The sequence below is a fragment of the Papio anubis genome, chromosome 18 (genome assembly GCF_008728515.1).
Source record: "Papio anubis isolate 15944 chromosome 18, Panubis1.0, whole genome shotgun sequence".
Taxonomy (NCBI): domain Eukaryota; kingdom Metazoa; phylum Chordata; class Mammalia; order Primates; family Cercopithecidae; genus Papio; species Papio anubis.
Genome location: NC_044993.1, coordinates 38,193,569 through 38,265,133, shown reverse-complemented (window position 1 = coordinate 38,265,133; position 71,565 = coordinate 38,193,569). Strand labels below are relative to the sequence as shown.

Here is a 71,565-nt window from a genome sequence, read left to right as displayed (position 1 = left end):
CAATGCCCTTTTCATGGCCTTCTATATGCTATATAATCTGATCCTAACTTGTTTCTTTGACTTTCTCCTGTATCACCCCGTCCATTGCTCATGGCACTTTAACCACCTGAGCCTACCTTCTCTTCCTCAAATATCCTGAGCTTACCATCCTTTGAAAGAGCCCACTCATGGGTTATTTGGACTTTTGTTTTATCTGCTTTAACAGTTGCCCCAGATCTTCGTATGGCTGGCTTCAGTTCCGATATTCTCTCTTTAGAAAAGCATTTCATGACGTGTCCACCTACTATTGACCACTGCCTTTTATTTTATTCATAGCATTATTCCTGATTTAAAATACTGCATGTATGCATGTAGTAGGAACTATGTGCCCTGACTCCCTTGTCCAGCTGGCATGCCCACTCCCCAGCCGACATGAGTTTTGATGGCCAATGGCCAACATCTGCACCTTTCTTCCAAGCATTACTCTTGGTCAATAGGAGCTGCCTCACCAAGGGATGCCTAGGAGGCTGTGATGGCACACACCACAAGGTAGCGTACAACCAATGACTCACTTGTACAATGTCCCGAGGTGGGTCAGCTTGGTGGGGCCATTTGCACTCCATAGCTCCTGCTGAGATCAGACAGCGGCTAGACTCAACTTTGCTTGGCCTCTTCCTCTGTCTGGTTCTGCTCTCTACACCAACTTACAAGCCCCCCATACAACTTGTTTATTGGGTCTTCAATAAAACATCTTCACAAGAACCCCCATGTCAGATCCTGTTACTGGAGAACCCAGCTTGAACAATGTATTAGTTTGCTTATTTAAAATCTGTCCTTAACTAGGTGGTGGAACACACCTGTAGTTCCAGCTACTCAGGAGACTTAGGCAGGAGACTTGCCCTGAGCTCAGGAGTTTGAGGCTGCAGTGAGCTATGCTTGCCCTGTGACATTCCAACCTGGCTGACAGAGTAAGACTTCGTTTCTAAAAATGACAATAATAATGAATGAATGGATAAATAAATAAATAAATAAATAATAAAATCTGTAAAACTCCATGGGAGCAGAGGTTTTGTCTATTTTTTTCACCACTCTTTTCTCAGGCAATATTCATTTCAAACTAGATGCTCATTAAAGATATGTTGAATGAATAAATTCAGGTTCACATAATCAGCTTCATAGTAACGGCGGTTCAGTATTATTAGGGCTACAATCCACCAATCCTGTTCCCTAAATGGACATACTGTGCCATGTTAGAAACAAGCGTAGATCTTTTTCCACGGAGTGAACTGCAAGTTTGCCTCTCTTATTTTTATCCTTATGAAATGCAAAACCATAAAAAGCTGGGGGTGGGGTGGGGATGTCAAATTCCACCCCACAATACGCCTCCTTCAAGTATCTGATTACACAAAGTCCTCAAAGAATATGATTAATGTAACTAAGCCATATTCACACTCTGACATTCTTCCCAGCCAAACACATATTTTAGCCTCACCCAATCCCTTTCAACAAATAAGCTGTTTTGAAAATGATTTCCAGGGCGATGTCTGTTGCCATAGGAATGACATTAAATGAAAAGGACAGAAAATATAGAGGGTGATAAACTGCATGCTTGGATGACACACTTGACTTGGAAGCCTGTGTTCAAATGAGGCATACATGCCAAGATTTTTATGAAAGACAAAATTAAAATGTATCGCTATCAAGCTGTAACTGACAAGGTATTGTGTGGAGGCTGTTAACATACTGCTCCATATATTTATTGTTTGTCATTTTACTGGCCCTGACAAAGGTCTCTCAGTGCTGTAAATCACACCATTAAATCTGCCACGAGCAACAGAGGCTGTTGGAAGGAAGAGAAAGAAAGCGTGGTGTTGAATCTCGGTTTCTGATACATGCTGAGCTTCTGGGTGAGCTATCCTGTCATCCAAGGAGCCTTCCCGCTTTGGGCTGACACTTTTACAAGTGTTAGATTGTTGGCTTTTGACCCTTTGAAAAGAGGAAAAAACAAAACAAAAACGAAAACAACAAAAGCATGCACCCTTCCCCCACCCTGTTTCCAATTGCTCCTGATTTTTCTGCTGGGTAAGGTGCCCAGAAGTTGTTCAAAACCTCAGCCCTAGTTTACATTCATTTTGGGCATAAGACCTCAGATGCACCGGGGTGCACTGTGGATGGTGCCCTGCCAGAGGTGGCTTTTGTTGTTTTCTAGAAGATGCGCTTGGGTTACCATGAGCCTCTTTTCTACACCGGCAAAGACTTGTTTGTTCTTGAACTGGTAAATTAATAGAATCTGTACATCTGCAGCTGCAGACCAATGGGGGGATGTATAAGACAACATCAGGTAGCTAGGTGCTGCCTCTCTGTCTAGCTAAATCTCAGACGACTTGACCTTTCACCCACCTTCATCCTTTCTCTTCTAGATGTTAGCATTATGGAGACTCTGCCTGGGCACTGGGCAGCTTGAATTGTATTGTGGAAGAACAAAAAGGCAAGTTAAGAGCTGAGTTTGTATATCAGTTCATCTTCACACTGCTATAAAGAACTTCCCTGACACTGGGTAATTTATAAAGGAAAGAGGTTTAATTGACTCACAGTTCTGCATGTCTGGGGAGGCCTCAGGAAACTTACAATCACGGTAGAAGGGGAAGTAGGCACATCTAACATGGCAGCAGTAGAGAGAGTTTGTGAAGGAGGAAGTGTCCAACACTTATAAAACCATCCGATCTCATGGAGTTCATTCACTATCACAAGAACAGCATGAAGAAAACTGCCCCCATGATCCAATCACCTCCCACCATGTCTCTCCCCGGACACAAGAGGATTATGAGGATCACAATTCAAGATGATATTTGAGTGGGGACAGACAGTCAAACCATATCAGTTGGAATCTCAGATTCACTGCAATGAAATGTGTGTTTTGGGCAAGTTTTCAAACCTCTGTGGACCACAGTTTCCTTATCTGTTTGAATAAAAAGGGGGTAAAGGGTGTTAGATTTCAATTCCTTCTAAGTTGCCTTCCAGCTCAAAATTCAAATAAAATTAAGGGACTATGAGTGGCTATCTAGGGCATTCTACTGCCTCTGGGAAAGCCTAGCCTATATCATCCAGAATATATCTCAGTCAGAGGAGAGTCTCAATGAAGAGCAATCAGGCAATGTGTTTTTCTTCCAGTCAGAATAAAGGAAAGGAAAAAGAAAAGAAAAAAACAAAAACAAAAAACACCACCTCCAGCATCTAAACTTGGGGGTGGGAAAACAAGAACTCAATCACTAGTTTGGAGTGGGGACAGTGTTTTCAGGATTCACTAAATATGAGAGAGTTCTCTGCCAATGCTTCTCTGTCATGTCTGTATTTATTTTTGCAACACAAATGGATGTTTTAGGCAACAGAGTTTAAAAGGAAAGACAGCTTTCATCTACACACACTTATGTGCAGAGTCTCTTTTTCCTGAAGCCTTCTACGCTTAGAATCATGTCTGAAGACCTCCTTGCACAAAAATTAAGAAGTGTGTTTTTAAACATTTTTAAGGTATACCTTTTACATTTTTGTCAGTTATTGTCAGAATTGTGTACATGCATGCTTCAGAATCAGCAATCTATATATTGAGTTTGCAATCATCCTATAATTACAGATTTGAGGGAAAGTTAAAATTGTTTGTAATTGAGAGAAGGCTGACCAGTGAACCATGCCATTGTTTCCTCCACTGCCTAGCCTTAGAAGCCCCACCCTAGCCTTAGAGCTGCTTGGAGAGGCTCTTTTAAGATGCCCCTGTGATAAGACCAGGCAAAGAACAAAGTTCCAAGTATATGTTTGGTGTTGATTCCTAGGCCTTGGTTCTGGTTCTATAGGTAATACTGATTTGCCCCTCTTCCAGTGGGGTTAATCAGTGCTGCTTAAACAAGCAGATTCTAGAATCTGCCAGGGTTGAAGTCATGACTCCATCCTCGCACTGTGACCTTGGAAAAGTCATTCCACCACTGAGCTTCACTTTTCTCATCCGTATAATGTGGTTGTTATGACTCAATGACATAAAGTATGATGGACCAGATTTATTGCATCATAAAGGCATAATTAATCTTAAATATCATTAATTGTTGTTATTCACCAAGATTTCAGAAAAGTCATGTAACATCTCAAATTTCATCTTTCCCATCTATTAAAAAAGTAACTATATATATGCACTACTATTATTATAACATTAATATATTAAACCAACTTTAATAATAGGACAAAGTCATCTGAGATTTACGAAGTACAGGTAAAGGTAAAGAAGTGATTATTACTGCGATTTTTACACTTTCTTGTGTTTCAGAACACAAAGTCTTCAAGTGAGATAGACTAAAATATTTTATTACCAGATTGATTACAAAAATTTTAAATATTATTTAAAAGTATTAAGAATAAAAAAATGCATCTCATATGCACAGCATGGGTCAATTAGCAAAAGCTTGAACCTGTGGTCCTTCCCTTGACAATTATGAACAATTTTTAAAAATTTAAAAACATTTAATTGACAATTAGAGATTGTATGTATTCAAGGTATGCAACGTGATTCCATACACATAATTGTTTAATGATTTTAACAATCAAATTAGTTAACATATCCATCATGTCGAAATTTTAGTGAGATTTTCTCTGTTAAGTATTGGGCCGGGTACAGTGGCTTATGCCTGTAATATCAGCAATTTGAGAGGCTGAGGCAGGTGGATCACTTGAGGTCAGGAGTTCAAGACCAGCCTAGCCAACATGGCAAAATGCCGTTTCTATTAAAAGTACAAAAATTAGTTGTGTGTGGTGGCAGGCACCTGTAATCCCAGCTTCTTGGGAGGCTGAGGCAGGAGAATTGCTTGAACCCTGGAGGCAGCAGTTGTGGTGAGTCAACATCATGCTCCACTGCACTCCAGCCCGGGCAACAGAGCATGATTCTGTCTCAAAAAAAAAAAAAAAACGCCCAGGTACCTGCTGTGAGAGAATACCTACATCAGTGATATTTCTAATACTTACGCACATTTTATTACTATTTTCCCAAGGTAAAAAATGCTCTATCAAGGAAGATTGTCTGAATTTATTTCAGCTGGGTGTGGTGGCTCATGCCTGTAATCCCAGCACTTTGGGAGGCTGAAGCAGGAGGATTGCTTGAGAAGAAGTTAGAGACCAGCCTGTGCAACATAGGGAGACCCTTTCTCTACAAAAAAATTTAAAAAATTGGTGGCTCATGCCTGTAGTCTCAGCTACTTAGGAGGCTGAAGTGGGATGATTGCTTGAGGCTGGGGGGTCGAGGCTACAGTGAGCTATGAAATTGCCACTGCACTCCAGCCTGGGAGACAGAGAGAGCCTGCTTGACTCTAAAAAAAATAAATAAATAAAATAAATAAATAAATAAATAATAAGATTAATTTATTTCAAAGGATTAACATGCATATTCTATTTAGAACTTTTAAAAACCAATGAGATAAACATTTTAAAAAAGTGTACAAAAGAAATGTGTATACAGTAAGCCAAAGGAAGCACACATAACTCATACTCCTAGATAATCAAATAAACAAACAATGTTGTGTTATTTTCCTCTTATCACCTTGGCAGAAGAAACGGCTTGAGATTGCCTGGGGTCAACGAGGTTTGAGGAAAATAAGTATCTCCTCCTAACAATGAAGTTGCCTCTGGGAGGTGAGATTATAATTTTGACTTAAAAAAACTTTGTGTATTATCTGAGTACTTTTAAAAGATGCATTTCTTTTATGATGAGGGAAAAAATAAGTTTTTTTTTTGTTTTGAAATAGTACATTAAAAATATATTTGAAAATATTATGTAAAATAGAACACTGATTCATACTTTTGTTTGTTCATTTTCTTTAGTACCCCCTGTGTTGAGTTTTTAGTTGGGACAGAGATGTTTGAATGAACATGGATGCATCGTATTATCTCATTTCTCACTGACAATGGCCCTTTAATATCCTAAAATCATAGACATCCCATACAGTTGCTTTGTTACTGATTTCCTTATAATTTCCTTGAGGATGAAGCTAATTCCATAAATAGAATTAATTAAATGCCAACAACAATTTGCCTTATTTATATTTTACGAAAAAAATAGAGTCAAAATTTAAAATATTTCTATGGGGAAGAAAGTGGATTACATATTAAATTCTACCAAAAATTAGAAAGAAAAAGCTTAGAGAAAAAATTTGGGTCCCACTTAGAGACCTATCCAATTATTATAATCTCACATTTTAGTGGCTTAACATAATGTAAGTTTATTTTTCACTTATATGAAGTCCAGCTGTACAGTGTGGGAGTAGGAGTTGGGGAGGCTGTTCCTTGTAGTCATTCAGGGGCCCAGGCTGATGGAGGCTCCACCATCTTTACCAAGGCGTCCAAAGGCATTGAGTGTGCTGAACAGCCAGCCACATTCTGACACAATCTCTACTAGCTATTACGTTCCATTAATCTATTATTTTTAAGACATTTGTGACATTCAGTGTAGTAAATTACTTTTCCTTTCCACCAGGGAATTCCAGGTGTTTCCTCAGAAAGTTGACTTTTTCTGTGCCTCACTCTGTCTCACAGGCCAGAGTACAGTGGTGTGATCATAGCTGACTGCAGCCTCTAACTGCTTGGCTCAAGCAATCCTCCTGCCTCAGCCTCCTAAAGTGCTGGGGTTACAGACATGAGTCACTACACCTGGCCATTCTCACAAAGTTTTAAACAGTTTCCAACTTTCCTAATTCCTAATTTGGCAATGGTGCTGTGTCATGTGTTGGCATTTATTTATTTTGTCAATACATTCCCTGAACCATTTTTTCCATCCTGTTCCATCATTGCGGACACTCTTGTAGCTGGGTATCACACCTCACAGTAAGAGCTTCTCTCTGTAGAGTACTTTCAGGTGCTACATGTAGACACATTATGTGCCTTTTCATTAGGACATCAGGGCAAACCTTCAAAGTAACCTTTAGTAACAAGTTGTATGAATGAGGAACTAAGCATAGGAAACAACAGACCACATGACAAGGGCCATGCAACTAATAATGGACAGCAATGGTAAATGGGCCTCGAACTTTCTAATTCCAAAGAATTTCTACTCTTCTATGCTGCCTCTTAGCCTCTACTCTTATTTCTATTTTCTGCAGACCACCTCTTTTCTTAACACCCTGACTTTTTTGTTCAGCTCCCTTTCCCCCTGCCTGGTGTGAAATAGCTACCTGTAACTTTTCAGCTGAAAATTCTCTGAAGGCAAAGTGTTCCTGTGCTTCACAAGATACATTGCCAATCATTTTTGCTAGCTCTGGCTTCTCTCCTCAGCCAGTAACATGATTCCATTTGTTTCGCAGTGTTCCCTCTGTAATAGTTAATAGCATTCATTGAGTTATTCCCATGTGCCATACATTCTGCTAAATGTTCTCCATGAATTATCTGAATGTAGCCTTAAAACCACTCTGTGGGGGTAGCGACCACGATCATCATCTCCACTTTATAGGTGGAAAAACTGAAGCTTCATTATCCTGCCCAAGGAGACCAGCTTGTCAGTCATAAGCCGATCTTGGAATCCAGGCCTTCCATCTTCAAAACTGCTCCTTCTCATGGTTTTGATACCCTGCTGGGGGGCGCACTGTGAGGATGGAAGAATCACCCACATGGAGTGAGAAGTGCCCGCTGGTGCTGGCTGTTCTAAACCAACTGTAGTTTCTTTCCCTTGTTTGTCCCCCAAGTACTTCAAACAAACCCCGATGAAGAGGGATTCCAATCTAGCACCATGTAGCCTCTTGTTTTCATATGTGATTGAATGCTCAAATTTGTTCAAAATTCTTTTTATGGAAAACTGTTTTTGAATAGTATAATTTTCAAAAGTTCTCAACAGAGTGGGGAAATTGGATCAGCACATCACCTGCGTTTATTTTCTTTTCCCAGGCAATTTTGAAAGGACTGTAAAAGATCTTTAAAAAAAAAAAAAAAAAAAGTTAATCTTCAAAATTCTTCCAGGGCATATAATCCTGAAGTGAGCTTAACTGCAACCAATACTGAGTTTTCATTTTTTCACAAGCAAACAAAAACAACCAGCAAAAAGATAATTTACCAGTGTGAATTCCTTTCGGCTGATCTCTTTTTTATATGAACTTTTTTGATGTTTTGCTTTAGTCATATGAAGTTTGGAGATCTAAGTTTGAAGGGATGTGGATTTTTTTACACACCATAAGAAGATTATAGAGAATGGGGTTTGATAATCCTGCCTAATTTGTACTAACCTATAGTGTCATGCTTAGTTAGTTGCATTTTTGGGGAGTGTGCTTACATAAGGCACCCCCCAGAGCCCTACTTGAAAGTATTAATATATCTTAATATAACAGTAAATCTAATTACTTAAATTTCTTTAAAAAAACTGAAGCTGTCAGATGAGCACATTCATCAACCAACTTCCAAATTATCACATTTTAAAGGTGTCTTGAAAGCTTAAGCAGCCTCTAGTATAAATATTACATAGATATTTCTCATTAATTTAAACGAACAAATTTGATATGATGCAAAATTTCGTGAGCTTTAATTTTTGTCTTCTAGTGACTGACAAAGAGAAAACTAACTAGCAGGTTTGTAATCGCGCATTGCTATTGCATTCTTACAAAACTTGATTTAAAAGCAAACAAAGCCTTGAAAATATGTTTACTTAAAAATCATCCATGGCTATTTTTCTTACGAGATTCAACCACAATCTTGATCAAAATGTCAAGATTTTTGTTCCTTTCCTTTTATTTTTTAAAACTTAATTATGTCCTGTATTTGACTGAAATCAGTAAAAGGTTTACAGTAGATAGTTGTTATGAAACACAGCCATGAAAATGAACGCCGAGCAGGCATTTTGGCCCCAAAATTCTGTTATATCAGAAAAGTACCTTAAGCCAGTGAAACTGCACATGAATCTCTTTCCTTCACTCACTGATTCTTACAGCAGAAAGGAATTGCCTATCCACAAATAGTTCCTCTGTCAGCTTCAAATGAGATTCTGTGTTGGCCAGTAGCATTATCTATCACCTAGGAACCTCAGCGTTCAGATCTAAAAATAATAATAATAATAATTAATTAAGGGTCTTGATATAATAAGCTAATGCTTCATATTTCTTACCTGCTAGAAATTCTTTGGGACTTAAGTATTTTATAGGTAATGTTTTAATAAATAGGCCAAAACATAGCAAGAAGACCAGGAGGATCAGGATATTATTAAAAATGAAAATGTAAGTAAGGAAACATCATTATTGAGTAGTTGTTAATCCTGCATGTTTACTAATGATCATTTGCGACTCTCTCTAAATCTATCTCAATTTAAATAGATGCAATTTTCATCCATCACACTAACTACTATGCTACTTTTGAACTCCAGACACTGTCAAAGGATCTGTTTTAACAATGGGGGTCTTGCCAGTGGAAATCCCAATGGGATGAAACCTGTCCTTTAGAAGTAACCAGATAGAAATGAGAATTGGGGAAAAGAGGCAAGATTGCATGATGGCCTGGCCACGTGTTTCTGGATGACAGTGTATCCTGGAACTAGTCATTTCAGAATGTGAAAGGAATTCCACTAAGCTCTAAGCTAGAAGACAGCCGCCAATGTTCTCACCGAGAAGCTCAGTAGTCGGGCTCGTTGTGTTGTAGGCCCAAAAATGACTGATCCCTCTGAAAGGGCTTCCGAAATCTCGCCTCCTTTGTCTAATTGGCTGCATCAGTAAATTGCTGATGAGTTTTAGAGGTTACAGAACAGGAATAGGCTGCAGTTTTACAGAAAGGCAGGTGTGAGGCGATTAAACATTCACTGTCTCCCAGCACTTTTAATCCTTCTGACCCATTACCTGGAATATAACTTGGAACAAGTGACAGAAAATGAGGTGCTTACTGAGCCTGTGTGTATGTTTTAAATACATATGTGTAACATATACTCATGAAGAGTTGTTTATTTCTGTTTTCTTTTTCTCCTTTTTGTTTTGATTTATTTAAATTTTTTGTGATAACTATACCTAACATCCTAGAAAAGGCTTCTTTCAATAACTTCTTAAGAAAGATTAGTAAGAATTCAAACTTGGATGGAAATTTGTACCAGATAAGGTATTTTCAATCCTAATCATTCAATGAATTTTTAAATAAAAAATTAATGTGTTGATTTCATGAATTAATTGCTGAAAAGGATCTAGTTTTACTTTTTTTCTTTGCTAGAGTGCAGTGGCATGATCTCGGTTCACTGCAACTTCCACCTCCTAGATCAAGCAATTTTCCCACTTCAGCCTACTTGTAGCTGGGATTACAGGTGCCTGCCACCAGACCTGGCTAATTTTGTATTTTTAGTAGAGACGAGGTTTCACCACGTTGGCCAGGCTGGTCTTGAACTGCTGGCCTCAAGTTATCTGCCCACCTCGGTCTCCCAAATTACTGGGATTACGGGCATGAGCCACCGCGCCCAACCTGGTTTTACTTTCTACTTCTCTTTACCTTTAATGCATCTATGAAAGTATACAGACTTTGTCAAAACATTCATTATAGAAATCCAATTTAACAAGTATTCGTTGGCCATCTAATATACATTTAGATTGTTTAGGAAGTAAGAGTTATCATATGAAGAACAGGAGGAGTTTAACACATGGTCTCTGTTCTTGAGGCATCTATACAAGATTAAGATGATTCTTATGGAAAAGGTAATTAGAAATAAGTACAAAACAGTATATTATCAATTCCCAAAATGAATAAAATAGATGTTAAATGCTCTGAGAAGTTAGGGAGGTGTGCAGACTAGATGATTCTGGCAAATTTTTTAGGGGAAGAGGGACTGGAAGGATGGTTTTTGGATGGAAAGCATGAGATAAACAAGAATAAGAATTCCTGTAAGTTCAATAACTTGAAAATTGGAAGCCCCAGCAATTTCTTTTTTGTCAGCAAAGGGAGCAGGTGTTCTTTCAAAGACAAGCTTGAGAACAAATTAGGCACTACAGCTTTTTCTTCATGGAAAAAAAAGCAGTTGGTTCATTTCTCTCAAATCTTGGTAAAATTTTAGGGTAGCGAAATGTATGATTTGGAGACCTATGTGTTTCCTACAGAACACCTCCTGAAAGGCTAGAAAAGAGAAGCTCATTGAAACCCAGTGGTGGGGTAGGATTCCCTGGAAGATGTCTTATTTACCCCTTATCCCCAAACTGGAAGCCAAAATAAGAACGAGTGGGCTCACTGAAATAAATGGGACCCAGCTAAAAACATACTGGTGGAAACAGATGGGAGCTGCACAGGAAGAACTGGGGTCTCTGTAACTAATGCACCTTTCCCACTTTCCCTCTCCATGAGATCATGTTATTCATCTAAAACAAAGGCCAACAAGTGAGAAAAGACTGTCAATAAGTAGAATATTGTGAACCTTTCTGGTTTTTAAAAAGAAACCACAGAACTAGCTGGATTGAAGGAGCAAGCCTGAAAGCTATGGGAAGGAGTACAACACATTTTATGAGGACATTTCCTTTACAAATTAAATGACCATCTGCAAATACAGGGTTTGAGGATGAGAGCTTCCGTTCTGCGATGTAGGGACACCCCAGCTTTGGGCTTCCTGACAGTTCCTCCTTTCTTGAGTTCCTGTTTGGCTTGCTCTTGAAAAGGGCAGCAGGAGGACTGTGTCATCAATCATTGGGCCAGAAGGCATAGATTGTGGATTTTCTAAACATGGATCTGAATGGAGCCAATATATTGGATTTTGGAGTTAGGTTTGTTTACTTGGTCTTGGTGTGTATATCGAATCTGGTATCCAGAGGACAAGAATAAGAGGAATCAAATATTTCTGAAGGAAATGGCAAACTAGAATTGGAATTGTCAAACCAATGCTCTCACTAAACTTTGGATCAAAATAACCTATAACAAATTCAATTAGGATTTGGAATTCCCTACCCAGCGAGAGAAGAATGCTCATTCTGTTGTATGATTCAGAGGCTGAACAACTGTGTAATAACTTCAACAAATTATTTTTAGTCAAGAATAAGGATTGCAATTTAAATATTGCTTATCCAACTTGATGTATACCTATAAAATCTTGAGGTATAGCTAATCAGCACCCCAGAGATGACTTAGAGTTTAAGATGAGTTTAGAAACTAGCAACTTAATGGGAGATTTGGAGTCTGTGTTTTATTTCTAACTTTAAAATAAAGCCCAGGAATCAACATTAAAAAAAATACAATCCCAATAAAACTTTGAAAACCATATTTTGTGCTAAGGTCTATAATTATTTTTTCCATTTCTTGAGTGCCAGGTACTGTTGAGCGAACTGGACTTGAGTATTATATCATTTCTTACTCACAGAAGTACTTTGAGGGAGCAGCTGTTATTATCCTCATCTTAAAGATGAAAATGCTGGAATGCTGGTAAAGTGAAGTGACCAGGTCTTAGTAAATAACCACAGGGAAGAAGAACAACCTGGGTTTCTCCGACTCTGGATTTGATGATCACTGCAATATCTGCCAGCTTCTTGCTTCTGGCTTAGGGTTGAAAAAATAATCATTCGAAGGTCAAGCAGCAAGGAAGACTGATTAAAATTCGAGAGGATACGCAGAGAAATAAACATAATTTGTGGTAAAATAAAACAAAGCAAACACAACAACAGCAACAACAACAACAACAAACAACAACAAAAAAAACCCCAAAAACGTAACTCTCCAGGAAAGTTTAACTTTTTTCCAAATGCTAGTAAAATACTGATACCACCTGTGATGTGGTTGTATAAACAGACCATTGGAAGGGTCCATTTTTATCAACCCCATTGCAGAATTTGTCTGAATGAAAATGTGTCCATAATCAATGATAATGATTCCTCTGTGGTTTGGGAATGACCTGTTCTAGGAAAATGAATTTTCTAGATGGTTCTTATCAGTCCATCTAAATACCAAACCTAATCACTTCTGATAGAAATATTTCTAAAATGTACTTCATATTATTCATGCCTTCTAAGAGAGATTATACTGAGTGTTTACTTTGTCTGATGATTTGTCGTCCGCTCTTGTCCTGGCTGTAATATTACTGACAGCCACTCAGAGGCAACTGGGGGCGGCAGCCCGCGACTTACACACTCAATGGCCCTGTATTGCTATGGTTTTACTTCTTATGTTTGCTTTTTGTTAATTTTTTTCTGTTTTTCTTTCTTCCTTGCTCCAATCTCTCACTTTCCTGTTGCTCTCCTGCCTTTTCCACTTGCCTTCCTTTTCTCCCTGCTTCCATTCTTTACTTATCCAAAATGTATGTATTGAGAGCTACCATGACCAGCAAGGAGCTAAGCAGTGGGAATGCATCAGGGAACAAGATACAGTCCGTGTCTTTGAACAGTTTGCTGTCTGTTACTATTATTATTATTTTTCTGAGACAGAGTCTTGCTCTGTTGCCCAGGCTGGCATGCAGTGGCATGATCTTGGCTCACTGCCCCCTCTGCCTCCCAGGTTCAAGCAATTCTCATGCCTCAGCCTCCCGAGTAGCTGGGGATTGCAGGTGCCCACCACCACCCCAGTTAATTTTTGTATTTTTATTAGCAATGGGGTTTTACCATGTTGGCCAGGCTAATCTCGAACTCCCGGCCTTGTGATCCACCCGCTTCAGCCTCTCAAAGTGCTGGGATTATAGACATGAGCCACCGCGCCTGGCCAGTCACAGTGTCCCTCAATGGGCTCGAAGCAGCTTGCTGTCTTGAACTCTCAGGCATCACTGGTTCTGGTTCCCTGTGTGCCTCTAGAGTGAACCCCTGCACGTTCTGATTGGCTGATTTCACCATGCTCCACAAACTTCCACCCAAAATGAGAATAAATAGCCTCTGTGTCCAGGCTTGAGAGACCTGTGGGGATTTTATGAGAATCAGTGATTTTAAAAGATTTTTAGCATCTGTCACAACTTACTATTGAAACAGCGTTATGTGGTGAAAAGAACTTAGACATTTACTCTGCCGTTTACAGGCTCCGTGACCTCAGCCAAGTCACTCCACTTTTTCAAGCCTTGATATTATCATCTGCACACCGAGAATGCGGTGAGGGTTCAATGCTAAAATACGCTTCAATTTCAAACCCAATGCTGGGCATAATATTAATAGTATTTACAATTTTTACTGTTTTTGAGGAGAAGGACTTTTTATTGTCTTTTTGTAAAATGAGATTTTTAAAGAACTTTTTGTTCTATTTTTATTTTTTGACTGATGACACAAGCAATGTATGTCTCATTGTGGAAAATTTGGAAGTCATAGACTGAAGAAAAGCATGGTAAAATATTTTCTTTTGACATTTTTCTATACATATCTATATTTTCCCACATAAATGAAATAAACTATCTAGTCAACTGCATTTCCTAAATTTTCTATAAACTAACTTTCAATACATGTGTGGCCAAATAAATAAATCTTTTCCATTGTCAATGGTGTGTTGATAAACATTCTCAAAAAAGCCCTGATTTCCAACATTTACCAATCAATGTGGTATAAATACTTCTTTCATGACTGACGTCAGCTTGTATTTTTAGTAGAGATGGAGATTCACCATGTTGGCCAGGCTGGTCTCTAACTCCTGACCTCAAGTAGTCCACCCACCTTGGTCTCCCAAAGATCTGGGATTACAGGCATGAGCCACCACACTGAGCTTGGGGCCACTTGTTTTTCAGTTTCAGTTCCATAAACAGGTATTAAAATTTCTGAGTAATTATGAAAATTAATATAAGTATAATATTACTGACTGTCAGTACTCTCTATATTCTCTATACATGAGTACTCTCTATATATGAGATGAGGTCTTAGCTTCATGTTTTTTTCTATTAGCTAATATTATTCTAGTACTATGTGTGGAAAATTTTTTCCTTTCTTTTTCTTTTGCTTTTGATATGGTTGCTGCTTTTACTATATATTGCATGCTAGTATTTATTAAAATCTGTTTTTAGAATATTCTCCTTTTTTGTACCTCTCTCTGTTCTCCTGCCAATCCCAGATTATCTAAATTATTTTGGCCTTATCAGCTACTAAGCTTGTTGAAGATGGTGGTTATGTGTTTTTATCAAAGCACTCCCCCGGGCCAAGAGAGGTGCCTTCTATATGGTGGATTCTCAGAAAATATGTGTTCTTGGTATGTTATTTCCTGGAAACGTTAGTCCTTCAAGTGACTTTGATGTTTTAAGCGATGTACCAAGTCCTCATTGAACCCAAATATTTAGTAACAATTCTCTAGAATTTTGGCCCTAAAAGTAATATTTGAACGTCTGTATTCATTATCTAGTGCTGTACAACAAGCCAAAACTGAGGTTTGGAATCAGTAAGATTTCTCGATTCCCATTACTCTTTTCAGTTGCTTGGATGGTTCCTCTGCTTGTTTCAGCTGGGCTCACTCTTGAGCCTGCATGGAGCTGGAGGAACAGCTATAATTGTTGGACCTCTCTCTCCATACGATCTTTCATCCTCAAGGAGGCTAGACCTGGCTGTCTTAGGTGGTGACAGAAACATTTCAAGAAGGCAATACCCATAGTGATTGCTTGTCAAGCCTCTGCTTGCAGCATATTTGTTGATGTCTCACTGGCTAAGACACATCACATGGCCAAGTCCAGTGTTCATGTGAGAGGAGATGACACAGGGTGGTAGAATAAGGGGGATGTGATTCATTGGGGGAGGGAGGGATGTGATTCACTGGGGGAGGGAGGGATGTGATTCACTGGGGGAGGGAGGGATGTGATTCACTGGGGGAGGGAGGGATGTGATTCATTGGGGGAGGGAGGGATGTGATTCATTGGGGGAGGGAGGGATGTGATTCATTGGGGGAGGGAGGGATGTGATTCATTGGGGGGGAGACGTTAGCATATTTGTCTATAGCAATATTTCTTTCTCTTTTTTTGATCCAATCTGGTCACACTGTTGGCCTCCATGTAAATGGAGTAATAAACAATGGCTTATCCAGAGCATCTAATGATAGAAACAAAAGTGTATTTTTAGGCAGATCATCACTTCTTATATTCTTGGCACACATGATTTTATGTACATGTGTTATTTATACACCAGTCCAGGAGAACTAGAGACTCCTTGCAATGAAAAGCAGATTCACGATTAAGTATTAGAAATGCTCAAAAGCCTTGAAGGCTAACGTTAACTTTTTTGTTTTAATTGAACATTCAATTTAACCTTGAGCTTCCTAGGAATCAAGGCAAAAAGGGAGAAACATGATAGGTGTGTGCTCTATATTACTTACTTTAGTAAGTAAGTAAGTAGAGGGCTGTGTATTCCACAAAGCCTCACTGAGAGTACAGAAACATTTTTCATACATCCTGTAATAAAAACCAAAGGCATGACATCAAAATGAGACTCAGTGGAGATGTTTCTGATACCAGGTAAACTATGGGATGAAGGAATGCAGATTTCTGGTCATTAATACTGCAGATAGAGAACTTTGAACTTTGAATACTGAAGATTATCAATGCAACCTTAGACCACAGGGACTAACCTTTGAATACCTAAAATTATCAGTGCAACACCAGACCACATGAATACCATCAGAGATACTTAGGGCCACTTGTTTTGGTTTTATTTAGTTTTTTTTTTTTTGAGATGGAGCCTCATTCTGTCACCCAAGCTAGAGTGCAGTGGCGTGATCTCAGCTCATTGCAACCTCCACCTCCTGGGTTTAAGCGATTCTCCTGCCTCAGCCTCCCGAGTAGCTGGGATTACAGGTGCCTGCCACCATGCCCAACTAGTTTTTGTATTTTCAGTAGAGGTGGGGTTTCACCATGTTGGCCAGGCTGGTATCTAACTCCTGACCTCAAGTGATTCACCCACCTTGGTCTCCCAAAGAGCTGGGATTACAGACATGAGCCACCACGCCCAGCTTGGGCCACTTGTTCTTCAAACACATCATCCACTCCCCACCACCGCAGAATGCCCCCTCATCAGAATGTCACTCAAATGCACCCTCATCAGAATCCCTCCCTGACCATGCAGTCAAATTAGTGGCTCTTCCCATATCCCCCATCAATGTTCATATAAATATTCGTTTACCCTGCTATATTTTCCTAATGGCTGATGTCACCACCACTCTGCAATTACAAGATCTACTGAATATTGCAGTGTTGCAAACAGTGCAACATCAATGTTCCACAGTGACCTTTCTCTGATTGGAGACTTAACGTCAGTTTTGCTGGAGCTCTGATCAATCATTTTTATGAAGGTATTAGATGCAGAAAATGTAAGACAATGTGAAAGTGGGTCCAAAGTTCTTTTTCATAGAGTAGCTACTGCGTGCAGGCTGGATCTGCTGTGAGGATAAGTACAAGCAGTGAAGGTGGTCAGAGAGAGCTGTGTTTCAGTGTCACTTGGATGCCAATCTTAGCTCTGTCACTCTCTAGTTGTGTGGCTTTTGGTGACTTCTGGCCTCAATTTTCTCAGAGGCTAAATGGGGATAACGATCATGCCCATTTAGAAGATGGTTTTGAAGATTCAGTAACTTAACACGTAGAAGGTGCACACATTGCAAATTTTTTCTTTCTTGCTGTAATTCTGAAAGAGGCAGGAGTTGACAAAAAAGAGATCAAGCTGTTTTTTTTCTGAAGGCAATTTATTGGACTACCACAGGGATGTTTATTTTCTTAACTAGAGGTCATGAGACATGAAGACCACTAATGAGTGAAATTGGTGGCTGGGGGAGTCAAGGGCTTTCCTCACTTCTTCCAAGTTCTTCTTAGACTGAAAAAAAAAAAAAAAGGAAAATAAACAAAAAACAAAAATATGGTTCCCTGTAAATTTTATGACTGCTGTGTCAAAAGTCTTCTATCCAAATCGCAGTAAATATTCTAATGAAGTCTGGAAAGAAAGCCATTTGTAATGGCTCGGGGCAGAGTATTAAGATAGCCTGTTTCTAGTTAGCCGGTCATTAGAGAGATCTAACATGCATGGGAAATGGTTTCCTGTTCTAAGTGCTTTAAAACCAAGTTTTAGGAAACCCCGTTTCCTGCCGGCTCATTTGGAGACAACAGTGTGCCAACTGGTCAGATTTTTCAGAAGGCCAAGTGGTCACCTTCTCAGCTGCAATTTAGTTTCACTGCAGCAGGCTCTACCAGGGAGAGTGGGCTTTGCATCTCAGGGGTCCTGGCAGCGAGTAGATAGCTCCACAGAGCGAGGACATCTGGACGGGGCAGCACTGAAGGCTGTCCTTTGCCTCTGTTGTAAATGCATTGGGATTGAGTGATTCATGGGATGAATCAAAACTACAGGAGAATCTTCCAGCCATCAGCCTAGATACATCTATCTAGAAACGGACTGAGGGGGCTGGTGAGAAAATGGTGGATAAACTCCCTGGTTTGGGAGGGACGGGGTAGCTGATGAGAGAGGAAATTCTTTTGGCTACCTGACGTGCTGTGCATTAAAATGGGATTTTCCAAAACAAGGAAGTCCCAGAGACTTCAATTAGGATGTAGATGAAAGTATTTGCTAATCAAATCCATTTGTTTTCTTTGGTGTGTGAGGTGAGGACCAATACTGTACTTGGAAGCAGGAAATTGATGGATCCAGGAAGACTGCACATTTCCTCACCTTCAGAAGACACCCCCTCTAACAGCTGCCCAAATCAAAGAGGAAAATCCTTAGCCCCAGATTTTTCATTGCAGCCTCACCCAGTAAAGGGCCCACCTCCAGGCATCCTACTACTCTCTGAGAGGGCACAGCCAATCATAAGCACTTTACACACTTTCAAAACTAAGTGTGAGGGCAATGCAATGAGAAAGTAGTTTTATTATTCTTCATGGTAAATTACATTTGAGGCCCCAATTCTTCACTGCTCACTTCATCCACATTCTTGCCATAGCCTCATTTTGGGCAGAACTTCCTTTCGTATCTCTTGACTTGACTTTAGCTTTTGGCCAGCAACACATAATTAAAAGTACACAGTGCCAGTTCTGAGCCCTGGCCTTCAAAGGCCACATTTCTTCCTGCCTCTTTGCAGCTCTGCTGTCACCTTGAGAAGGACCAACTAGTCTGCTGGTTGCAGGAGGATGATGAGAGACACCTACAGCAGACTCACCACTACTAACCCACACACTGCAGTGAGAAGCAAAGCCTCCACTGCCAACCCTCAGATGCATGAGAATAAATAACTGCTGTTTTAAGACTCTGAGTTTTGGGGCAGTTTGTTATAGTACAATAGCTAACTGATGCATCCTCGTTTTACAAATAAAGACTCAGAGATCTTAGTAACGGTTTCCCCAAAGCACAGAACTGTTAGCTGACTGAATCAAGATTCAAACCTAAGCTGAGTGCCTGTAATCCTAGCACTTTGGGAGGCCAAGGCAGAAGGATCACTTGAGGCCAGGAGTTCAAGACCAGCCTGTGCAACATAGTGAGATCCCCATCTCTACAAAAAATTTTTTTAAAATTATCTAGATATGGTGTCTTATGCCTGTGGTTCTAGCTACTCAGGAAGGAGGGTGAGGTGACAGAATTGCTTGAACCCAGGAGTTGAAGGCTGCAGTGACCTATAATCATGCCACTCCAGCCTGGGCAACAGAATAAAATCTCATCTTCTTTTTTTTTTTGAGACGGAGTCTCGCTCTGTCGCCCAGGCTGGAGTGCAGTGGCGCCACCTCGGCTCACTGCAAGCTCTGCCTCCCGGGTTCACGCCATTCTCCTGCCTCAGCCCCCTGAGTAGCTGGGACTACAGGCGCCCACCACCACACCCAGCTAATTTTTTTTTTTTTTTTTTTGTATTTTTAGTAGAGACGGAGTTTCACCGTATTAGCCAGGAGAGTCTCTGTCAGGCCTCTGACCCCAAGCCAAGCCATCGCATCCCCTGTGACTTGCACGGATAGGCCCAGATGGCCTGAAGTAACTGAAGAATCACAAAAGAAGTGCAAATGCCCTGCCTCGCCTTAACTGATGACTTTCTACCACAAAAGAAGTGAAAATTGCCGGTCCTTGCCTTAAGCAATGATATTATCTTGTGAAATTCCTTTTCCTGGCTCATCCTGGCTCAAAAAGCTCCCCCACTGAGCACCTTGTAACCCCCACTCCTGCCCTCCAGAGAACAACCCCCATTTGACTGTAATTTTCCTTTACCTACCCAAATCTTATAAAACAGCCCCTCCCTTATCTCCCTTTGCTGACTCCTTTTTCGGACTCAGCCCATCTGCACCCAGGTGAAATAAACAGCCATGTTGCTCACACAAAGCCTGTTTGGTGGTCTCTTCACACAGATGCGCATGACAGTCTCCATCTCCTGACCTCGTGATTCACCCACCTCGGCCTCCCAGTGTGCTAGGATTATAGGCGTGAGCCACTGCGCCTGGCCTCTTTTTATTTTTTTTCATTAAAACCTAGAGACATTCTTAACCATTACGTTAAACTGCCCTTCCAAGTGTTACTGATGAGTTAGAAATTCCCTGAAAGTTTTTAAAATTTTGACTTTTCTTTCTCTCTTTCTTTCTTTCTTTTCTTTTCTTTCTTTCTTTTCTTTTCTTTTTTTTCTTTCTTTTTGGAACAGGCAGGATGAAGAAGAAAGCCCTAGAGACCTCATCTCATCCTCTGTCTTTTGACCTAACTACAGAGCTTGTCACCACTCCACATATAATCTTATTTCTGCCAGGCCTTGGCCTTATTTCCTACTGTTCTTTTCCAGCTACATTGATTTCTAGTGATAGATATTTGCATTTTAACAAGGGAAACACGATAGAATTTCAGATAAGTTGCTAGGCAGTTGGGATGAAATGTTTGGTCTGCCTAGCACACCTCAAATCTCAATCCACAGATACTGTTAGGCAGGTCTTGGTGGAATGATAAAGATAGCATCACAGATAGACAAAGCTTGGGCTGAGAGGTCAGGACACCTACACGCCAGGCCCATTTGTGCCACTAACTCCCGTGTGAACTCAAAAGGCTCCCTGTCTGATACAGTCTGGCTCTGTGTCCCTACCCAAATCTCCTGTAATCTTCAATGTAGGAAGAGGGGCTTTGTGGGAGGTGATTAGATCATGGGGGCGGATTTCCCCCTTGCTGTTCTCATGAGAGTGAGTGAGTTCTCACGAGATTTGGTTGTTTAACAGTGTGTAGCACCTCCCCATTCACTTGCTGTCTCCTGCTCAGCCATGTAGGATATGCCTTCTTCCTCCTCCCCTCCATGATGCTTGTAAGTTTCCTGAGGCTGCCCCAGCCATGCTTCCTCTGCAGCTTGCAGAACTGTGAGTCAATTAAACCTCCTTTCTTCGTAAATTACCCAGTCTCAGGTAGTTCCTTATAGTAGTTCGACCATGGACTAATATACTGTCTCTCTGGGGACCTTAATTTCCCCAGTAGTCACAGGAGGGGTTATCAAGAAGGCATAATCTTTTTGATTTCTTTCAACTTTATCGTGCTCTCACTCTCTGCCACCAACCACAAGGGCCCAGAAGATCCAGGCAGTCCCACAAATACTGAGCTGGAGTCGAGTTTCCCACCGTTTAGATTATCAGACCTGAACCTGTTATTTTAATGATGTGCTCTGAACAACCCAAGATTTCATGTCACTGGGTATAGCATAGATATAATTTGGAAAAGAAGAGGTTTCTAGGAAGTACAATAACATTCCCCATTATTTATTTTTTAAATCTTATTTAAATAAAGATTGTGCATTTAAAGTTGTATTTGATTGAACAACTGTCCTTTTTTTTAAAATTTTCCCTGACAAAAGCTATGAATTATTAATTTCTGTCATTGTATTCACTGAACAAATGTAATTGCAAGTAAATGTCTAAAGTTAATGAAAAAATTAAGAAAAAAGGATTTCTTTATAAGAATTAATAAAACATTTCCACAAACCTCTTTGAAATCATGATTATGAAGGCTTGCAACACTTCTTTGAAGCTGCATACCCAGAGCAAAGAGGCTTGAGCTCTGCTCTTTCTGTGGTGTGAAGGATGAAAACATTCTATTACGATTGTGCCAGCTGTGGAAATCAACACACACAAGGATCCTAACCTTAACCCTCCCATTATGCCAGTTCTGTTGTAACTGTTTTTCATTCTTTCAGAGTCACCTTTCATTTATGGGAGGTCACAAGAGCTCTCCCTCTTGTACTTTGGCTACTGTTGTAACCGTTTAATATTGTTATATTCACATACCACAGCAAAAAGTGATGCTTTCATTTCCAAGAGAGAGAAATGAAAGAAAAGAAGTGAAAGAAAGATGAGAAATTAAAAACAAAAGTGTATGGAAACATACAGGGATTGGATCTCTGAATTAAGCTGGCATTTAGCCTCAAAGCAGAGAACTGAAATAATTTAATGTCTCACCCCTCAAACATCCTATAAGTCCTTACCAACACCTGGATAAAACCAGAACTAATCTTCCAACACCATCTAGTTCCCAACTCAGTTGAGGAGCTCACCTTTCCTTCCTCACTCTGTTCCCCACTTCATCTACTCCTATCCTGTTAGTACAGTAGTAAAAACCGCAAATCCAATACAGGGATACCTGGGTTCTGATTCAAGCTCTGTCCCATTCGTTTTGGGTCCTGGGGCACAGGCAAGTCCCTGCTCCCACTCAGAGACTCATGTAAAAGTAGAGACAACAATACTTGCCTTGCCTCCCTCATAGGATAGGTGTGACTGCTGAGGAAAATTAAACCCATTGTCAATGAGATATAAATGTCAAAAGAAAAAGATGTTTTATTATTTCAATTCTTTTAGTCTCTGAGGCAATCCCAGAAGCTACTCAGCAGTGCAGCACGGTAGTTTTCATATCAAAATGGAAGCTGGAAGCCAGTTGAGCTTCCTGGGATCAGAGCTATGCCACATTTTCCAGCATCTTCTGCAGGTAAAGTGGAACCATGTGTAGAGTACTCCAAGTCTTTATAGACTACAAAGTCACCAGTTGTACCAACACTGGGTATTTGAATCACCATGTAGAAGTGCACCTTCTGAACATCCAGTAGGTCTATGATATAAGCAACAGATAGACCCTTACTGTGTTAAGCCACTGAAATTTGGGGCTGTTGGTTACACAAGCTAGTGTAATTTATTCTTGCTAATTCACCAGAGTAGACCTATAAGAAACTTGAGTGCAAATCTACAGTCAATGTATGTCAAAACTAAGCGAGTCATTTTTTTTCTGGGGCTATTTCAAAACCATTTTTCTGGGGTAATTGGCTCTCAACTTGTACAATATAAAGAGAGGTTTATGTTGGGAAAACTCTATCCTTGTGGAGTCACTGCTGTCATAGGCAGATTTAACAAGAATCTCTTGATAGGAAACTACCAGGGTGCCACATCCTTAGTCACCTCCTGTAGCCAACACAACCATATTGCAACCAAGAGATGCTTGGTGGGGGTGACAGCCTGTGTGCGGTTTATGATTCTGAGGTTTGCGATGCAGGATCTTTTCTTTTCTCTCTAGTATTGCCAAAGAAACATCAATGACCAAATAGGGGCAAAAGAGAATCATATTTTGAGTGCTCTCTTGTTCTCTCTCTCTCTCTCTCTCCCCGCCCCCCGCCTCCCCAACCCCAGGCATCCGCCTCCCAGATCTAAAGACTTTTGGAACATAAAAAAGAGATTAAGTGAAAAGGCATATTCCTATAATTTACCCAAATGTGTGCATTTCAATCTATGGATAACAGCGGCTCCAAATTACCCCCAGACCAACACACTATCCTTATTTAAGGGATCCTCTTAACTCTTACCCTGAAGTCTCCATAAATCTGCCTGATATATAGATGTCAGGCATTTTCTGGCATTGAAACATGAAACATGACATCAGCTGGGGATTAAGTTACAACTCATAAAGACCATGTTTATTTGCTGGTTCTGTTTAAAAATTTTTCCACTATCATTTTACTCAAATGGCCTCCTATTTTATGAGAAATAAAGTTAGAACTAATGAAGGAAGGTCTTTCTGAGCTCAGCTGGACATACAGGCTGTGGCCGTCTTTGTTGTAACCAAATATTTAAATTATTTAGAGCCAATTGTTACCTAATGTATTGATGAAATGGCACCACAAGCTAATATAGAGACTTCAAACACAAAAATGGGAGGAGGAATCTGAGAACTAAAGAGGGAGAGATGTTAAAAATTAGAAGAAGAAGGCCAAGTTCAAGGAAACAGCCTGGCCAAGGCCCTGTGACGCTCAACCTGTCAGCCGCCCTTGAATCTCAAAGGGAGCTCTGAGCCATTTGAAGGAGCACTCCAGGCACGTGGACAGAGAGAGGGCCCCCTACTGCATCCCTCTGTCCCTTGCCCAGTGGGGGATATTAGAGTCACTGACCAGGGGCTCTATTTTCAAATAGCAGCAGTTGATATGAGAATAAATGCCTCTTGTTTAAGGGTTCTGGGAGGCAAGAACAGCTATGATAGAAACGAAGTTTTTGTAATTAGAAAATCTGGAATTTATACCTTGCGACCAACCCTCTCTCAACAGCCACCCCTCCAAACCAACACATGAATTCACAATATGAATTGAATATTCAGAGTATGAACACGAGGGAACTTTGTGTCTCAAGTGTTTAACTCAAAGTGGACGCTCAGTAAAATTTGTTGAATTAAATTCTACTCATCCAACGAATCTGGTCATGTATACAATGAGGTACGTGCCTGAATCATTTTATTTTAGTAGTGTTGGGAAGCCCCTAGCCTCATTCCCTGCAAATTTCCTTCCAGAAAGTATGCCATTACTATTTTTTTTTTAAATTATGCCTAGCATTTTATTTTAGTAGCAATGGAAATTTTCCTTCCTGAGAATATGCTTTCCATAAATTTTAACACAATCATTGTTCTTTTCTTTCATTCTTTTTTTTTCTTTCTTATGCTTTTTACTTTATTTGAAGTGTCTGTTGCAGTAAAAAAACAATCCCGTAAGAGATGTTAAAAGGCATTCTTAGCATCCTGTAGTGAATCAAATGGATTTTCTCCCTGGTTGGATCGATGGAGCATCCTGCTAGCCCTAGGGGCCTGATCGGATAGTGGGGCCAAGTTTCAAGAGGGAAAATGAGCACCAACTTCAGGTTGTCTCAATTGTGGAACGCCTCATGCTGGCTGAGACACTGGATAACAGGTTTTCCATGGAGGACGTTTCCCACTTGTCATGGAAAACCATCTCTAATATTGGAAGAGATTCCACATGTTGTTAGTATGGTATTGTCTCAGTCTTGCTTTGGGATTCTAGATCAGGGATCAGCAAGTTATGGCCTACAGGCCAAATCTGTCTGACTTTATAAGAGCCATGAGCTAAGAATAGTATTGACATTTTCAAGTGATTAGGAAAAAAGGTCTAAAACAGAACAATATTTTGCGATATGTGAGAATTATAAGAAATTCAAATTCAGTGTCCATGAATAAAGATTTGCTGAGAAATCAACCACGCTTTTTCATTTACATGTTTTCTACAGTGACTTTGCAGACTCAAGGACAGACTTGATGGGATGCAAGACAGACCCTGCGGTCTATAAAGCTTAGAATATTCACTGTCTGATTCTTTGACAGAAAGTTTGTCAATGCCTGTTCTAATTGGGCATTTCATGGCTTACACAATATGGTAGTTGTGGCAGTCTTACTTTTCTCAACTTTATTTATTGGTGACATCTTTTTAAGCAAATCTCATTCACCAGGCTGGGAAATTTTGTGTCTGTGCATGGTAAAATGGTAAAATACACGTAACATAAAGTTTACTATTTTAAGCATTTTTAAGTGTAAAATTCAGTGGTAGTAAGGACATTTACAAAATTGTGCAATCATCACCCTTATCCATTTCCAGAACATTATTATCATCCCTAACAGAAATTCTGCACCCATTAAACAATAACTCCCTATGCACTTGCCCTCGGCTCCTGATAATTTCCATTCTGCTTTCCATCTCTATGAATTTGCCTGTTCTAGATGCATCAGACCAATAGGATCATACATGTGGCCTTTTGTTTTGGCTTCTTTCACTTAGCATCATGTTTTCAAGATTCATTCATGTCAAGCTGGATGAGGACTGTATCCTTTTTAAGACTGAATACTATTCCATTATGTTTCTGTATCATTGAGTATATGTACACCACTGGATATTCATTTTTAGCCAAGGCTGCATTGTGTGGGATATGATTCTTCAGATTCACTCAAATACACGGTATCCATGTGGCAGCAACAGGCCAAGGCCTTTGTGCTCAGAGGGAAGTTAAGGGCAGGGAAGGAGGCTTCCGTTTCTGGACATATGCACCTTCATCCACCTCTGGATAAAATCAAGTGGTCCAAGCAATTTTTGGCTCATACACTTACTTCTGTGTATGTTTGTAATGTCTTAGGGAGTGTATTAGTCCATTATCACACTGCTATAAAGAACTACCTGAGACTGGGAAACTTATGAAGAAAAGAGGTTTAATTGACTCACAGTTCTGCATGGCTGGGGAGGCCTCAGGAGATTTACAATCATGGCAGAAGACAAAGGAGAAGCAAGGCACGTCTTACCATGGCAGAGCAAGAGAGAGAGAGAGAGAGCGCAAAGGGGGAAGTGCCACACTTTTAAACTATCAGATCTCGTGAGAATCACTTACTATCAAGAGAATAGCAAGGGGGAAATCTGCCCCCATGATCCAGTCACCTCCCACCAAGCCCCTCCTCTGACACGCAAGGATTACAACTTGACATGAGATTTGGGTGGAGGCACAGAGCTAAACCATATCAGGGAGCAAGCAGGTGATGGAACTTTCTAAGCATTTTCTTAAGTTTAGAGAAAATCTAGGAATCTTCAGGATAAAAGCTTTCTTCACAGAGAAATATCTATGAGATGTTTCAAATAGAGATGACTCCATCAATTTCCACCACCTAAGCTCTTTGAGTGCATGTAAGAAAAGATATCCTTCTGCATTGGGAGTGACTATGTATACATTGGATATATGTTATCAAATTGTAGTGCTGTGAATTAAGATAATCTCAACTAGAAAAGTGTTAACCAAAAGCAACGTTCTTTAAACAATGTCTATTGAGTACATTAGTCCCCATGCTAGGCACAGAAAAGATGGATATGGACATGGTAGATTTCATGACATCAAGAAACGTTACTTCTTGTGCCGCAATTTCCAAACTGTGCACCGAGACACCCAGGATGCTGCAGTGAATTCACATGGGAACTGTCTGATATTTTAAATTTTTGAGGAAAACACAGTAACATTTGTCAGACACTGTGCAAACTACTAGCTTGAGGTGGTTTTAATTTATTTTTAACGTTAGATCACAGTATATTTTTGTGGATGACAGTCTACCTTTAGGCCAGGTGCAGTGGCTCACACCTGTAATCCCAGCACTTTGGGAGGCCGAGGTGGGTGGATCATGAGGTCAGGAGTTCAAGACTAGCCTTCAAGACCAGTCTGACCAACATGGTGAAACCCTGTCTCTACTAAAAATACAAAAATTAGCCAGGTGTGGTGGTGGGTGCCTGTAATCTCAGCTACTCAGAAGGCTGAGGCAGAGAATTCCTTGTACTCGGGAGGTGGAGGCTGCTGTGAGCTGAGATTGCGCCACTGCACTCCGGCCTGGGAGACACAGCGAGACTCCATCTCAAATAAATAAATAAATAAATAAATAAATAAAATAAGATAGTCTATCTTTGTGAGGCTCGGTTTTCAGAGGCTGTGTTAAAAAGCAAGAACCATGTGAAGATCAGTGTAGAACAGAAATAGTGATGGCGTCCAATCTGATGTTAAAACTTGACACATCACAGACATCTCATTAGTAATTGTGAGTATTAGAAAATAAACAGATTTTTTTTTCTAACAAATGTTGTGTAATTTTTTAAAATGCTCACTGAGTTTTTTGGACGCTCATACTTGTTTGGCCCTGACTACTTACTAGAGGGAACTGATGGGTAATTCTTTTGAACTAGGAGCACTATGAAGAAATTACTGAGCCACTAAGGGCACTACGAATTGAGAAAGTTGTTGAACCTCTGATCTTGTGAATCAAGCATGCTACTCATGTTGAATATGAACAGTTTTTAAATTAAACAAAAGCAAAAGACAAAGGCTATATGGTATGTAAACAATGCAGCAACCAGCAATGTCACTGCTGTTATAATTCAAGGGTAATCAATGTGATGCCATCGGCATTAATGACACAGAGTCAATATGCACAAACTTTTAGTATAAGCCTAATTATGAACATCTCTTTGCATAAAACTGAAAATATTGAAAATGTTGACTTTGGGGAGGTACCCTTGGATCAAAACTCCTGAAGAAGTCAATAATCTATTATGATTTTCATTTTGCAGAAGTAGTGCTATTATTTCAAAAGGTCTCAAAAATCAATTTGGCATTCAGTATATCTGTGTAATAATGACATCCTAATTAAAAATCCCAATCTGAGTAGTACAAAGGATGATGTTTAATCTCTAATCAATGAACACCAAGTCCAGAAGTTATAGATGCAATAACCCTTTTTAATGAACCTCAGTACTTTTCTCAGATTTGATCTGCTTTTCTCTTGCAGTTTTGGAAGCCTTTTCTGTCTGAGAACATATCTGAGGAAGTGGAGACAATTTGGTGCAACAAGCACATAAATTAAAGCGAGTAACATCAAAGAAAAATACAGTCAGAGTTATGCGGGTTTCTTTTTAATTGGAATTTATAATTGCTCCTAATTACAGGACATACTTTAAATGTTACTTTGAGAGGCTGAAGGAGGAGGTGGAGCCCTGTCCACTCTAGCCTCATGAGCTATAACCTTGATGTTTTAATTAGATATTATTTTGAAATATGTAAAAGGGATTTACATACTCGGTGAAACATATCTTTGATTGTGCAATTTGCCCAAGAAGACAAAATGATACACAGTTTTAAAAAAATCAACTTCTCAAAGGAATGGTAGAAATTCTTAAGAGGGGTGAAAGCAACAAAATATGTCAGCATTGTGTACACATTCAGGTTTTCTAGTTTCCTCTGGGCAAAATTTCTTCTTCATAGCAATCCAGTGTCAGTGGCAGCACACAAACAGACAAAGGGAAGTGGGTCCAGTTGATTTATGAGCCACACACACCCATCCTGTAGATAAAAAGGGAGGTCAGAAGACAGTCGGGAATCTTCTCTTTGAAGACAATTTCTGGTGCCATATTACTTGACTATAGGAGGATGATTAAAACAAACCCGTAAGTCCCTTTCTCATGAGATGCTTTGCTTTTTTATGCTTCAATAAATTAACAATTTGGGATAAAAGTAGTAGGAGAGATGGGACAAGACCATCTTTCAAACTTTGCCATCACAGGTTAACTGGGGGTCTGATGACATGGAATTTATTGCCGATATCCATCAGTTGGGGAAACATACTTATAGAATTTATGGATTTTTTCCAGGAGGGAAGAGATGGAATGGAGAGCCTCATTGTTCTCCACCCAAATTAAACATTATTGTAATCTTTCAGAATATTGGGCTTTACTCCAAACCCAAAAATAGGGAGGAAGAATGAGTGTCCTAAATTAACTTTCGAAGAGGTTTGAAACAGAAGGCTGGTGGTGAAAGGAGAGCTTTGCCATACATAAGGCTCTGGGTGCCAGACCCTACCCTGACGTCCTGGGCATTGTACCTTGGAGACTTTGCAGGAAAAAAGATACCTACTTTGAGTGTGGGTTCTCTGGCAGAATTTGGAAGGAATGCCCTGGTTGTTGGGCTCCACTGTCCATTGAAGGACTTACCACCAAGGTCAGGATCTGAACTAGAGGATGTGGTGACCATTGGAATGCACAGCTTGCCCAGAACCCCTCATCTCAGGCCCAGTAGGCACTCTGGGCTTCAGCCATGGCTGTACCAGAGAGGGGAAATGTTTTCCATCTCGTGTCATGTCTAGGGCCCCAGTCAGGTGCACTTGCATCATTGCCTCCTCCATCCCCAGGGGAGTCCCCTTAGCTATGTCACAGCATAGAGAGAGATCAGGACTAGGAAATTCTTATGGTGTTCATGGGCGGGGTGATGCCAGGGAAGAGAAGAGTCAGTGGGAATGGGATGGAGTTGCTTTAAGGAGATGTGACCACATTCCTTTGACTCCACCTAAGCGAAGCAGATCAACCCCATTAATATGAAATTCCGAACCTGAAACTCTGAGTAGTTGGAGCGCTGGTGGAGTGGGAGAGGAGTGAAGACTGCCTTTCAGGGCACCACCTTATTCTCTATGCTGGTTTGCCACTCACGACCCTTTGACAGGGAGGCATTACCTTGTTGGAGGAAGAGAGATGCAAGAAGACTCTCCCAGACTGTTGGCTGCAGACCCTTGCCATGACAGGAACCAGAATGCTTTCGCACTTCCTGCCTTCAACTGCTCTTCCCAGGACACCCCACACCCTGCCGCAGGACACTCACTCATCACCACCAAGAGCTGCCAATGGATTGCTCCATGCCCTCCAGCACTGGGTACTCATTCTTTGTCACACGCTGCTTCCTGGGCTTGCCCTACAAAGCAAGAGAATGGTCCCCCGAAGAGGAGAAAGAGCTCAAAGTGATTGTTGTAAGGGAATGCAGAGGCAGCCTCCTACTGACTCCTCCATTCTCATGTTTATGGGCCACCTTCCAGTCTCACATATGGCCACTTCTTTCTACTGAGGACAGAGACACTGGGAAAACACTCCTGGAGAAACTGCAGAGTAGGGGCACATCCCATAAAAAGCCACCTTGTGTCCAGAATGCAACTGTATTTCCTCCACGCGCCTCAACCTAATTTCCTGTGGATTTCAGATCATCTTTTATTTCCAATTATGCTGCTGTTCACATTATTGATTTGGAGGATACAAATGTTGAATGACAAGAGAGGGAGAAGAAGGGGGTGGGGAGGAGAATTCCATTTTGCCTGAAGGATAAGATACTCGAAATGCCACCCTGCACAGCATCTCTGAAGCGTTCATCAACGTGGCAGAGACTGGCTCAATTATCTTTGTGTCAGATGATTATCTGAGAGCTTAATTTAATCTCCATTATCCTCCCCCGTCATATTTCAATTAAATCTGCTATCAGAGTGTTAACACATCTTTGAACCTGCTATTTCTTCAGTTAATTTTCCACTAAGAGGTGCTGGAGAGTAACAGATGTCATAATTATGCAATTATTAAGTGTATTTGACACTCGTTCTCTCAGGATTTTGAGGTTAGGATAGGAGCGTTGGAAAATTAATCTGATGACAATATGCTTCCGTTGTGATCCGTAACACCACTGCAGGCTGGGGGATTGTCCTCCCGCTGTTTCCGAGGCTGCCGCCAAGGAAGATAAAGGATTAACTGATTGTGCGTCAGATTCGTTTCACTTTTGTACGTCTGGTAAATTGGATGAGTTCATTAGGTTGAGCAGAAGTTCAGAGGCGTTTTTTTTTTTTTAAATAAATAAAAAAAAAACCTTCTCCAAGACCTCAAGAAGTACAGCAAGTACCTCTCAGGGAATATTGTAAAGTTATCAACTATAGAGTTAAGGGCAGTTAATCTTGGCTTTAAAATTTTGGGTTTTATTTGGGGATTGGATGCCAAAGAATTGTATGACCTTGGTTAAGTCATACCCTCTCTCTGAGCTTTGGATCTACGAGGAATGAGCAGGCTTGATTCCATAGTCTACTACCTCTCCCAGCTCTACCACCCCCTGAAAATTGTTACAAGCTGTCTATTCCCTCTCCTCCCTCAATATCATCTATACCTATAGCTATTTAAATCCTCAAATTTGTTAAACTTGAAGCCTGAAAAGATGTCTCTGTGTATATTTTGGTCCATAGTACATACTCATTAAGACCAAAAGTTCATCAGGTCTTCAAAGCCTGGTTTTGACATTTACCAGCTGTGTGACCTTCGACGAATTGCTTACCCCCTCTGAGCTTCAGTTTCTTCCTCTATAAAATAACGGTTATGATGAAATCTATTTCCTAAGAGTGTTGAGATGATGAACTAAAATTGTATTAGTCACAGTCCATTTCAATGTGTCTGTCTGGCTCATATTTAGAAAAGGAGTTGGAAATACATAAGTGAAGTTGAAGTGAGGAATGGATACGCAGACTGCATGACTGTAGATACCCTTGGAAATTTCTTTCTGACATCACATAAGGGTTTCCATAGTACTAAAGAACATGCTTGTGTCCTTGCAGGCTTGAGAGGTCATGTGGATGGCGGCTTTGTACTTAAGCACAGAGGGGACCTTCTCACACATACTGCTTGCTGCTGGGACAGTGGGGCTAGGAACCCAGTTCTCCCTTCTCCTGGTCCAGGGACTTTTCCTCACTGTACTTGGCCTCTTAATCCGTGTGAATTAGATTTACATGAACTCTGAGTCACCAGTCTGCCAAATCATTCTCAAATCTTTTTCTGCTCTTCATCAAACCCAGAAATTTTCCACCCTATTTCTCCTCCAGTGCTACCCATGTGGGGCAAAAGGTAGATAATGGCCACCTACAAGCCAATGGACATGCTTATGGGCATTACCTGGAACTCTTCATTTAAGGGAAATATTATTTGGAAGCAAAATAGATAAAAATAGGTCAAAATAAAAATGCTCTAATGAAATCAGGATTATGATATTGGTAGCTCAGTGTATGTACTTACACCACTCTGTCTCTGCAGGTTTCTGAGGAAACCTTGGTCTTGCAGAGGACATTTGGAAAACAATCATTCCATGTCATAATTTTTGCCTGTAGAGAATTGCATTGTATGGATGTAGAAAATCCATTTGACTAATCTCCTTTTTTTGGGCACCTAGGTTGTTTCTGATTTTTCATAAAAAGAGCTGCAAGAAACTGGATATTCTGTTTATGAAAAACTCCCTTTCATGGGGACAGGATCCTAGACAGATTTCCTGTCTGAAAGGTGTCACTTTCTTTCTCTCAGGGAGGATATTGAGATTGGCCAGAAAGACCTTAGTGTGGATCCCTGTGTTTCTCAGAGCCATGAAATTAAGTAAAATATATTACCATTCTCTGGCATTTAGGTGTTTGGAGACAATAGCTCAAGTCAAAGAGGGACTTTATTGTATCAACCGTGGTGGATCCCAAGGGTGAAGGCTTCAGGTATTGCTGTATCAAGGGATTAAATGAGATCATCAGGTTTGTTCATGTGCCTCCTGCTCACATACTGGAGGGAGCAGCCAGGTTTCTTTTATACACCCAGGGAAGGGAGTTACCAGCAGCTGGGTTTGGTAACTCTCACAAAAAGAGTTTTGTTTAGTTTTTAAACTACTACTTTCCATTGACCTATTCTCATAGTCCCCACCTGCTGGATACTTCTTATTTTCTCCTATGGATTCATTCTCCACTTTTCCCACCCTTTTATGAATGACTTCGGCAGGATTCTTTCTCCTCTGGCTTTTGATTGGACTCGGCCAATGGAAAGCTATCTTCATTTGCTCGTGCTACCTTGACAAAGTACCACAAACCAAGTGGCTTAAAACAACAGAAACTTACTGTCTCACAGTTCTGGAGGCCAAAAGTCCAAGATCAAGGTATCAGGAAGATCACGCTCCCTTTGAAAGCTGCAGAAAAATCCCTCCTCTCCTCTTCCAGCTTTTCGTGTTTCTAGCAATCCTTGGCTTGTAGATGCCTCACTTCAGTCTCTGCCTCTGTGGTCACATGGCTGTCCTGTCCCTATGCTTCTGTCTCTGCATCTCTCCTCTTTTCACAAGAACATTCATACTGGATGAACGAGCTGCTTTACTCCAGCATGACTAATTACATCTGCAACAACCCTATTTCCACATGACGGCACATTCTGAGGTCCTGGGGCTTAGAACTTCAGTATAAGGGCCACATTCCAACCCATAACAAAGACATTCACAACAGACAGAGAGGGAAATGAGGGAGAGATGGGGTATCTATTTCCCCTGGTCTGGGAAAGTGTACATTCCCCTCTTCCTCCCCTGAAGGCCACAGTTGCCGTCAGAGGGCTCCCTTGCACAGCCTCCAGGATTCTAGTGACCTCTCGTCTTTGACCCCTCAGAGTCAGGGGTGGTGGCAACTCCCTGATTTAAGAGCCTTATTGTTTTAAGTTACTGATGTCCCATCATTCAACTTTCTTCAGTTGTCCTGCTTGAATATATTCTCTCCCACATGGCAGAAGGGAGCACCAAACGCAGGTGATGGGGGACTGCGAGAGCTTCCTAGAGCAGCGCGTCTGAAACTCTAATGTATATAAAAATCCCTTGAGGATACTGTTAACTCGTGGAATCTGAGGGAATAGTTCCAGGAAAGAGCAGGGCCTGAGGTTCTGCATTTCTAACAAGCAGTATCAGTCCGTTTTCATAGTGTTGATAAAGACATACCTGAGACTGGGAAGAAAAAGAGGTTTAATTGGACTTACAGTTCTACGTGGCTGGGGAGGCCTCAGAATCATGGCGGGAGGCAAAAAGCTCTTCTCACATGGAGGCGGCAAAAGAAAATGAGGAGAATGCAAAAGAGGAAACCCCTGATAAAACCATCAGATCTTGTGAGCCTTATTTGCTACCACAAGAACAATATGGGGGAAACCGCTCCCATGATTCAAATGATCTCCCACCGGGTCCCTCTCAACAACACGTGGGAATTATGGGAGTAGGATTCAAGATGAGATTTGGGTGGGGACAGGGCCAAACCATATCACAAGCTTATAGACAGCAATGCTGATGCTGCAGGATGGATCAGAATGTGTCATCAAGCCACAGCAGGAATGAGCAACAGGAAAAGGAAGAAGTCACAGTGTTCACCACGGGCTGGAGATGAGGAGATAAGCAGAAGCGTGGTTAAGTCAGAAAATGAAGCCTTTTATCATGTCTACAGCCAGAGGCCTCGCTGGACCTTGACTTCAGACTAGCACAGAGTTTTGCTGAATGGGGCCTGTACCATTTCTGGGAAGGGAAGTAAGAACTTAAAAAATCACACTTCTTTGCTTCCTCTAATATATTTTCACTAAAGTCTTATCTGTCTATTATTACCAAGGCAAGACACACTGCCTTAGAAAAAAATGCTCAGCCCTTTCCAGCTACCCTGGCCCACAGACCTCAGAGACAATGGCAGAACACCAGTCACCAATGCTATTTGCAGGCTCAATGGATGCTCTGGAAACTCTGGGAGCTGGGAAGGTTCGTCTCCGGGGTCCCAGCTGCTTCTTCTCTGTGATGTGACAGTTATCATCTACCCCCACTGTCAGTGCAAGTCCCTGGGCACCCTTTCTTGGAAGGGGCCAGTTTAGCTGAATCTCATCTCCCTGCGTCTAGAACTGAGTGACTCAAGGTGTAGGCCACAGAATGATGCTCATTCACTGCTTGCTACCTCTCCATGATGAGGCAAGGCTAGAAATAAAGAGGAAGTACTTAGAAATGTAATCCAGCAACCTGACCTTACTGAGACATCCAAGCTCTGTAATACAAAATACTACTACTACTACTACTACTACTACTACTACTACTACTACTACTACTACACTACTACTACTACTAATGTTGGTCTTCAGTAGACTAAAAACAAGACACAGAGGATTTAAGAAGCATCCTCTATAAGTCCTTATCCCAAGGAAGGGAATACCAGGCAGTCTCTGGTCAGGTGAACTTGTAAGAGGCCAGGGCCTCCCTTTCCTCGGCCTCTGAAGTTGGGCTGTGTGGGTGGCAGTCACTCTCTGTGGCTTTCCTGTGAGGACATGCTGAGTCAGGGAAGTGGGGTCTCCGTGAATATTATCTGCACTTCAGCCCTCAAATTTCATGGCAGGAGGTCTGCGATTTAGATACAACAAGCCTTGGCAGTGAAAACACTGACCAGAGATAGTTAACAGCAAGTGTTGACCCTGAAAATGCAGACTTTTCTTTGGTGGAGCTTTCCATTACAAGTCCAGCAAACACGAGTCTACTTCACCATCCTCATACACATGGAATTCCAATGTGTGCTCACTCGCACTCCACTGTATAACCCCTTTCTGCTCTCCCAGTTTTATTTCTTTCCTTCCTTTGCCCTTTTCCCTCTTTCCACCCCTTCAACCTTTTACTTTTTGCAAAGCAATCTAGTGAAAGACTGCCCGATGGAAGGTTTCATATACAAGAAATTACTATTTTTATGTACTCTCCCTTAGGGTACACTCAAGCACAATCCATACTTTTGTGGGCATTTTTTTTCCCTATAATATGTTTGTAGCCGGAATGTGGAACCAGCTCCGAGAAAATTAAACAGAACAAGAGAAGGCATGTGCCCCACAATTAAAGGAAACACTCCAAGTAGCATTGGGAACCCAACAGGACAGTGTGCTGTGCCAAGCAAAAAAATGTGCAGCTGGAAAATCTGCCAAGTGTCCCTGATTTGTAAAGATTTTTTTTCCATATTTAGGTAAATTAATGTAATTATTTAATGCCTCCTGCAATGGTAATAGGATCGTGCTTGGACCCTTTCAACATATGGTGCTGGCACCAGAATCCTCTTTGACGGAGGAAAAAGGTGGGGGCAGAGCAAGGCCCAGATCACATTTGCTGGGTTTCATGTTGGAGGTCTGCCTGGCCCTCAGCCAGCCTGAGGCGTGAGAGGACTGGGGCAATTGATTAAGGTCCCTTTATAAGTTGGTGGATACAGCAGGCACAAATGCCACCTACTGCCATAATTTATGCTCCTTCCTCAATAGCCCTGCATGCTCCTTTGGGAAGCCTGGCCTTTGAATTTGGTACCCACCTGTGTGTAGCCTCTTCCTTAGGACTTCCAAAAGTTACTGAACAAGGAGAAGGTTGAGTTTCTTTGCTTTCTCTTAAGCCACCCTGTCTCCAAGGATACCACCATTTTTAGTGACCTGTGTGCAGGGATGCCTAGGAGAATTGTACAGATTGTCCCATACTCAAAAAGTTTTGTATTGAAAACCATACATAGCAGATGGCAAACTCACTTAAATCCAAAATTTGGATGAACTCTTAAGAATATAGCCTCTTATAATAGAGGCCTGTGAGGACACAGGCCACATGCATTGCTCAAAAAACAACAGCAAAAACAGCAACATTTAATTTTTTTAAAAATTTAGTATTTAGTTTATGTACTCAAAGGTTATAAGATACATTGCCTGTTTTGCACAATGCTTATAATCTCAGAAAGGAGATAAGATAACACACAATACAATTCTCCCAGGCATCCCTGCACATAGGTCAGGGAACTAATAATGGTGACATCCTTGTGAATGGGGTGGCCTAAGAGAAAGCAAGCAAATTAGCCTCTCCTCTCCTGATAACTTTTCAAAGTCCTTAGAAAGAGGCTACGGCCAGGCGCGGTGGCTCAAGCCTGTAATCTCAGCACTTTGGGAGGCCGAGAAGGGCGGATTACAAGGTCAGGAGATTGAGACCATCCTGGCTAATACAGTGAAACCCCATCTCTACTAAAAAACACACAAAAAAAACAAAAACAAAAAACTAGCCAGACGAGGTGGCGGGTGCCTGTAATCCCAGCTACTCGGGAGGCTGAGGCAGGAGAATGGTGTAAACCCGGGAGGCAGAGCTTGCAATGAGCTGAGATCCGGCCACTGCATTCCAGCCTGGGTGACAGAACAAGACTGTCTCAAAAAAAAAAAAAGCTACACATAGGTGGGCTGCAAATTCAAAGACCATGCTTCCCAAAGGAACTTGCGGCATTATTGGAGAAGGAGTGTGTGTTTTTTTAAAATCATAAAACAATGATAAACACAGGGAGATAATGAATGCGGTACTGTGGACCCCTGTCTCCAGGTTACAGGAAGTTTAGAGGAAAGAAGTGATTCTATGCCAAAGTTGAAACTGCCTTAGAAGGCTGGGTAGGACTTGCTTCGACAGATAGATGGGAAAAATGCTTTTCAGACAGTTTATGCAAAGTTGGGGAAGCAGGAATAAAAATGGTATGGTTAGGGGTTTATGAGGAGGGGAATAAAGAGTACTTTCAGGGTATGGGGGGAAAACGAGGTTGGATAAGCAATCTTGGAGAGCCGTAAAAGAAAATTCTCTAAGGATTTTTTTTTTAAAGGTATTATAGGCTCCAAGATCTCTAAACTCTTATTTTTCTGTGACAGTTAACTTTCAACTCACAATGCCATCATGCTTCCTCCAGGAGAATTTCTATTCCTCTAGGGATCACTCAAGGAACTGGTGCTTCTGTGAGTCTCACAGTGCTTGAAGGAATGGCCCCCAGTGGACATCCTCAGCTCCCTACTTTCTTGTGTTGATGAGAATAGTCTAGGCTGTAAGTCAGCATCTGAATCAGAGTGTCCTAAAGTCAGGGGAAGTGACCAAGTGGCCGGTTCCACGTGGAATTGTCCCATGTTTATCTCAGAGGCCACAACAGCTTGTAGCCAGAAAAGCTGGATTGTGGTGTGTATGGATGTAGGCTCTGAACTGACAGCTGCATTTTTCAAATTGTAAATCTGAACTAGGCTAAGGCACTGAGAGAACACTTCCAGACTCTTGGGGGCCCGCCAAAGACCGTCCAGTTCTTGAATTTAGACCACTTCTTCATTATTTCCAGGCACATTCAAAACTGTGCATATTTCTAGAAGCGGGATTCAGTGCTTTCTTCCCATGTGACATCCTTCCTATAACTTTGTTCCTAATAATCTGATAAATTTATTTAATTATTCAATGCCTCCTGCAATAGTAACAGTATTGTGCTTAGATAGACCCTTTCAGCATATGGTATTCTTTGCGGTAAGAAAAAGTAGGGGCGGATCAAGGCTCAGATCAAATTTGCTTGTTTTCCTTCCACTAGTTAAAGGAAGAAAGGGAAGGGAAAGGACTCTACTTCATAAAATGCCAAACATGAGAGTGTGTGATGAAATATCCATCTGTACTGTGGATGCATGACATTTTGATGCATTAAGTGAGACCCAGGGGGTAGTAGGTGCCTGACCAATAAGTACTCATTGAATATTAGCTGAATGAACAAATGAAAAAGTCCGGGGCTCTGAACTTGAGCTTGTCTTTAATATTCTGTGATGTTATCAAGTCACATCCCCTCTGGGATTCTCCCTTCATCTGTTAAATGGGTGTATTTCCTTTTGTTTTCTTTACTTAAATAGATAAAATAATCAAATGAGATTATGGATGCAAGAGTCCAGCTACTGCAATTGGTGCTTTACAAAGGAGAGGGATGACCATCAGCACTGCTGTGTACATATATTCTTGGAGGACTCTAGTTAAACAGTCTAACTAGCTATGACATTCAAGACACCACTCGAACAATAGAGGGGATTTCCCCCTCATGTCTTCTGACACTGGATCTCAAAGTAGATCTGAACAGTTTGGATTGCTTTTTCTGTAGAGGCAAGGTAAAGTAAAGTGTGAGAGATCATCAGTGACTACAGACCTACCATTCTAGGAAGGCTCCATCAAGTCCATTAGAGGTCTTAATACCTGAGTTTAATTATTCTGATAATTATCAGTTCCCATGTTTTAGCAGTTCTCTGACCCAGGGAAGGTTGCAAATATATCAGAATAAGATCTTTGCAGAACACCTATACTTTAATTAATTAATTAATTCACTCATTCAGCAACATTTTTGAGCTGTTGCCCTGTTTTGATGATGTGCTACATGAGAGATTTGTCAACACCTGTCCCAACAAATTCACAGTTGTGTCAGAATAGGTATTATTCTCAGTTACATCTTCATGGAGCTCATAATAAATTAGTAATAATTACAATGTTAAGAAGGGTTCTGAGGCCACAGAAAGAATGATAAAAACTGTTATAATCTACTAACAACATTTCCAGTGGGCTTAGTAGGGGAAAGCAGCAATATATTTGCTACACATTAATGCATGTAAAAAGAAGGTAATCTTCCTCAATCTTAGGACTTAATGTTACTGTATTGGTTTAATACTAGCTGCTCTTAAAAAATCCTTAAAATATAATGGCATAAACATAGTAGAAGTTTACTTTACACTCACTTTAATTCTAAACAGATCTTCCTAACTGGCCATTAGCTCGTCTCCAGATGGTGATTCGGGGATTCAGGCTCCTTTTATTTTGTGGCACTGTGATCTTTAACATGCAAATTCCAGGTGACTGTGCTCTTCCACAGGAAGCTAGCAGAAGGAAAAAAGGAAGGGGATTGCAGGCACTTCTGCTTCTCAAGTTCTTTGGTCTGAAAGAGTCACCTGGGACCTCTGCTCATATCCCATTGGTGACATTCCACAACCCCACCTCGGTGCCAGGGAGACAGGAAAACATAGCCCTGCCTGGGAAGCAGCTTCCTAGCAACAAACAGAACTACCTTTGGTGAACAGGGAGCCACAGTGTCCTGATTTCTCCCAGTCAAGCTTGCTCAAACTCATTTTTGTCTTTTCTTCAATGAACTTGAACCTGACATCCTTTATCCAGTCTGAATCCCTATATATAGAGACTGTCCTCATCCAGTTTTTAAGTAAAGACAGTCATTTCTAATTCCCTTCTGACTTGCTATGGAGCAAAAACTCAGAGACAGATCACACCTATTCATGTCAGGGCTCTGCCAGGTGTTGTTAGGAAGGGCTATTAAAGGAAAAACACCCAACAGAATATACAACCATAAAAGCTCGTGGTTACTTGGCACCAGGGAGAATGCAAGGACCTGAGCTTCTCTTCCTCAAGCCCCTCACTGCGACTGGGCCTTTACAACTCAATGTTTGAAGCTCTGGGACTGCTTAAATAAACACACCATTCTAACAGTGCCTGGTAGCCCAATATACAATTAATTTTACTGTATCTTGCAAGCCATATAGAGCCTTTATTGTAGAGGGCAGCATTAGATCTTTGTATAAATACTAGCAGATAATTTTATCTAATTTCATTGACTGGTTAAGTGGTGTTTTTTCTTTCTTTTTAATTTAACCGCTGTGATTGCTAATTATGAGTCTCCTCCCAATTTCTCCATCACTCTGTCCCACGAAGCATAAAAGAGGGGACTCTGAGTGACCGAGTCATTCCTACTAATTTCTCCGGAGTTTCTCTCTCTGGCAGTTGACTCTGGTGTTTTTCTGGAGCAGGAATGAGGATGAAACCAGCGTCTGGACTCCCCCGCAGGGTTGGGCTAGCCCACTCAAAGCCAGGAATGTGTGTCTTCCTCCTCTCTCTTCCCACATCACTCCCCACTCCAGGGGAGCAAGCAGAATGACTCAGTGGAAAGAGAAAGCCAGGATTGGGTTTGTATCCAAACTCCTCCTTCACTTGCTGTGACCTTGGCCAAGTAACAATCTCTCTGAATCTCGTTTACTCACTTGTAAAATAGGGATACTAATTCCCTCTTTTGGGGTTGTCGTGAGGTTGACTTGGGCTAACCTAGCACAGTACCTGTGGAGCATCATGGGCTCAGGTATCCATTAGGACACAGTGATGTTATTTCATGTAGCCAGCGACCCCTTAGCTCAGCGCCTGAAGACCATCTAAGTTTATTACTCACTTACTCAAAGTCTAGTGAGGGTGTTTCTAGTGGGAAGCTCTTCAGAATGACTGTCTTCTAGGGGGTGACTTGAGGAGCTAGGTTTCTACCTTGTGACTCTCCCAGGCTGTCTTCTTCTTCTTCTTCTTCTTTTTTTTTTTTTTTTTGAGATGAAATTTTGCTCATCGCCCAGGCTGGAGTGCAGTGGTGCGATTTCGGCTCACTGCAACCTCCCGGGTTCAAGTGATTCTCCTGCCTCAGCCTCCTGAGTAGTTGAGATTACAGGCTTGTGCTACCATGCCTGGCTAATTTTGGATTTTTAGTATAGACAGGGTTTCACCATGACTGGTCTTTGAACTGACCTCAGGTGATCCTCCTGCCTCAGTCTCCCAAAGTGTTGAGATTATAGGCATGACCCACCATGCCTGGCCCCAGGCTGTCTTCTATAGCCTTGGAGGACAAGAGAGTAAAAGACAGTGGAAGAGACTGCAGGAGGCATTCCGGCCAGCCCTGAACATGCTGCATACATCATTTTTGCTTATGGTTCATGGCCAGAATCAGTCACAGGCTCCTACTTAAATGCAATGGGTAGAGGTGGGGCTATGGGAAATATAGTTTAGCTGAATAGAAGAAGGGAGAATGGCACATGAGTGAACACCAGCAGCCTGTGCTATAGCAATCAATAAAGACGATGCTCCTCCCCTTCCTCTCTGGAATCCATGCTCCCCCGAGCCAGCACACAGGCTTTGAATATCCCTGCAGACACCCTTGCCTGCCTCCTGCTTGCTATCTCTTGGTCTTCACCCTAGTGTGCTGGGTTCTGCCTCCTCTTTCAGACTGGCACACAATACTGCATCCTGGGAAGAGAGATGACTCTCTGAGTGGCCACTGCAGGGACAGAGGAAACGACCTGAAAGCAGTGAATCTTTACCAATGGGAAATGGGAGAAAGAGCTGGGCAGATAAATCTTCCTTCTTCTTGTCTCCCGGAAACTGCCCCAGTGTGCAGTCCCTCCTTGCAGCCCGGGAACAGTCTGCCATGTCACTTCGTGGTGCATTACAAAGTGGTATTCAATGCACTAACGTGTATCCTGCATTGCCTCAAACCTTCCTTGTGTCTCATCCTCACCATTCTGCCCTTGTACATCCCATGTGAAGTGAGGTATCTCAGTCATTGCCATAAACTCTATGGCAGACTCTAGCCAGAAGACCAGGGCTAAGGGTGATGTCCTTCCATTATTAATTATCTATTTTATTATTGATCCTCCCCAGCACTTAGTTTCTGAGTTCTGACAGCACTGGGCTACTTTCAGATCCTCAAATGAAGCATTCCTTGCTCCTGTCATCTCTGGGTTTTTGACCAAGCTCTTCCTTCTGCTGGGGGCCATTTTCGTTGTAAAATAGCTGTTTCTCCAGCTCCTGTTCAGGACATCCATCTTGCTTGACTTCCAAGTTGACCCAGGTCTCTCTGGGGATTTAGCTGCCTACACAGTACCTGTAACCTAGTAGGTAACTTAAAATATTTTTTTAATATATGAGTGATATTCTTACTTCTTTACATATGAGACCCTCCTGTATGTGGGCTGTCTTCACTCGTGTGTTTCAACGCAGTGTTATAATAATAATAGTAATAATGATAACAAAAAGTCATCCGTATCAAGCACCTGCTCTATGCCAGCCTGTGCTAGCTATTTCATAGTTATTTATTGGCTTCTGGATTCTTCCCAGTTGCTCTGCAAGGTGGATAAGTGACAGTGATTTGCTCAAGGTCGTGGTTAATGAGTGGCAGCGCTCAGATTTGAACCCAGCCTAGTCTGATTCCCAAGCATGTTCTACTTTTTTTACTCCAAAATGCTGCCCGCATTCAAGCTCCTGAATGATCCAACAGCAGCAGTGCAAACCATCCCACAGGCCTTGGAATCATATGGATGCTCAAGAAAGGTCATTGTCCCTCGGCCTGTGTGTTCTTGGGTGGAGTCCGTCTGCTGGGTGCGCTGCTTCCTTTCAGGGCTGTGCGGACTTTCCTTCGCGTGGATCACGATGCAAGATGGACTTCCCCCCACCCTCCGAATCAGTCTGTTCCTCCTGGGGCCATTCAGCTGACAGCTGCGGAAAGGACAGCGCCTGCTGAAAAAGGGTCCATAATTTCCCTCTGGCAAGAGACGGCAGCCCAACTTTGGAGGGGACAATTAGCGTGCTCTCAGCTGGAACAATGGGGAGCAGCAACAGATGCTTCTCGTCCCAGGGACGCTCCGAACCGCAGCCTCCTGCTAATGGGAGGCTTTCTTCTTCCCTGCCCGGGAAACCTGGCAGCCTTGCCAGCAGCTCGGGTAGGGTGGGGGTGGGGTTGGCTGCTGAGCTGGGAGGAGAGCAGCACTATCAGCGCAAACCAGAGGAGCGGGGCCTGCAGGAGTCAGTCACCGCCCTCCTGGGGCTGGTGCGCCACCCCACCTTCCTCCCAGATGAGCAAGGGGCCAGAGCCATTTCTGCACTGAAGCAGGTTTTTGGCAGACTCAGAAAATGTTGCCAAATGGTTAAGAGCAAGAAATCCACAGTGGACTCTTGCGAATTTGAGGCCCAGCATTGCCATTTACTAGCTGTTGCCCTTGGAACAATTCTTAACTTCTCTAAGCCTCTGTTTCCCCATTTATACAATGAGGACATGATAGTATGTACATTACATATTTATTTTGGGAGATGAAGATGTGAAAACACTTACCTTACAGTGAAAAGTGCTGAAAATTACCTGTAGAGTTAAGCTGCATATACAAAGGGCGGTTTATGTTGTAGTCACCTTTGTCTCTGGGCACTAGCACATAGTCTCTCCTCAATAAATACATAATCAGGCCAGGTGTGATGGCTCAGGCTTGTAATCCCAGCACTTTGGGAGGCTGAGGTGGGAGGATTGCCTGAGGCCAGGAGTTCAAGACCAGCCTGGGCAACATAGCAAGACTCCTGTCTCAAAAATAAAAAATAAAAAATAAAAATTTAGCCGGGCATAATGGCACATACCTGGAGTCCTAGGAGAGGCTGAAGAGGGAGGATCACCTGAGCCCAGGAGTTCGAGGTTGTAGTGAGCTATGACCAAGCCACTGCATTTATACATACATAATCAGATTAAGAGCCATTTAGAACTAGAGGAACTTTTATAAATCCTCTAGCTTAATGATGTTCAGATTATTTACTTGGAGATGCTTCAGGGGACTCAAAAACATTCTTTTGAGTATTTATTAACCATACTGTGGAAATTAAAAAGCAATCAGCTGCTCATAAGCTAATAAAATCTACTTTAGCCTATTGGTGACCCCAGACATGTGAAATTGTATTGCCAGGCTAAGTTACATCTCTGAAGACGCAGAATAAGGCTTAAGTTGCCATTTTGGTTAAACTGAAGATTATGAAATTGAAAAAATAAGCATTTACTGTCTGAAATTGCTTTTCTGTGAAAATCTCCTTGTTTCGCATGAAAACAAAATTCAAAAATAAATTACATGATGATAGCAAATATAAAGTTGGCTCTTTCTTCCATTACCATAGATTTCAAAATTTGGTTTACTCTCAGGGGTATTACTGTTCTTATTAATATAAGTAAATGCTATACGTTTGAAAATACTATAATATACATGAAAACTAAATTATACTTTTGTTCTTTTTTAATATATTGGGGTTCCTTGTATGACTCCACAGCTTAAAAATAAAGCCCAAGTACTACTGATTGTCTTCATCCCCTTAATTTTGAAGATAGGATTCCAGGCACAGAGAGGAAAGCAGTTCGCCCAAAAAATCACTGGTACAGAAATGTGGCTGGTAAAACTACTGCTTTACTTCCCCTTTTCCGGGCACCCTCTTTCATTTCCCATTCAGAATCAGTGTCACCAATTTATCTCTGACCTCCAGGATGAAAAGCAAATGACCACAACATCCACAATGCACTGTGAAATCCACTGACCAGCTGGGTGCAATGGCCTGTGCCTGTGGTCTCAACTACTCAGGAGGCTGAGGTAAGAGGATCACTGGAGCCCAGGAGTTTGAGGCTGCAGTGAGATATGAATGATCACATCACCGCCACTACAGCCTGGGTGACAGAGCAAGGCCCTGTTTCCAAAACATACAAGCAAGCAAACAAACAAACAAACAAAAACTTAGTGCTGAGGTAGTGCTCAGTTAGCTTTCAGTGATTCTGGCTATGTTGTGGCACCATGAAAATATGTTGACCCAGTACCAGAGGGTAGAAAACCCTAGATGAGGGATCCAAGCTAACTTGCTACTTAACCCCTCCAACCTCCAGAACCCAGATTTCAGGAACCTCTAACTAAGCCTCTAAGGCTGGTTCAGGGAATGATAATAAATTACTTTCTGCTCTCCTTGTTTTTTCTCCAGCCTTGCTTTCTCTTTCATCCCTGCTTCCTTCCTTCCTTTCTTCCCTCCCTCCCTCCCTTCTTCCTTCCTTTCTTCTTTCCCTCTCTCCTTCCTTCCTTCCCTTCTCCTTCCTTCCTTCCTTCCTTCTTTCTTTCCTTCATTCCTTCCTTCTTTCCTTCCCTCATTCCTCAAATATCAGTTGAACGTTTTCTAAGACCAAGCACTGTTCTAACTGATAGGACGTTCAACGAGATTCCTGTTCTAAAAGTGTTCACATTCTAATGGGGCAGATGTATAAGAAATAAACACACATAAATAAGTATCATAATAATAGTATAAAATGTATTTAAAATGATGAAAATGCCCATGCTTGCCTCAGCTGGGCATATCCCTCTCTTGACTCTCCTCATACTGCAGAGAGGGTCCTCTGAAGGGGCTCAGTGGTGCCACTTGCCACTATGAAGAGCAGAAGAGCACTGGGTGAACACTATTCCTTAATGCCTTGTTTGAAGGGGCAGCTGGCCTCACTCCATCTAAGGTGCAGCTTCAGATGCGTTAACTCCCTGAATCAGCCTGAGTCCATGGCATGTTGTCTTCAAAGGCTGCTCTCAAGACGCCACCATGGCAGGCTTTCTGGGAAGCTCTGACTTTGTCTTGAGATAACTTCTTGAGTGAGGTTGTGGGGTGCAAAGCTGGGAGGGTAGAGGGGCATGGTTACTCACTCTCACTGAAGGTAGGAAGGACCCACATGGCAATGGTCAGGACTACTGATCACTGATTGGAGACCTCTGGCACCAAGTCTCGGTTTCTGGTGAGTTAGGGATAAGTGGGCAGCTACTCTGGCACCCTCCAGCAGATGCCATCTTGTGGCCCCCCGAGCTGTGACCTTGGCTTATCTGAACCACTTCAAGGAAGATAGCTGCCTGGTCACTCACTCAGTAATACAAGGGCCTGGGGATACACCAGTGAACAGAACAGAGACCTCTCTCCACATGAAATCTCCTTTCTTATGGGAGAAGAAAGATGAGGAAGAAACCAGTTCTGATGGTCAGCTTTATGCATCAACTTGGCTACAGGATCCAGTTATTTAATTAAACACTAATCTAGGTGTTGCTATGAAGATATTTGGTAGATGTAGTAAACATCTGTGATCAATTGACTTTATATAAAGGAGATTATTCTTAACAGTCTGGGTGGGCCTCATCTAATCGGTTGAAAGACCTCAATAGCAAAACTGAGGTTTTCCCGAGGAAGAAGAAAATCAGCCTGTGGACTGCAGTGTCAGCTCCTGCTCAAGGATTTCCAGCTGACTGACCTGCCCTACAGACTTTGGACTTGCCAGCCCCCACAATCACAGAAGTCAATTCCTTGAAATAAACCTCTCTCTATATGTGTGTATATATATCTATATATGGTTACATAAGTCAATTCCTTGAAATAAATCTCTCTCCATATGTATATATGTCTCTATATGTATATTCATAACAGTATATATACACACACACACTCTGTCTCTCTCTATATATACATACTGTTACATATATATTCTATATTCTATGGTTCTATTTCTCTAGCAGAACCCTAACCAATAAACCAGTCAACAATTGCAATAACAGCAAGAATAAGATGTAATCAGAGCAGGTGAGAGCTATAAAGGAAATAAAAAGAGTGATGTGATATAAGGTAGTGGTGAAGACTACTTTGGGGAGGGTTGCATGGAAGCATCCGAGAAAATAATATTTGATTTGAGACCTGGAAGATGAGGAAGAGCCAGTCATGTGAAGATCATGAGAGAAAAGTACAAGACAATGAATCAGCCAGTGCTGGTGCAGAGGTGAGTGGAAGGGTTGCTTCTCTAGTGAGGTTGGAGCAAGAGGGGTAGTGAGAGGGAGGAAGGGCAGACAGAGGCCAGATCAGGAAAAGCCCAGGAGGCTGGGAACAAGCATGTAGATGCCGTTCTAATGCAGCCATGGGAGAGTTTTAAGCAGGGACTTTAGGAAATCCACTGGGCATCAGTTTCTTTATTTGTAAAGGGGAGATTTTCATTCCATACCAGGCTCCTTTACAGACTGGCTTTGAGGATCACATGAAAATACTGCATGTGAAAATGTCTTCAGAAGTAGAATGTGCCTGCCCAAGGTAACAGAAGACTTTTATTAAGCAAGGGAGATGAACTGAAGTTCTGGAGGAGGAGCACAGGTCTTAGATTAAATGCAAATCTGCTACAAAGCATGATCTACTTTGGCTTCCTGGGGATCTATCTGGGTGTGGATGTTCCACACTTTAGCTTTTCCAGCTGCACTGAGAAGGGTATTCCACAGCTCTGTTGAGAGCTCTTCTCTGAGCAGCCCTCTGATTCTGACGACTGCCCCTCCCCAAAATGAGTTTCTTCTGCTTCCAGTCCTTGGAGATCAACAACTTGGTTTATACTCACCACCAAATCAACATGAAGCAAGTGAGAGTGGCCCTCACTTTCCACTCTCCATATCATCAGCCTTCAAAGAGCTATAATCTGGCCTCAGTGGGAGGAAAGTATTAGACAGGACATATCCGGGGACAAAGGAATAACAGTGATTTTTATTGGTATACATTATTTATTTATTTATTTATTTATTTTAAGATGGAGTCTTGCTCTGTCACCCAGGCTGGAGTGCAGTGGTACGATCTCCATTCACTGCAACCTCCAACTCCCGGGTTCAAACAATTCTCCTGCCTTAGCCTCCTGAGTAGCTGGGATTATAGGCGCATGCCACCACACCCGGCTAATTTTTCTATTTTTAGTAGAGACAAAGTTTCACCTTGTTGGTCAGGCCAGTCTCGAAGTCGTGACCTCATGATCCACCCGCCTCAGCCTCCCAAAGTGCTGGGATTACAGGTGTGAACCACCGCGCCGGGCCTGGTGCACATAATTTAAAAGGCCATACTAAGGTATGGTTAAATCCAGAAGAGCAAATTAGCTCTATCAAGAATGATTCTCCTTCACCATGTCTCCCTTTTCTGCTGTATTTGGCTCAATTTTCAGACATCCCTTCCCTTGCAGAAGCAACATGGCACCAGTAATATCACCAACTCTAAGAGAAACAGAACGCCCCTCTGGCCATAACTCTTAATGATTCTATATTTCACTTGGGTCTCTTGCCAGTACATTTGTAACCAGTTGGCAAGATCTCCCATGAGGAAACTAGAGGGTTTCGAGTACAGCTCATGGACCTTTGGTCCATCCAACTTTCCTTGACATTTTTTGTTGGTGTGGCCTATGCATCATCTCTGTTCTATCTCAATACATCGAAGGATGTTTCAAGAATCCGTTGCTGACTTAGGAGACATGAGGAGAGTGTTGAAGCACTGTGGGATATGACACAGAGTTGGTTCCAAGCCAAGTGGTACTGATGAAGCAGAGCTCAGCAGGCCACTCTAGTTTGATTTTGTGTTTATACAGAAATGAAAAGGGGAGAGGGAAGAGGCTTTCTGCATATCACTATTTCCTCTTTCTAAGAATCCTCAATGCCCAGAATCATGACATCAGCTCAAGAAATCAGAACTCCAAAGGACTTTAACCAAAGGACTTTGCTTAAAGTGTATAGAATAGGTTTAAATTTAAACCACACAGAGTTATATTGCTTTTCATTTGTTTATCGATTTTAATTTTATTACTAATATGTGAAATATGTATAAAAATTAAGCTTTTATCTGTATAAAGGAAAATCTTACAAATAAATGCATAATGCCTCTTTAAAATCCCTTCTTTTCGACTCTGGTCTCCTCTCACCTCCACAGAGGTAGTCACTGTTACCAATTTGAGATGTAAACATCCAAGTCTTCTTCTATGATTTGCATATAGAGAACTTCTGGAAAATAAAGTACTTTTGGAAAAGAAAGAGTATTTTTTTATGATCAATTGATTTAATATACAGTGTTCAGCTGTATATATTACTCAAAAATGTGTTTTTTTCCCCACCCAGCCTTGTGTCTTAAAGAAGACCCTATGTTGACAAATTCAGATTCCCTTCATTATATTTAACAACTACATATGTATCATGGCTTATTTAACCTGTTGATGGACGCTTAACCTGCTATTTATTTTTTATCTAATATAAGCTATGTTACAATGAACATCTTACATGTGCTTTTTGTGCACATGCATTTTTCTAGGATAGATATTGAGAAGTGAATTCCTGGACTATAGGGTAAGCCCGCTTTTCATTTTAGAAGATATGTTCAACTTAATCACCCTTTGACATGGCTGTATCAATTGCCACTCCTGCCAGTTTACCAATTCTTTAAAAAATCCTTTTCTTTGTATCATGACCTGTGTGGGTGCTCAGACTTTATTTTCCTTATTTGTTCTCTTGCCCAGTTGCTTCCAGTCTTGGCATCCCTGTTGATAGAGCCAAAAGTACACGTTGGCTTTGCTGAGCAAACAGAGGTAATTGATCAGACAAGTAGCCGACAGCTTGGCTTCTATTGCACAGATCTTCGGGAGAATGCTTTGCTTGTTTTCTGCTTTCTGATGCAGTAAAGGCTGCTCAAAATCAAGCAGCTATTGACTGAGGCTTGGAAATATCTTTGTTATAAAGATATTTGACTTAAAATACAATTCTACTTCTATATTAGGTGGACATTTATCTTATGTGTAACTTCCCATATATTTATTTTTTCTATTCTAGCTTGAAAAGAATAAAACAGAAATTTCCTAAAAAATTAAAAAAGAATCAAACTACACTGCAATTAGCATGGATAAAATGGAAATATAGGTATTAATTTTGACAACTAACCATCGCATGTGTCAGCTCTTCACACAAACACTCGGTTGCTGCTCCATTTTCAGCTGTAAAGAAACCACTAATAATCTGGCTCAATAAGCAGGCACACTGAACAATGGATCTAAGAGAATCTTCCATCTGATTTCTGGTACACATTTTCCTGTTAACTTTTAACATATGTAGCCTGCAGGCATGCTACACACAAATCTCCAGCCTTCGAAGGAGCCAATGATCAGTCGGAGAAACGTGTAAAGATTTGAGAACATGTGCAATTTTCACTTTATATGTTGTCAGTGAGCAACTATTCCAAAGGTACTTTTCTCACCACTTGGCTGTAAAAAAATCTTTAATGCGGTGGCACTCTGACAAAGTTACACATTTAATGAACATATAACCCTAAGGAATATTTCTTCAAATTTGATAACTGCTTCACTGACGTTCAAAGACATGCGAACTAGAGATTTTGAAACTAGTTGGAAATAATTCTCCAGTTCATCTAATTATAGAAAGAACATCTCCAACAGGCTGTTCTACCTTGTTCAACATTTATTGAAGAATGGGCATGGGCTGGGTTTATGCTTGATCAGTAGAGAAAGAAGTTAGTAACCGAACTATCAATGTAAATAAGCATCCATTGAGAATGTTTACATAAATCTGCTGTTTTTTTTCTGACCCCCTACATAATTTGCTGTACATCTTCCTCATTTAGACATATCCCTCTAAATGGCATACTGTCGTTGTAAGGTTTGTCTCCTAGTTAGATTCCTTAAGGGGAAACATCCTATCTTTCTGCAATGACCCTCATGGCTTCCATTACAAGGTATGAGATTTAACAGACACTGAATAAATGTTGGCTAAAATGTTGGACACCTCAGGAATTCCCATTTACCAATCAAACTAAATATACTAACAAGAAAATATTCTTACCAATTTATCAAGCAATTTTCCAAAAGTATCTGCAAATATTTTAAAGCTAATTCCAAGTTACTTCCTGCGCTTGAAAATATTACCATGAATTAGCCTAAAAATTATGACAGTAATGAGAGTGATTTGAAGTTAAGAAGGTAATACAGGTTCACACTACATACTTCTAGTCTCAACACATAGCAATAATAGATGTACCGGTTAGAATAATAAGCACATTCTTTGTACCTGGTAAGAGAAGTAATGAAGGAGGATGACTTTTGGCTTGGCTAATTCAGTGACTGATCAGCATCAGGGGCCTGAATTCTCTTTATTTTTCAGCCCTGCCCTCCTTTGTATGTTGGCTTTGTCTTCGGCTTGACTCCCTCATGGTCACAAAATAGCTGCTGCTACACCTCACATACACCTCATATGTCTTTATATCAACATTCTTATGTAGAGGACAAGACTAAGTCTTCTTCTTATGCTTCTTTTTAAGCAAGAGGAAACCCTGAACAGATTTCTTCTCCCATCTCATCGGCTGGTATGTGTCATGTGATTTTGATTTCCCTGAGGTTTCTCATGTGAAGCTGAGAACCAAACAAACCAGTTTCATTTTTTTGAAATTAGGGACTCGGGTAGGATACTCCTTCTCATAAAAGAAGGGTGAGAAGGAAAAGTAACGTCTGCTCCTGGGGCTGTAGTTTCCAAAAGCTGATTACCTGGAAAGGTAGACAGAAGCACCTGCAGTCAAAACCAGCTGAACCCATGACTGAGTCCATAAAATCCCAATATCCTTTGGCCAGGAGCCCCAATTCAATGTGTTGTGTGGTACCCTAATTGACACACCTGTGGACTGTTTGCCATTTATAGCTTTTATAGTAATATATATGGCCAAGATATATGAACAGATAGTCATTTTTCTTGGTAATTTATTTTTATCAAATTTTACAGAAACATCAGTCCTTGAAGGACAGAGTAACAAATTGCTGTATTAACACAGATTATAAGAGAAGCACTGCCCTAAGCTACCAGAGTTAGACCTGGACTGAAGGCATAAGGGTGCTGGAGCCCTGGATAGAGAAAAACACAAAATATTTGAACGGGGAGAGAGGCTCATAGACTTAAGTAAAGAAAAAAATTAAAATAAGAAATTGCCACTCAAAATGAGCCTGCAGGCTAAACTCTCAAACACATACGGGAGAATTAGTAACCAGCAAAATCAATATTTGGGTGAAATTTTCAAAAGCAGACATGCCTGAAAATGACTTTAAAATAAGTATACTTAGAGTCACTAACGAGATTTTTAAAAAGCATGCTATCCACCTAAGGAATAAAATATAATTGTGAAATAAAATAGGCAGAAATAAAATAGGAAAGGAGGATGTGTGAAGGAAGTAGCAAGAAATTCTGAAAATAAATCACATTTCACAGGATACTTTTTGATGGGAACAGTCATTTAAAAACATGACATAGAATTGAAAAATCCACCAAGAACATGACAATCAATAAAGAAATGAAAGATATAAAATATCAGTTCAATAATATGATATATTGAGAAGCTTCAGAAGACTTAGAAAAAGAGTTTCAAACGAAAAAAATAGGGTGCATACAGTGAAGTTGTAATATTTGAAATGACAATGACTAAGAATTTCTTAATTTGATGAAAGCTCTTAGTTTTCAGAGAGTACTAAAGTGCTGAGTGAACTAGTAAAAACCAGACTTGTCCCAAGCTAACCATGGAGTGATGCCTTCAACATGTTGAGAGAAATAATGGAGCACACAGATCTTATGTCTAGCTATATTATGTTTAACGAGTGAGAACAGGCCGAATGCAGTGGCCTGTAATCCCAGCAACATAGGAAGCTGAGGCAGTAGGGTCCATTGAGCCCAGGAGGTCAAGGCTGCAGTGAGCCATGATCGCACCACTGCACTCCAGCCTGGGCAACACAGTGAGACACCCTGTCTCAAAAACATACAAATTCAAGAAAAAGTAAGAATGAGAACAAAATTAAATATTTCCAGGCATGTAGTTTTAACAGGCCCTTATGGAAATAACTACTAAAGGATATACTTCATTCACCAAGGGGGGCATAAGTCCAGCGGGAAGGAATGAAAATACCAGAAAAAAAGAAAAACAAGTAATCTCAAAAATTGGTTAAGAAATGTTGTTCAGTGTCATTAAATATTACCTGTACTCTAATATTCTGTTGTTTTAAACCTGTAATTAAACTTTTTAAACTGCAATTAAAATTCTAGACAACACTGAAGAGGAAGTTTGTGAGGGAAATACACTGATAGTTAATGAAGTTCTTTGGTTTCAGTGAAAGGAAAATAAAGTCACAGAATAACCTCTAGTTTTGTTAGAAGACGTTAGAGCTACATATGGATATTAAACATAGAAGGGGAGCCACCGAGAAAGTAAGAAGCAATTGCTAAATCCTGAAGGAGCTGAGGAAATTTTAAAAAGAGAGAATGAAGATAATAATAACAATGCAAGAGAAGACAGGAAAGTAGGTGAGGTGGGCGGGAGGAGAAAGAAAACAGAAATGCATTGTAAATATGAAACAAAAGTAAGTTGGTGGAAATAACTTCAAATGGATTGGGTCTTTTTGTTTTGTTTTGTTTTGTTTGTGAGGTAGAGTCTTGCTCTGTTGTCCAGGCTGGAGTGTAGTGGCACTATCTCGGCTCACTGCAGCCTCCAGCTCCCAGGTTCAAGTGATTCTCCTGCCTCAGCCCCGAGTAGCTGGTACTACAGGTACGCACCACCCCGTGGCTACTTTTTGTACTTTTAGTAGAGATAGGGTTTTGCCATGTTGGCTAGGCTGGTCTCGAACTCCTGACCTCAGGTGATCCTTCCTCTTCAGCCTCCCAAAGTGCCGGGATTACAGGCATGAACTACCACGTCTGGCCAAATGTATTGTTAATCATAATAGACTAAAGTCATCTACTTAAAGGCAGCAACCATCAAATTGGATTAAAAAACACAACTTAAAATGAAACAGCATAGATATGTTAAATGTTAAAGATTGAACATAACTGAATGAACGTCAGGCAAATACTAACTAAAACAAAGCTGATGAAACAGTAGTCTTATCAGACAATACAGAATTGGAGACAAAAAAGCTTTAATAAGGATAAAGAAGAAAACGTGTATATAATAAATGTGTATACATAATATCACCAATAATGTGATATTATGGTCATGCACTTGTATACAATTGACAGCATACTATTTGGTTTTTTAAAAAATGGAAAAATTTAGAAAATAATGCACTGAAAATATGTTATTACCTGGATATGATAACTGCTAATATTTGAAAATATCTAACTGGAATTTTCGTATGCACATGTATGTAATATATATATGCTTTGTTGTCATTCAACATATTTCCATATCAAATCATCTACATATATTAATAATTAATGTTTACAAAGTATACTACTGAATAGATATACCATAACACGTTTAACCAGTCTTCTATTATTAGATATTTAGGATTCTTCAAAGCTTTTTCTATTATAAGCAACTTAACGAATACTCATGTGCAAACACTTTTACTTTTCCTACTATGGACACCTAAAAAGCATACACACTGCAGTACCTTTGAGGAGTATCACTGCATTATAAAGGCAAACTTTTCCTAGTGGTCTATAAGGGTACATATCTTATTATCTACTTATTAGCTCAGGGAATTATCCTTCTTTCTTCCTTTTAAATAAACATGAAAATACTTTTGTTTTTTCAGCATCTGTAAACAAAACAATATGTGATTACTATAAAGAATTTTATACAGGGAGGTGGATAGAGAAAGTCAATAGCATCCATAACCCATCACTAGATATAAGAACTATTAAAAATCTGGCATATGACTTGCTAGAATGTTTTCTTTTTTATGAAATTGAGATTGTAATAATTTTGCCATTTTAATAGTGAAGTATAATTTACTTACACACAAAAATGATGTTTTTTGTTTGTTTGTTGCTTTTGGTGCCAAGTTCTCCAAGTTTTCACAAATATGTATAGTTGGGGAATCACCACCATAATCAAGATACAGAATAGTCCCATATTCCCCCTGGCTCCTCTGTAGCCACCTCCTCTCCCTACTCCTAGCGCTGTAGTTCTGTTGCTTCCAGAATGTCACATAAATAAAAATCACATGGTTTTGAGCCTGGCTTCTTTCACTTAGCATAATGCATTGGAGATTCATCTATGTTGCTGTGTGTGTTAGTAATTTGTTCCTTTTTATTACTGTGTATGATGTATTTCTTTTAAATCTTTGCTATTTCTATTGGCAGAAAAAGAAGATATTCTTTTAAAAATGTACATCGATTGATTATTGGTGCAATGAAATTATTTATATGTTTATTGTCCATTAGAATTCTTTCTAGAGTGAATCACACTGTCTTTCTTTAAAATATATCGCAATTTAGGTTTTTTTATTCTCCTCTTTACTGTCTATCAATGATGTGGTTTTACTGTCTAATATTTGGAGGCTTAATTGACCAAGAAATCTAGCCTCCATCCTAGCTGATACTGACAGCATCTGTGTGTGATAGAAGGTTGACACTTGACTCTCTGGGAAATGACCATTCAGCCAGGACCTTTAATACCATGCAGGTGGAGGCAGGAAGAAGATAATTTCAGTCCTTTTCACCCGAGATGTAAGGAGAGGGGGATCTGGAAAACTGAAGGCTCACTTCTAAGGCATTCTCTGCCTTTCACCTTGTTCTCACGGTGAGAACTGTTTCTCTCTAGTCAGCCCAGGACCAATACGATGAAAAGTAATGAGCTGGTATCAATAAACATTTATGGGGCTAGTTTCAGGCTAACAAACTAGGTCCCCCAGGCAAAGTCCATCCACCTGCCAAGCTGCAGAAAAGGGTTAGTCTTCTAGAAATTTCAGCCATCTTTCTCGTGAGACCGTGCATCCTTGTGCTTAAGGGCAAAATCTTCAAAATCAGCTGGTCCTGGGTTCAAATGCTGATTCTGACAGTAGCTGGAGAGACCTGGTAATATTTGACTAACTTCTGGAACTTCAGTTTCTCAGCTATCAAAGAGAATAATTGTAATTCTTACTTCCTTAAGAAGTCAGTGAGATTAGGTATGTAAAAAATCTAGTACAGTCCTTGGCACATGTTGAAGAGTATTATATCCTATGAATGGTAGTGATTGCTATCATGACTTAAAGTAAGAATGACCACCCTGTAGGTGGATCTAGGGCTCAAGAATTTCATTTGCTCTCTTTCTTTCCAACCAGAGCCAAGAAGGGAGGTGAGTAAGAGTAACTAGACAAGCTCTCATCAGAATTGGAAAGTTCGGTGCTGTCTTTGGAATGATTTCATGTCTACACACTTTCTTCCACTAGACACCAAGCAGTGCTCCATGAGCACCAAACCTTGATCTTAGATGGCCATCAGCATATCTCTGTGAAAGTGTTATCCCAACATGGTTTTGCAACCATTGCCCTTCCCAACAAGAAGTCCTCTCTTTAGACTCACAAACTGGAGCACATACAGTTTGTGTGTGCTCATTATGTCATTATGTGTGCACATTATGTCAGTTCACTGTCCCCTGAACTGTGTCCCACACAGCATATTAAATCTGAAGCACAATAGATGATATGATTTAGCTGTGTCCCCACCCAAATCTCATCTTAAATTGTAGCTCCCATAATTCTCACATGCCATGGGAGGGACCTGGTGGGAGGTAATTGAATCATGGGGGAAGGTCTTTCCCATACTGTTCTTGTGATAGTGAATAAGTCTCACAGATCTGATGGTTTTATAAAGGGGAGTTACCCTACACATGCTCCCTTGCCTGCCACCATGTAGGATGTGACTTTGCTCCTCCTTGCCTTCTGCCATGATTGTGCTGCCCCTGAGCCATGTGGAAGCGTGAGTCCATTAAACCTCTTTCCTTTATAATTTATCCAGTCTCAGGTACGTCTTTCTTAGCAGCATGAGAACAGACTAATACAATAGATCTCTTGACATGCATTCATGCTTTTGCCTTCTAAGAGGCAGAGTCTGCTATTGTTGAAAGAGTGTGAGATCTGGAGTCCAAAAGACCAAGGTTTCTTGCTGTCCCTGAGACCCAATTTCCTTATCTCACCCTCCAAGGACTGTGATAAGGCTTAAATGGGGGGAAAGGCAGCTGCAAACATGTGATTCCATTCATCCATTCTTCTCAATTATAATTTATCATTTTGGATCTGGTTCACATTATTTATTTTGGAATCTATTATTTCTCTCTTTTTTTTCTCCTGTTGTTCATGATGGGCTCTATGATAAGAGTTGCTAGCTTGATAAGGACACTTGAAGATACAAGCCATGGAGAATCTAGGGCACACATATGATCCACTCACTGCCTTGCTGCTGGTGTGTGCTGATTACTTCTAGAGGTGGTGGCTCTCACTGGGGGTGGCCACCTGTAGGGGACCTTCCCAAACACTGCTGTCCAACTTTAAGTGGCCTTCTATCATAGGTTCCCCCGGCTTCACTGGAGTGGGCTTGCTACACAAAGCCTGTCAAGTAAATGTTCATCAACCCATTTAGCACAGGGCTGAAATGCCAGAGGCATCTTTTATTCTCACTAAGATATTGCCCTCTCTTTGGGGAAGGCAGGCCTTGGTGGCACCAGTCTATTTTTCCTGGCTCTCTTGTTGACACTAGAGGCGCCGTCTTCAAAAGCAGTGTGTGCTTTTGTGTGGTAGAGAGCCAAGAGGGGTCCAATTTTGCCATCAATCATATTTAATAGCATATGCTATTAATGTAATTTTGTTATTGAAGATTCCTAAATCTATTCAGTGGCTTGCACAAGACAATTATGGTTTTTCAAAAGTACATGCATGCAATCAGATATCACCTTTAATTAGAGCTGTAGCAATTAAATATGGTCATTATGAATGTAATATTATAAAATATTCATTAAATAACAGTTGACGTGGCATTTCTTTGATTTAAAGGAAAATGACATTGGGATCAAACAATGAGAGTTCTTATGAGTTATTTAGTGTCTTATAAAAAGATTGTCTGCCAGGAGGATAATGTGAAAAGGTATGGGGAAGTAAGCTTTTGACATTTTGAACAGCTTTCCTCTGCCTCAGAGCCACTCTCAGCTTTGCTCTCCCATGGTTCAAGGTTTTAAGATCTACTCGTTGCCTAAAGCAAGGCTGTTTTAGTTCAGATTTTGGATCTGATTAACAGCAAGGCCTCTGGGCTCCCCACATGCTCCCTTGTAAGTGAAGGCAGGAGTCAGACGCGATAGCAGCAGTTCTCATTGCGATGTCCGTATCTCTTTCATGAAGTGCTTTGCCTTTAGATTGCAAAAAAAAAAAAAAAAAAGAAAAGAAAAGAAAAGAGAAAAGAAATTAATGTCAGCTCAATGCAAAAAATACTTCCTTAGAGGAAGTTTTGTGGGCAGTAAGGAGGTGTAGGGGGAGAAAGATCCCAAGTTCAACAGCAGAATAATCATATTTAGATGTCAGGAGACAAACTTGCTAAGCTCTCGTCAAAAATCAGGATGACTTAATTAATTTTTTCCTTAGTAATAGAAAGTTATAAATAATTAAAATAGACTAAATAAATAAAAGAATACTTTCCCCAAATCTGTCTTCGTGCTTGCTGTTTTACATTTTGATGTAACTAAAAATTGAAGAGTTTTTTTTTCCCCTTCTTTGGAAAAACTAATGGTCTCAGCTTACGTTCCTTTATTGTAAGTTCTCTGGTCATTTTGTGACTTGTCATTTAAGAGCGGGGGAAAGAGGCTGCTTTGTATCAGGAGAAGGTTTCAACTGGTTCCCTGGCCTTGTTGCTACAAACATATTGGCTGGGGAAGGATATGGAAAGGAACTACAGAAGGTGAATAACGACTCCTCCAACAATTTAGAATGTTTGAAGTTAATTATCCTACTCTGATGACTGGTTGTCTAGACATTTTAAGTATTTATTTTGTGGTGTCCCCTACAGTTCATAATTAAAGACCTAAAGGAAGGCTCCCGGAGGTTTTTACTGGCCAGACCAGAAATTACCCACACAACATACTGTGCATGGGCAAAACACAGGAAGAAGTTGCATTCCTTTATTTCATGTAGTCTGATCGGAGGCAGTGGCTGGAGTATTGACCGTCTTTGAACCACAATGGCATTAATGAACCCAGCTGAGACCCAGTAAGGCTCAGCTAAGGATCTTAGACCAGGACTCAGTTTGTCAATGGTTCCTAAGAGACAGGATGGGAGTGGGACAGATTTGCTAGAGTCTTGAGTTTCCTAATCGTTAATCTCTGAATGTTACCTATGCCTCAGAGTCAGGGGCACAATAGGTCAACTGAACTGACATAGGCATGGTAAAATTGTTTGTTCATTCATTCATTTTGTTTATCCTAAGAGTATTTGCTCAGTGCCCCTATGTCAAAAGCATCGGGCTAATATTTTTGAAAAGAGCTCAGTCATCTGGGTCTGAATCTTGACTTCGTTACTAATGAGTATATGACCTGAGGCAAGCTGTTTAATCTCTCTGATACTTAGTTTGTTCATTTGTCAAGTGAGGATAATATTTATTCTTGCATGATTATTAGACAGATTAAATATATAAAATTCACTGAATACAATCCCCAGCATATAGTCACTGCTTGATCATCATGGATTATTAATGTTTGCAAATATTTGATAATTGATGCAAAGATGGTGTGAAAGTTGTGAAATTCTATCTACTTGTTATGGTGTCTTCAGTTCTAAGATTCTTTAGTTAGCCTGAAGTCTCTAAGATAAGCTGTGAAAAGTTTCAGTGAGGCCTTTTGTGTTAGACCTTCCCTTTCATATGAAAACAACACAAATCTCCCAAATGGAGTAAAATAACAGCCAAGAGAGGCCAAACAAGATGCTATGGTATCCAGGCACGTCAAGATTTCAAGGGGCTGGGAGGACCCAGTGAGGCTTTGTAGAGAACACAGAATTTGTAAAATAAGCATCCTGCTATCAGGACAGCCCCTGGCTGGGGCTCTTGGCTCCTTCTCCTGGAGTTTCCCAACTTTCAGATGAATACACACAAACGCAATCATACACACACACACACACACACTCAAATATGCTCAGAGCTTAAGTAAAGACTGGGGTATGTGCAGTGCATTTAAATTCTAAAGTGTGTTGTGTGTGTGAATTCTAATTTTAAAAATTTGGTCACCAGAAACTGTCATTTCATGTCACACCTGGTGGTGCTGGGACACAGCTCCAGTACCAAATGCAGCCTTCTGCGGCCACCTCTTCTCAGTGGCTTCTTTGCATTCCAGCAGGTCCCAAATGTCATGAGGGGTACCCCTGATTATAAATTTAACTCTTCACCTTTTCTCAGAGCCAATGTCTGCCTTCCAGACATTCTCAGAGCCAATGTCTGCCTTGAATTTGCCTGGAAAACTCGGCCATTTTTAGACATTTCTAGACAAGCAAAAGATGACCCCATCACCCTTAACCACATCTGTTATGCCACAGGGATTGGTGCTTGTAACAGCTACACTTGCAGTCTGTTCTCAGAGAGTCAGGGAAAGGCAAGGTTGCCTCTGGTCCCTGAAACTTAGCACATGAATAAAGAATAGGCTATGGACAGACAGATGGACAAGAAGGCAATGGAATGGATGAGTGAATAAATGAGAGATTAAAGTTCCCTTTCAAGCAAAAGATTCAATTCAAAAGTCTAATTCATGGACAGTTGTTGGTATCCTTGGAAGAGACAAGCCATTTTCCATAATTACTATTAGAGAAGACACGGTAAAAATTTTTGCCACTACTTTTAATGGCAAAAACTGCAATTACTTTTGAACCAAACTAATAGTTGTAAAGAAGACGTAATCCCAGAGTGAATGGGAGCTACCCATGGGAAAGCCTACTTGAGCCAAGAAATGGAGGGAAGGAAGGAAGGAGAAAAAAAAAGAGAGAGAAAGAGAAGAAGGAGGAGGAAGAGGAGGAGGAGGAGGAGGAGGAGGAGGAGGACGTGGGTCCTGATGACATTGTCTAACTACCTGCTTCAGCTCAACCTACGCCATGACATCCCTGGCCTTTTCTGGTGTATGAACCAATAAATGTCCTTTCTTCCTTAAGGCTTTTTTTTTTTTTTAAATTTGCAAACAAAGTCTTGATTAATACAATAATGGAAGTGGGCTTTATGCTTGATTTTCTTTTGGAAATATAGCAGAAGATGATTCAGAGGAAAGGTAACCTGTTTTTATGGCATGTTCCACAGCAGTTTATATTCCGCGTTAATTTTTAAAGGGTTGGGGAGGTAATCAGGCAAACAATAGTCCTGCCTTAAATTAGATTAAGCTGCCTTAAATGAGGTGGTTACCCTGGTTCTACTGAAAGTCATCCCAGTGGGGAAGGGGAAAGTTCTTTGGGAAGGGACAGCACTGGGGTGCAGACAAGTGGGATTCTGATTTTCTTTTGTTGGGGAAGGAGGGAAGCTGTGTTTTAATCTCTATTTAAGCAAATTGGTCAGTTGGTACCTTTCTTCTGAATTCATTCACTCTGAAATTCATATCCATCTCTCTGATTTAGACACTGGGAAAATACTCTTTGGGCTAAAATTGGACTAAGATGGACTATTAGAATGTCTTCCCCAAATTATGTCCAAAATATTTCTCCAAGTGGGAAAAAGTGCATTTTAAACAGCTCTGATATTTTCCCCTTTGTTTTATCAATACTGCCTCATTTCAGCGTGGGGAGGCCAAACGGCTCTCGCTTCATCCCATGAATTAATGATTCTTCAAATCAATTTAATCTGGAGCCTAATAAATTTTCTTAATGACAAATCAATGTCAAAAATAATGAAAGAAGGAGTGATTCAATGTGTTTGCCCCCCAATTTCTACTTTCCTAAGCAGAGATGTATTATCTGAAGGGCAGATTTAGCATTTTCTCTTTCTACAATGCATGACACTCTTTCCCGTGCAGGGTGAATTGTCAGCAAGAATACAGATTTCTTGCACCCCCTACAATCAGATGCTAGTATCTACAACGTTTTCCTTTCTCATGCTTTTTAAAGCCTAGGAGGAGAGTAAGCGACAGAGAACCAACTTCTTAGGCATTGTCTGCTAGGGCAAACAAACAAACAAAAGGATGATGAGTGTGTGAGAGTGTGTGTGTAGTACATGTTACTGGAAAGTGTTTTAAACAATGTTGATATGCTGATAGGTGAAGGGGTGTAATCTATTAATATAGTGGAGTATGTAATGAAGAAGATGGCAAGGGAATGAGAAAGATAGCCCCTTGGTTTCTTCCTTCTAACTTGAGTTCTATTGCTAGAGACAAATAAATAGTGACACTATTAAACTAGCAATCCTCCATCTTTAAATGCTTGGCTGGTAATTCCCCGCCCCCTCTCCTCCAAAAATTAACTAATACTTGGTAGGAGACTACTTACTATATGTCCGTGACTGAGTCAGGTACTGTTGGTGGTTAAAGAAATTAAGTTGCAACTTCAGGAAATTTACATCCAAGCTTAGGGGTGAAAATCTAATACATGCATGACAATGAGAAGAAAAGGTGTGTGGGGATAATGATGACAGGGCTGCTCAAGCTTAGGGTGAGGTGAGAGCCAGTTGTGAAGGAAAGTAGAATGGGGAAAGTTGTATTTAGGAGGCTGGAAGGCAAGACTTAGAAGGCAGGACATTCCTGGTGGAATTGAGCGTGAGCTAAGTGAAGATAAGACCCTGAAAGACCAGACGGTAAGCTCCTTGTCAGTTCTTCCCTATTTTAACTGTGAAGAGGGTCCACTTGTACAATGATTTTTTTTTTTTTTTAAGATTTCTTTTCCATGCTGACTCCTGAAGGTGTGCTTGACTGGTGAATTTGTGAGGTCCTGCTTCAAGGTACTCCATTTGTAAAGGGCAGTGGAGATACATTTTTTTAATGCATTTATCTTAATTCTCTAAACTACCTTCAAGTTGGACTGAAAGGTATGGAAATAGAAAGGACAGACCTTATCATCTCAGGAAGATTTCCAGAGAAAGTTATTCTAGAAGTCTCACAGGCAAGGATTCAGGCGTTCTATTCCAGGATCAGGAAGCACAGATGGTACGTCCACAGTAATGGAAGTGTTTAATAACACTCATTGTTCTTCTGGGAGCAAGACTCAAAACAGCTCTACTTTTCCCTTCTTAGAGATGAAGATGATCAAATATTTAAGGCTAATACTTGCTTTTATCCTTGGTCATTGTTTAAGATTGGGAGGGAGGAGAAATCCCAATCTCAACCTGGGCCACTTTGAGAGCTTATTTCCACGTTCTAGCAGGGGAGTGCAGCTACTGATATACGCTTGACCAAAGATGGGTCCTCCTCTATCTGGGATGGTCATCCTCTTTGACCAAGCCCACAGCTTCTGAAGGGATGCACATGGAGTGATGAGAGAGGGAAGGGACACATGCCTCATCAGCCAGATCAGCCAAATTAAGCCTAGTGATCAATGGGGTGACAGATGTCACAGCCAGATCGCCCTGACTTCCAACCTTGGCCACTTTGAGATGCAGATTTTTCTCTTAGACATTTAAGTAGAAAGGCCAGGTGTGGTTGCTCACATCTGTAATCCCAACACTTTATAAGGCCAAGGTGGGAGAATCACTTGAGCCCAGGAGTTCAAGACCAGCTTGGAAAATATAGTGAGACCCCATCTCTACAAAATGTAAAAAAATAGTCCAGTGTGATGGCACATGACTGTAGTCCCAGCTATTGGGAGATTGAGACAGGAGGATCATTTGAGTCCAGGAGTTCAAGGCTGCAGTGAATTGTGATTGTGCCACTGCACTCCAGCCTGGGCAACAGAGCAAGACCCTGTTTCTTAAAAAAAAAAAAAGGGGGGGAGGGGGAGGGGCATTTAAGTAGGAACAAGTAGGAACCAGGTAGATTTATGACAAATTACATCAAGCTACTGGGACATGGGAACTGAACATGGCAGCAAACCCCTCTTTTATGTAGCCTAACTTATTGAAAAGAAAAACCACATTGTGTGATCCCTTTGATGGTTGACTTGCCCTTGTCAAGATGGTCCAATAATGTTGCTGGCAACTCCGTTGACTGTTTCTGGTGAGAGTGGTCAGTTTGCACAAGTTGAAGGCAGGGTTAAGACACAAATGGGAAATAAAAAAACAAGAAAGACCCACACAGAAAAAGGTTACCACCCGGTTAACCGCCCACAGAGAAGATTTCCCCTACATCATCAAGTCCTAGAATGCCATTTTCAGCATACTCATTGCTTAGCAAATAAATACTCAAAACCACGATTTGATAAAAAGAAGCGTATGTCTTTCTCTTTACTAAATTAAATGGAATTAAAATTTATTTTTATTTGAAATATTTGGATGTTTCTTGAGATAAGTGTTACTGAGGTGAAATGAACTGAGGCTTACTAGCAAAGAGAAGAGGACCGCTCTTGCTGTTGAAAGATGAATAGCTCTAACTGAAGCATCCCATTGCCCATAGCCCAATGTACATTACCATATTACATGTTTTGAGAAGTCTTGCAGTGAAGAATTCTAGTTTACCAGTACATCATACATTACATGACAATAGGACATGTGTATTCAGGCAACATTTCTTCATACTCTATAGAGTGCACTTTGAGAAATGTGCTGTGAGCTACATCATAATTCTCTGAATTCAACCTCACTCCTAGCACCTTGCACAGTGCTCAGTCTATAATAGGTGCTTGCCATATATTTAGAAATCCCTTTTTAAGGTGCTTTAGCACTCATGACCTTATTTGATCCTTGAAACACAGAGTTGTCCTCTTATAGACAAGGAAAATGAGGGACAAAGAAGTTCAGTGTCCTGCCCAGGGATCACACAACTAGAAGTGGTAGAATAAGGATTCTAATTGATGTTTGCTCTCTCTAAAGTGTGTTTTTCATGCCACCACCCCAGAAACCATCAGGGCAAGAAGTATAAAGTCATTGCGGTGCCATAAGAATGAGAGCCATTTAATGCTGCAGTCTCCTCTGCATCCCTGTCATCTCCTAAGGCCCAGTATGAATGTTTCTGTAACAGGCTTAGTTTCATTTTGCTTTGTTCTAGTCTGTAATCTAAACAATGGCTAAATGGGGCATGCAATTTCCAGTCTAATTTTTCTTACTTTACCTCCTTATTTTTCTGAAAGTCTTGGCTAATCAACAACTTGGACTTTCATAGCAGGCTTGAGCTGTATTGAAGCTGGGTTACACCTGGCTGAAATGCTATGATACCAGGACAGATACACTGGGGTCTGTGTTCCCTGAGCAAGGACAGTAGAGTGTACAAGAAATTCAGGGAAATAAAACATGATTTTGGGCCCACCAAAGAGAGAAATGTTGAAGATTCATGGGTTGGGAAGGCTATACTGAGCTTTGGTGAGGCAAGAAGGCCAGAAAATTCCAAAACAGTATCAGTTTTTAATCTTTTCTAGTCCCTTCCATGTTGTCTATGCATGTGAGCTTCCTCAAGTACTCGCATATCATGGTCTTCCCTAGCACAATAGCCTGTATTGCCCGTAGCCCAGGAGGCACAGTGTACCTATGCCTGACCCTCCCAGATGATAGCACCCTGCCCTCTGCGCCCCATCTGCCTGTCATTTCTCTATCCAGATTGGCATTCTCACTACTCACCTTCATCTCTGGCCCAAGCTCACCTAAACTGTGCCATCATTTATGCTGTCTCCTGGAACACTCCACTGTGGCCACTCTGCCTTTCTTACTCCTACTCATCCTTCAAAACCCAGATCTAGTCCAACTTCTCTGAAGTGTTCCCTCACAATTCTAGACCTCATTGATTCTGAGTCCGACTTAGGTGGTCTCGCCTTTGGCTATATCAGGTGACAGAGCCCTGAACTAACACTTGACCCTTGCTCAGGTGCACTTGTCACACAAGGTAGATTTTAAGTTTCTTGATTGCTATCACGTATCTTCAAGGTCCTGAGCCACCAATTCCTCGATTCCCTGGTGGTTATAGGGTTTGAGGCCCAAACAAGGACTCTAATTCCCCTTCAATCCTTGTTCATTTCATAATGTTCTCCAGATAACCCTGAAGAGGAAAGCATTTCTATAAATGAATGTATACTAGCGAATGGTTTAATTAGCAATTTCTAAAGACTGGTTATTATTACTTTTTTTAAGTGCTTACTAAACATCAGCTATTTATACTAGGTACTTTACATAAATCATCTCCCAACAATTCCATGACATCAGGGAATTGAGTGAGGTTCAGAGAGGTTAAACAACTTGCCCGAGCTCACACTGGAACAAGTAAAAATGAGATTCAAGTTCAATGAAGAACATTTCATTGGTGGCAGCTGCCACTCCAGGTAGGAAGTTATTGATTTTCCATTCCAGCATCCTGATGCTGCAGTTGAAATCCTCCTTTGTTCCTCTAGCAGCTGGAAAATAGACTCTGCCTGTTCTGTGCCAGCCACTTTGAGGCAGAGGAGCCGGGCTTTGACAAAGGACCCTTGGAAGACCAGCTTCGGTCTGTGCTGCACCTCACCCCCTCCACCTGCCTATGGTCTGGAACCACTGTGGTTGCTTCCCTTCCTCCTGCCTCTTCCAGTTCCCTCCTCGTCCTTAGCCCCCAACCCTGCCATTAATGAGAATCAGAAGGAGAGAGAGTGAGGACTTGAAAGAGTAATTCCTTTCTTATTTATAGGTCTCCACTGGAGGACCAGAGGCAAGGAGTGTGGTCTCTACCCTGAAGCGAGGAGCAAAGCCCTTGTAGGGGGGCTGGGTCCTGGCTGGGCTCGGCCTGTGACCCTTCGTGCCTTAATCTCCCCAGCTGTACAATTAGGTAAAAGTTGGTCTACAATGAAAGCCAGATGTTCCATCAGGAGCGAAGTCTCCTGGGCAAACAAATTAAATAATAAATAAATGCTTTCAGTTTTACTAGCAACTGGCCATTCTGTGCCTCCTCCCAGGCTCCAATTAGAGTACTCCTGCTGTCTTGTGGGGTTTTAAAATCCAAGCATGAATAAGAAAGAGTCCTGGAAAGCCAGAAATGTTTGCTAGTTTTGATTTTGATTTTTGTTGACTGTTGGCTTGGGTTTGGTTTCATGCAATGTCACAAGCCCTTTTTTTTGCAAATCATCATGAGTTTTAATTTCACATTCTAGTTTGAGGGAGAGGGGCGGTTAACCGGGTGGTAACCTTTTTTGAGTAATTTTGGAGACATTGATCCAGGAACATCTAACGTGTGAAGGACTCTGGGAGATTACAGAGTCCTTCACACGTTACAGAGTCCTTCACACTGAGAGAATAGTGTGATTTCTCTCAGTCTGCCTGATCCAACCCAAACCCAAGTCAGAAGGACTTGAGCTCCAGGAGAAGCACTCCTGGGCTTGGATATCCAACTGCGGCCATTCACTTGAGAATGTCTTTAAAATGTTTATATCTGCCTCCCTGCCTTAGCATCATGTTTGTAAGTAGTCATATTTGGTTGAGTAAAGAACTTGAAAGGCCTCAGACACATTACTGTCATTCATTCTTTTATGAGCAAGCTCATTCATTCATTCAACAAATATTTATGGAGCACCTGTTATGTGCTCCACAGTATTCCCGGCATGGAGGGAGCAGCTGCAATTAAGAAGACTAAAGTTCCTGCCCCCTAATAATGGAAAATGGAAAAAAATTCCAAGTTCATAACCTGTTTTGGCATTTAGGGGTCCAGTCATTTCCATTTAAGTCTTTTAAAAATTTAAGGAAAACATGCATCGCCTGATTTAAAAAATGGTACAATTAGTGACTATCCTATGGCAAGCCATATTTGGCCAAAAGGGAGCTGAGCTTCCCCTTAATGCAGTTGTGACTCTCATTTAGTAAGTTCCTACTGCATGCCAAGCTTGGATATAAGCATTCCACATAAAATAAGACATCTCATTTTATTCTCACTGCTTTAAAGACAAGAAGACTGAGCCTGCAAGCACCCCACTTGTAAAAGCTCTCCCATTTCTGCTAGCTTCTAGGAAACACAAGGAACTGTTTGGGAGAAGTGAGCATAATAGCTATACATTTATTCAAAACCTACTATTTGGAAGACACTGAGCTGGCAACCCTCCATATGTTATCTTGTTCCATCCTCACAACACCTTTGTAAGGTTGATATTGTGACCCCCCCACCCTTTTTTTTTTTTTTTTTTTTTTTTTACAACAGAGGAAGTAGAGGCTCATCGGGGTGGTTATTTGCCCCATGTCACACAGCTAGTTAAGTATCCAAGCCAGAATTCATACCCAGATCTTTCTGATCCCCAAGTCAGCATTCTATCAGTTTCCTCTAAGTGTCATGTTTTATAAACAAAAGAGTAAAGGCTGGAACTAAGAAAACAAGTCCCGATGGATTTATTTAGCTCCCCTTAACTTTGTAAGGGCCTGAACTCTCAAGACATGCTGTTGAGATACCCACATTCATCCCTGGAGGGCGATGACCTTCTCAATGAGCAAAAGAAGATACTAAAGGCTAGAAGGATTGTGCTCTTTCCCTAAGGGCTCTTGGCAATTTCAAAGGCAGAGGGATTTCCCAGCTGTGTCCTTGGTGGATTTCCATCAGAGATACTGAGCAGATACAAACTCTGGTCAGCATTTTCCTGGGTAGACGTGGATAGGGAAGGAGCTAAAGGAAAGTGACATTACGGGATTCCCTATGCATCCATCCTTCTGTGTCCTTCTGCACAGCTCCAAATGCAGACATAGCTCTTGGGTTTAAGAGAGATAGGCCTGATTAGGATATGGGACTTTTCATTCTTCATATCTTGCCTTGTTTTTTGTTTTGTCAAAATGCACACCTTCCAGTGAACAGCAATGATTTTTTGACAAATGTATACACTCATGTAGCCACTACCATTATGGGCCATATAATTTCTGTCTTTCCTTTTCTCTCTCCTCCTCTTCCTCTCTTTTATTTTCTTCTCCTTAGATGATAATGTGTTTTCTTTGCATGAAAGCTGATGATCACAAATGGCGCACCTTCTTGGGTAGTTGTCTCTTTTGCTTGCTTTTTTTCAATGTCTTTACTTGGCAAAATAAAAAGTTCACAACCCTAGGTCTGCAAATTTTACTAGTCTATGAAATCTAGAGAGCTATTTCTAGAAGAGGAGAAAGAGTTTGCTCGATTGGGAACATCAGAGAAAGTATGATGAAAAGGAAATGGTACTGTGGATAAGGACTTAATATTTTGATTACAAGATGACAAACTCTGAACAAATAAAGTGGACCCAAGGCAGGATCTGAACACCACTGTCTGCCTAAGGAGGGTTTAGGCAGTTAGTCCCCAAAGTATTCCCAGTTCCACCTCTGAGTTCCCAGGTGACCTTAGAAGTGGCTGCCCCTCTCTAAGCACATTTTACTCATCTGTAAAGTAGAACTGGTTGGTTAAATTATATCTGTGGCTTGATTTTTCCTCTGGTAAGATTTGGATTAACTGGCATTGATTTCCCTAGAGCTGTTCAAGGTCTGAACTCTAGGCTAGCATTTCCAGCCCAAAACAAACACAGTTCTAAACATCAGGCTTCGAACAAGTTCTGTCTAAAGTTTCCCTCCACCTCTTTCTGGGAAGTAATCAAGGGGTCCCTTTTCTAGGAGACTGTAATTTGTTGAAAAACATTTGATTGTTGTATTGAAAGGTTGCACTGTACGTGTAAAAAGGTGTTTATGAGGCTTCGTACAGTATAGTTAATAACCAACCAAGACCAGAGCCTTTATAACAGGGACCCTGGCTGCAAGCATCTATACCATGCCTTGCTGAGGCCTGCGAATGTATAATTACAGTGGCTGGTGGTCTGGAATATAAACCTAGGGTGCTTGCTGCAGGCCTGGAGGGCAGCCTTCTCCTCTATCAACGGTAGCACTTTCTGTACCTTTTTCAGGCCAGGCCCAATTATGCATCCTTACTCTTTCATTCCAACTTGTTGGACACCTGCAGATTCTAAACAGCAGGCTGCAAAGTTGGCCAAGCAAGGTGCATTTTTAGATACATTGGTAACCAAGAGCCAGGTGGCAATCAGTCACAAAACCAGTTTTGGTGTTTGCTTACTTGTGTAGAAAAACTTATGGCTAAAGGACCAACTAGGTCAAGCTATGACCAATTCTTGCCAGGAACAGGGAAACAGCCTCTTATGAAGTCTCCCAATTTCTAGTTTACCCTCACTCCCCAATCCATGCCCCACATCTCAGGGAGAGAACTCTCCTAAATATATAAGTCTGTCCATGCCTTTCCCTCCTTAAAACCTTCTGATGGCTTCCCCATTGTTCTCTAGGACAAAGTCCAGCCTCCTTGTGACGGACTCAAGGCCCTGCACCATCTTGTCTTTGCTGACTTCTGCACCTGGCCTCTCTGCACCACACTCCCCCTTGTTCCTAGCCTCTTTTCCCACTGACCTTCTTTTGCTTCCCTTCTGCCTCTGATTCTCCATTTGAGTTTCGGCAGATGCTATTCCCTTGATCTGCATGATCCCTCTTCTCTCCCATCCTCCCCCAATACCTGGTCCCCTTCTCAGCTTGACAAACTCCTCCTTAGCCTTTAAATCCCAGATCAAATGGCACTTCTTCCAAGAAGCCTTCCCTGATCTCGACCGGGTCAAGTTCCTCTACTTGACTTATTTATTCTTCATTCCAAAATCATACTTCTAGAGTGCCTACTATATGTCTGGAATTGAGTTTGCAGTTTACATGCAATAACTCACTTATGACACAGGTACTAAGAATATGGTCATTTAACAAATGAGAAACCTGAGACTCAAAGAGAGAAAGTTCTTGGCCCAGGCTGTGGGAACTGGCAAGCAACTGAACCCAAACCCCATAACTCCAAACACAAGCTCTTCTTCATGACATTTTACTCCTGAGTGGAGAAAAAGAAGGTCTAAATGATAGGCATAAAAATCAAAGATGTAAAATACCCCCTACAGTGTAAAATAAAAAATGTAGGAAGACTCCAGTGAAAGATACAACCTATTAATAGTAATTGTTGACTGGTGATAGCTCTAGGAGTGCATTAATTTATCCTTTCAGTTCTTCTCTAGTTTCCTAACTTTCTATTGTGAGAGCCTATGTCTCTTACGATGGAAAGATACTCAACTTTAAGAGAGATTTAAGTAAGCAAAAGGTCTATGGCCTGAAATGTTATAACAGCTCTAGAATTTAAAAAAAAGTTGCCCACAATATCACCAGGCTAAATAAACCAACTCTTCTCAATATCGTGTTTGCCTTCCGGGGCTCATCTCTTAAAAATATTTTATTTATGCATAATCATAATCATAGTGTACATTCTATTTTAGTAGTTTATTCTTTTCACTTAATACTTCATCCTGA

The 71,565-nt window shown here is 41.0% G+C and overlaps 2 long non-coding RNA genes across 2 annotated transcripts; both read right to left on the bottom strand.

Moving 5' to 3' along the window:
• Positions 1–17,528: 17,528 nt before the first annotated feature.
• Positions 17,529–39,993, bottom strand: LOC103880435. Its single transcript, XR_001898177.3, has 2 exons — positions 39,772–39,993; positions 17,529–17,675 (listed from the first exon to the last, which is right to left on the bottom strand). It is a non-coding gene; the product is annotated as an uncharacterized LOC103880435 (long non-coding RNA).
• Positions 27,481–31,855, bottom strand: LOC103880434. The gene is made up of 3 exons (XR_004179780.1): positions 31,751–31,855; positions 30,272–30,361; positions 27,481–28,963 (listed from the first exon to the last, which is right to left on the bottom strand). It is a non-coding gene; the product is annotated as an uncharacterized LOC103880434 (long non-coding RNA).
• Positions 39,994–71,565: the final 31,572 nt, after the last annotated feature.